This window comes from Ipomoea nil, unplaced genomic scaffold (genome assembly GCF_001879475.1).
Source record: "Ipomoea nil cultivar Tokyo-kokei standard unplaced genomic scaffold, Asagao_1.1 scaffold1361, whole genome shotgun sequence".
In the NCBI taxonomy this organism is placed as follows: Eukaryota; Viridiplantae; Streptophyta; class Magnoliopsida; order Solanales; family Convolvulaceae; genus Ipomoea; species Ipomoea nil.
Window position 1 is genome coordinate 357,935 of NW_017617789.1, and position 72,089 is coordinate 430,023.

The following is a 72,089-nucleotide window of genomic DNA, read 5'->3' on the forward strand; positions in this document are numbered from 1 at the left end:
ACCGCGTTATTCCAGTTCAATACACTTTAGATTATCTGTATTTCTATAATAACACTTTCTCACATTTTAAAAATAAATTATATCATCATATAATTATATTGCAAATTATCACTATTTTCTCTGCATCTTTATAATTCTAACCTACTCTCAAAACAACAAAGAGGATAAAGTTAGGGGCAACCCCAGTCAAATTGGTTAAATTGTTACAAGGTTACAACTTCAATTTATAGCGAGAACAGTCTATTGACTTTTTTGATTTGAACCAGTTAAATTTTTTTTTTTTTTGGGTCAATCACACATTGTGGTCCGGGTCTTTCTCTGTCCGTTTAACCAGTTAATTATGGACAACATACTTTGTGGATGAAAAATAAATATATAAAAAAAGTAACAAATAAATAACACACGGGATAAGAAATTAACCAAATCAGAATTGTAATAATTTCTAACTCTCCTACCTTCTTTTCTGAATGTACATTTAAGAATACATGCATGCATTTAACCAACTTATTCAAATGCCCAAATTATGCTCCGTATTGGAATATATGTCCTCAATTTCATCACAACACAAAGGTGAGGTTAAAAGTATGAGGTCACGATTCATGAACACCAAAACGTTCGTTGCGTATGCGTGATATCAAATCCTAATCAAAATAGAGAAAAAGAAGGCATCATATATATCATTTCCGTGGGCCATCAAACAAAGAAAACGCTCGGTACAAATTATATTTGACGTGATAATGAGATTTAATTAATACATGTATCAATCAAAAATATTGATATTCTTTTAAATTTTTAATCACGAAATGCAAAATGAATATTGAAAAATGAAATTAAAGTAGATTCACTAATATAGAAATGAATATTGGTGGCCGAAAAGAAAAGATGTATATTTTACAATAGACGCCTATGAACAAGTTATTAAATAGACGCGTATGAACAAGACGCTGAAAATATTATAATTGTAATGTAAATAAATATCATTGGATATAAAAATGTGATAATAAAGTATATACTTGATAGACATATAATTTATATTTCCTCACAACAAATTAAAGTTGCTGCAATTATCTTGAACTCTTTCTATCATGAAAAGGAGAAAGTGAAGAGTGTCTTGAATCAATGAACTTAATTGAGTCTTTAATTTGATACTCAATGGATCGGGTATGTATGAACATCAATCATTGATAAATCTTGATGGGCGGTTAATAAGATCAGTTTTCACATTCTTCAGGAAAACATTGTTCTTATTTGTTAGGGTAACATATTTGTTGGACAGCGGCTCGGAGAGTCAAGAGTATCCTGTCATCGAAATGTGGCACTGACTGTTATGTAATTAAAAAGAAATAAAATTGTGTCTTTGCTACTAGTTATAACTTTTAGTGTAGTGGTAAGCGCTTGAACCTTACAATTAGTATCAGCGTGTCACTGACTACTACGCAAGAATAACTACTAGATATAATTTTGGTATAGTGGTAAGTGTTTGATCCTAACAATTGGTATCATAGTTGGTCACAACTAGGAGGGAGATTATTGGAGGAGGCTTTGAGGATCGACTATTACACAAGTATAGAAAAATAAAGTTGCACATTTGTTACTAGCTATACCTTTTGATGTACGTAGTAATAAGCGCTTGATCCTAACAATATTTGTTTGAAATATATATATATATATATATATATATATATATATATATATATATATATATATATATATATATATATATATATTAAGGGAAAAGGGCCAAATTAGCCCCCTAAGTCGAGTGGATAGTGCAATTGGATCCTCTAAGTAAAAAAAGTTCAATTCATATCCCTTAAACCTATAAAAATGTTCAATTAAGTCCAAGTTGACTTATTTAGCAGGTTATTTCTTTAAAAAGTTGACACGTGTCTTTTTACATAATTTTTTAATTTTTTTTCAAAATATATTTATAAGAAATTACTAAAAAAAAAAAAAAAAAGAAGAGTACAACACTGGTTGTCCTCGTGGACAGCCGGTGCGGTCCAAGCCAGAGGGCGATGGCCGTCTAGAATGAGGGCGGCAGCCATGGCCGTGGCCGCCGCCCTAATTTCAGACGGCCATCGTCGTCTGGCTTGGACAGCACCGGCTGTCCAGCAAGGACAGCCAGTGCTGTACTCTTTTATTTTTTTTTTAATTTTATTTTCTTAATTTTTAATAAATATATTTTGAAAAAAAAAGATAAAAAATTATTAAAATGACACGTGTTAACTTTTTAAAGAAATAACATGCTAAATAAGTCAATTTGGACTTAATTAAACATTTTTATAGGTTTAAGGGATTTGAATGGAGCTTCTTTCACTTAGGGGACCCAATTGCACTATCCACTCGACTTAAGGGGCTAATTTGACATTTTTCCTATATTTATATAATGGTTGAGGAGGTTGGCAAATTATTCCATGGACCATGAATATCAGGTACATTTTTAATATATTGAAAGTACATTATTTTTGTACTGAAGGTACATTATTGTTGTACCGAATGTACATTATATAAAATAATGTACCCTTAGTATATTAAAAATGTATTTTTTATTTATGATCCATACAATTGTGTGGATCATGGTCCATGCAATAATGATTGGGATAAAAAGGAATCATATCAGACAGGGCCTTGGAATCCATTAATTGTGATGTCTAAAAACACTCAAGTTTTCCAAGTCAAACAGCGATAGATGCAATGCATTGGCATAAACTAGCAGAAAGATAAACAAAAAAGGGCAGAAGATTAAAGGTGCAAAACATTCTTTGCGTTTGGTTAAGTTTAAGCGGTCTTTAATTTGCCATCTTTCACAGTGCAGTCTTTTCATTACTAACAATTCAGTAAAGTGAAACCATACCATATATGTTTCTGTGGAATTAAATTTGATTATATTGTTGTCCAGCTTATCCAAGCCACGTGTTGATGGATGGTGGAGCAATATAATATATAGGCAATTGTTATACCATGGATCAAAACTCACCTTGTAAGGGGGACCCGGATCTAAAATATAAAATTTACATAATGAATGTTCACAATTTACATACTGAATGTTCAAGATAAATTGTGAACATTAAGTATGTAAATTGTGTATATAAATTATGAACATTCAGTATATAAATTGTGAACATTTAATATGTAAATTGTGTATTCTGAACTTGTAAAGTAGATCTTGATTCACAGAATAATTGGCCATATACAGGTTTACCTGCAAGGATTTTCTTTTTCTTTTAATGGATCACTCATTATATAAATTAAGATTAAGATTCCCACACGGATAAGGTTAGATACATACAAATTTATCATATTTTGATTCATTTGTAATGAGAATTATCGAAAATTTGTACGTAGCAATTTTAAAATATAATTTTTATTGGCTCTACCAACAATTTTATCAAGATCTAAGAGGCCATTTCTTAAAAAGAAAGATCAAAATTTCCCTAACATTTTAAAAAGCATAAAGATATTAGAGTTTTTCTTATATAGCATAGAAATTTTCTTATGTTCAGAAGGGGTTGTGCAAAATTTGAGGCTAAAAAGTTTGAACACATGTGCAGTCGGGCGCACCGAATATTTGTTCGAAACACAGTTAGGAGGAAGTGAATTGATTTTAAAGAAAGTGTTATTGTCGTATACCTCATTTGCCGTGACTAAAAAATATATTCGAGAATTTTTATAAATAAAATTTCCTTTCCTCTCCTTTAGCCATCGGATGTGCAAGAAGAAAGATGAATCATCTGGTGGATAGAGAGGAATTAAAGAGATTAATTTCATATATTTATCTATTTTTTAGTACATTCTAATCTAATGAGAGTCAAATTTATGAATGAACTTTTTTAATACACTCTAATATAATTTTAATATGATAGTCAAATTTACGATTTTTTTTTTTAATGAAAAGTAACAATGATGTCATCAGATTAGAAGGTGCTTAGTAGTGAAAAGTGGATTCTCTATTCTAAATAGTTAATTAGTTTAAAATAGTTAGTGAGTGGGCTGTGAAGAATCGATTCTCTATGGAGTTGATCAAAAACATTTTCATTATAATACTTTCATTGTTGTTCACGATACAGCATTTTCATACTTTGAGAACATTTTGTAAATTCTCTTTAATCTTTATCAACATATTTTTCTTTTTCTCTTTTAATAAATATAAGTAAAAATTAATCATTCATTAAAATATCTTTCATTGAATTATGCAATCTATTTTTCACTATCACGCTTAAAAAAATTTCAACACATGTAATCATCATTGGTAATATATATCAAGACTAATTTTACCACAAAAAAAAAAAGTATAAGTTAATTAATAGAAAAAAAAATATTATTTGTATTTGCAAGGGTAACTTAGTTGGTTTATGGATAGTAAATTATGGACAAGAATGCAAAATTAAGTCCTATCAGTCACTTTATGAGAGTTTTACCCTCTTGTGGGGGTGACTCCTTGTGAGCACCAGTAATTCGTCTTCCGACTTAATGGGCTACTGGGACATCGTGATTTATCCCTCAACAGTTCTGTCGGATCGGAGCGAGAGATTTTACTTTTTGTAGGCAAGACTAATTTTACAAGTAATGATCCCTCAGTTATCCTATTATGCATATTTCTCACGAAAATAAAGGAGATGGTGGGAAAATTGGCCTTCACTATCATGATGCCATGTTTGGATGGATAGAATCTGAAAGAAAGAAAAAGAAATGAGACAAAATAAGGAGGAAAAAGAAAATTGCGGAAAATTTTGGGCAAAGAGAATAGACGTACAAGAAATAAAATTCTGTCAATTTTCTTTCTCATATATTCTTTTTCTTTTTTTGGGTGAAATTATTGACAATGTGGTTGATGTGCAGTCCTTGCTGACCATAGAGGCGGCACTCCAAATTCATCTTCTTGACGCAAATGTACAAGCCATTAATGCACCTATGATCCACCAACATTTGATTCATTATTAATAGATGGAAATTTGGAAAGTGACATACTTAGTCAAAGTGGATTGTCAAATTGATAAGATCAATACGTTATAATCTTGTCAAAATATAGAATGGTGTTTTTCCAATGAAATTACTTAAAAATTGTATGTTAATAAGCGGTGGTTTTGAGGCGATGTGTTTAGTTGAGTTTAATTTTTATTTGAATCGTGTTAATGTGAATTTGAGTTTTATAAGTGAAATGTTTAATTTGATATATTATACACTTAACTAAAATAAAAAAATAATTGAAAAAGAAATTCATTCTTAAATGTATCCATTAAGCTGATAGAAGTTTGAAAAGTTTTAAGTAGCATTTGTTCCGGAGCAAATACCAATTTTGGTCCCACAACTATTAGTAAAAAGACAGTTTTTGTCCACATGTTTAATTCCTACTAATTTTTATTCACGATTATTGTTTTAGTACCAAGTTTAATCCATGACTATTATTTTAATACCAAAATTCATCACATCGGTCATCCATCTATTTAAGACATCCCGAAATCTAAAAATTTTAAGGGCGTTTTTGTATTTTTCAACTTAAGATTCCAATTTGAGCACAAATAAATGAATTTAAGCCCTAAGATTGATCTCAATTCGCAGTTCTCCTCCTCATCCTACCTTAATTTGAGGAAGAAAACTGCGAATTGGGATAGATCGATCTTAGGGTTTAAATCCCTTTATTCATGCTCAAATAGGGATCCTAATTTGAAAAGCACGAAACTACCCTTAATAATTTCATATTTCGGCATGTCTTTAACGAAGGGGTGACCGGCGTGATGAAATTTGGCACTAAAATAATAGTTGTGGATGAAAATTGGTATTAAAACAATAGTCGTGGATGAAATTTGCTAAGAATTAAACATGTGGACCAAAACTGTTATTTTGTTAATACTCGTATGACCAAAATTGGTATTTGCTCATTTGTTCCTGCCACAATTCAACTTATTAAAAAGTTTGAATTATGTAGCATAAAAACTCTCTTTGGTATATAAGGAAGTTGCAAATTAAAAGTTCAAAATGAGCTTCAAAAGCTTAAACTTGAGTCCACTAAATGTTCTTTACTTTAGCATTTTCTGTCGCCAACGTGTTAACATATATGCGATGGATTTGATTCCGTCATCTCATTCTGTAGCAAAAATAAAATGTACTTCAAAAATTAAATATTTTCGCAATGGAAAAAATACCCGTCACAATTTCTGTCGTCAGCCTCCATCGTTAATTCCTTGGCGCAAAGATTACGTAGAAATATTTCCCACTCTGTGCCAAATATATTTACTGAATTCATTCTCGTCACGAATTCTATCGCAAATCGTGACGAAACATCAGCTGTTGCCTTTTCTGTCTCCATTATGGTGACAGAACTTAATTTTGTCTCAAAATCCGTCTAAAATGTGGGTGCCAAAGTTTCCCGAGTTTTTTTTTCTCACTTTGCGCCAAAAAAATCGCCACAGAATTGAATTCCGTCACCATTTTCGATGCAAAAAAAAAAAAAAAAAAAAAAAAAAACGCAACGAATCGACAACGAATTATGTTCCATCACGATGTTTTCGTCGCGATTCGTGATTTTTCTTGTAGTGGTAAATTTAATTTAGTATTATTTATGGACATTAATGTTTATGTTTATGGATATATTGAACAAATATTATGAACATAATACATGATGAATGTTATAAAACATGATGCATCAGTAATATAATGTTAATGTACATTAAATTTTATTTTTATGAACATATAGAAGAACATTATGAACCTACTATAAATTGAATGAAAAAATATGATGTACATTTAGTTTATTATTTATAGACATTAAGATTTATATTTACAAACATTATATTATAAATATAATATAAAATGAAGTTATTAAATATGAGGCAGTCGTCCTTGACACTTATACAAAACAATTTCATTTTGAAGCATGGTCTATGATATAATTTTCCTACAATTTATAATGCATTTATTTGAATAAATAAAGTTTCGTTTTTTAACAACATTAGCAGCAACAAAGAAAGACTACGAGTGGTCTAATGGTATCCGGGTTGGACTTCCATTTGGAAGGTTACGAGTTCGAGCCTCAGCATACTACAATGTAATAGGGCCAGTAACATCTCAAAAAAAAATAATAATAATAATAATAAAAAAATAAAAAAAAAAAAAGACTACCAACAAAACACAAGCAAACTAAGATCTCACTCTATCGGACCCCAGCCCATGGCATCCAAACTTAGAAGTATTTTCATTTTATTGACGTCCCTCTGACTACTTTAGTTTCACCTTTCTTATGAATGAGCCTTAGATAAGCGAATAAGTTGATTAGATTATGGCCATGATACACCCATAATTGTATATATATATCATAACAATTGAATTTAATTGTGTAGCATAATAATCTTGCTACCATATCTATTAATATCTCTCTAACCATTCTATCTATTATTTAATGCATGTATTTGCTTAATTTTTTTCGGCGCCCTTAAAAAACACCTTGTCCTCAAGCTGGTGTAACTTAAAATGTAAGTGATCTTTTGAAGCATTACCCAATATAAATATTCAATTAAAAGTTTTGGCTGAAATATGTCTAGGAGTTTGTGATGCATAACACACATCAATTGATGATCTTGTAAAAATATCTAATGGCCTCCCAATTTAAATATCAAGTTTAAATCTATAATGGCCTCCCAATTTAAATATCAAGTTTAAATCTCTAATGGATAACGCTGGAAATTATGAAATTTCCGACCACCTGAAAGTGATCTTAAATCAAGTCAACAGTCTTGTTCCGACCATTTTTGATATCAGAAAAAACCTTTGTTGCTATTTCCGACCACTTTTTGCTTTCAACTTGATTTAAGATTACTTTCAGGTGGTCGGAAATTTCATAATTTCCAGCAGTGTAACTTCAACTGAGTTGATCAGACAATATAATTGATTTGGTAACCATAAGTTTTTAAATTTGACTCATATGGGAGCTACCTATAAGATCAAATCAGAACTGGCATGGCGCCTGGATAAAATATTGTTGATCAATGTTCATACAATAAGGGGAAAAGAGGGAAAAAAAATTGCAGTGTTATTTTCATAATTATAAAAAAAAAAATTAAAAATTTATAATATTTATAAAATTGCCTACAAAGTTCTCATTTATTTTCTAACCGTTGGTCAAATCAAGTAGACATATTATATTATTTTGCACTTTTTAGATGAATCGTTGTTCTTACTTAAATTTGTCCCTATATGTGTGTTTGTGTGTGAAACAAAAAAATAAAATAAAATAAAATAAAATCTTCACGTATTGTTTGGTTCATTTAAAAAAAAAAAAAAAACTATCATTTAAATTTTTAATTGAGATATATGTAATTAGCATATACTTTAATTATTCAAACTTAACAAAGATTTTATTATAAGGAGTCATGATAAATGACATTTTCATTTATTTATTTATATGCATTTGTTTGTGTGTGTGTGTATATATATATATTGTCTCACTCACAAATGCACAATTGTAGAAAGTAAGCAATTGGAGATGAGAAGAGAATGATTAGCATTATATTTCCACGTTTCGGCACCTGGTTTCCGAGAATGTCATTGTACATATATATATGTTAATTGGGACTTTGGAGCTTATCTGAGACAACATGCGGTAATTCCACCCACTGTTTTTGACTAAATTAAGATCTTGTCTTGTACTAAACCTAATTAAATTACTAATATAATGAGGCCTCAACACATACATACATACATTTCTTAATACCAACAAACCACTTTCTTCCCTACTTAGTCCACCTTCACAAATGGCGTGGAACTAGCTAGCTAGGAAAATTAATGGATAGATGCATGCATGGGACAAAATTAACACCGCCCAATAAGTTCTTAAATTTCTTCACGCCACTTTAAGGAAGACTAAATGTCCGGCACGAATTAATAATAAGGTGCTACAAATTAACATAAGACGATGATATTCATATGGATATATATGGAGTTTGTTTTACCGGAGTGGAAGCTACTAGCTAGCAATAATTAAGAATTAATGACTATGATGATGTTGTTTTAGCGGAGACAAATGTTGAGCAACTAGTGGGTTATTATTGCTTTTGAATTTGAATTTGAATTTGATGAGACATATATGCAATGCATGCATAATGTTAATTATTATTTCATGCATGCATGATTATAGCCGGGCGGCGGCTTAGCTTGGTAAAATGCATGGTTTGGGAAATCTCCACGTTTGGGGTTCTTCCCTAATAGCAACACGTCAATTCATTATGGGTGGTTTCGAGAAAAATCTAGTGTATTCTCAACAACTAATACATACATATTTTTGAAACTTAGTACTAGTGGATGGTGATATTTAGAATTGCGTAGAAAGTTGAAAGTGAAGGTGGTACCACAAAGTAACGAAAAAGAAAGGGAAGTTACGTTGTTGGTCCAATAAGGCAGGGAGGGTTCATGAACTTGCAAACATTTCTACTTATCTTCTTCTCATCTGCTGTTCAATTTGAAAACAATAGATCCATCGGATAATATAATGATATTTGCATTTTAGTATGAACGCTTTCTACTTTCTTAATGATTCTTGACTTTAACATGGCACTTGTGCGATCCATAAATAGTAACATATATTCAATAAGTGTATATATATATATATATATATATATATATATATATATATAATTCCATACAAGCATCACTTGTCAAACTTCAAAAATACTATATATGGTGATACAAAGAGAATCATACTAAAAAGTCATAGAGACAAATTAATTTGTGGGTGTTTATACGCAAGGGACACAAATTTTAATTAAATGTAGCCAGCACAACAAATAATGTATTTGGATGCACACAAGTATTGAAATCTCCACATACTAAACTATTGCACTAAACATAATATTAGTAAATGGCTAAATGCAGATTATGTGTGTTGCTTCATATTCCTAAAGATAATATATTTCTTGGTAAGTGCAGGATAAGTTTTCATAATGTTTAAGTATAGTTTTATTAGTATATAAAGTTTATATATTTAAAAACTATACGGAAAAGAGTCAAATATGCTCTCAAACTTTAACTTAAAAGTCAATTAGGCCCCTAAACTTTTTAAAGATGCAATTACACTCAACAACAATTTATTTAGGTGCAATGAAGCCCAAAAACAAGTTAATGACCTGTTATCACAGGTCATTAAGGTTCAGGCCACCTTCTGACGAAATTTCTGGAAAAAAAAAATGACTGGTGAAATTTCTGGCAAAAAAGTGACCGCCGGCGACCGTTCGTCAGTCGCCGGTCACTTTTTTTTTTGCCAGAAATTTCGCCGGTCACATTTTTTTTTGCCAGAAATTTCGCCGATCACTTTTTTTTTTTTTTTTTTTTTTTTTTTGCCGGAAGGTGGCTTGAACCCTAATGACCTGTGATAGAAGGTCATTAATTTGTTTTTGGGTTTCATTGCACTTAAATGAATTGTTGATGGGTGTAATTGCACCTTAAAAAAGTTTAGGGGTCTAATTGACTTTTAAGCTAAAGTTTGAGGGCCTATTTGACCCTTTTCCCAAAACTATATTAAAAGTACTATTAAACACAAAACAATCAAATTTTTAAAAAATTAAAAATACTTTAAAAAAAAAGTAAAGAAGAAAAAATTTGTTTTACCAATGAATAGTAAACATAACATGTAAAATGAGCCAAAGAGAACAACTAAATATACATCATATGTATTTCTTTTCACTTTATAGTATGTTCATAATATTGTTTCTATAGCTTCATAAAAACAAAATTTAATGTACATAAACTAAAATAATGATTTTATTTACATATAGATTTAATTTTAAAAAATAAAAAAAAATATCAATATGGGTGTCATTTAAAAAAGTAAATTTCTAAAAAATCTAGTGTACCTTTTTTGTCAAAATTTAATATTAACTATTTGCAATTTTGTCGAGGCCGGGGTGCATGTACAAAACTGATAGGTGCTTAATATAATTGTGTTACTTTTGTTATGCATTAAGTAACCAATTATGAGATAAAGTGTGTGAGATGAGCTAATTGAGAGCATTATTTTGTTTTGAAGGTAAAAAAAAAAGAAAATTCAAGGATAAATTGGAAAAAATGAGCAAAAATAGGATCGAAGCCAAAGACACTGTCACGCAACATTGTCATGCACGTGACAAGGCTCATGAGGAAGATTTTAGAAAGTCATCTCTGATATCACAAGCCTCATCACAGTGTGACGAGGCTCTTGAGGTAATCATCTGCAAGGCACATTTTGCTACTACGAGCAATATCACGATGTGACGAGGTTTGTGAGGTATACTTTTGCGAGGGGTGTTCTGCATTCACGAGAAACCATCATGACTGAGGAGGTTCATGATGCACAAGTATCTGAAAGTCAATCAAGGCAGTCACGAGGCATGTCACGACGTGACATGCCTCGTGACGCAATGCATTTCGAAAGCATAAATGTGAGAAATCAAATTTTATTTAAGGACTTTTGGATGTTTGCACTTAGTTAGTTACTTTCTTTTGGAGAATTCAACTTCCATACTGAGTCAATCTTTCTAACTCTTAGAACTCCAGATAGAAAATGTACTACATTTTTCCTTTCGAATATAAGCATTAGTTAGATTCAAGTTTCATTTATACTTTGGAAGCAAGGATTGAAGACTTTGCTTTGTAATTTCATCTCCAAATAGATAAGTCAATTTCAATTTCATTTCGTTTCACTTTTGCTTATTGTCTTGTTGATTTGATTTCCTTCTTTGTGATTGCTATGGACTGTTCTTTTGATCTTGAATCTATTGTCACTTATATTATAATCATGTGTGAGTAATTCCCTTAGGAGGGAGATATGGATGTAGATTAGGTTAATGGATATATGACCTTGAATTGATTGAGTAGGAGATATGAGATTTGGCTTTGATGATGTTAATTAACATGATTGAGTTTTGATTAGGAAGTGATTACCTAATGTAGACTCAAGGGGTTAATTAACCTTACATCACCTTTTAGAAAAGGGAGTATGAGATGTCAAAAACAATGTGTTTGGTTAAATGCCTCTTAGAGGCTCATGGGTCATGTGAATGTCCTTATGTGTTCTAAGAGTGTGGAATAACCTTGATAAAGGCTTCCTCCCAATTAATGGCATATGCCATCAAGTCAATTGATTTTCACTCTTGATCTGATTTGGAAACATTACCATGACCTGGCCTAATCCAATTTCCTATTCTCATCTGCCTTTTACATACTTGTTATTCACTTAACATTTACTTGTTTTACTTGTTGCCCATGAAATTGATAGTACTTTGTGCTTGAGAACACATAAGCTTGCATTTATCCCGAATCCTTTGAGAATGACAAATCTCACACTATCACTCCTTCGATCAATAATCTAATTTGACAAACTCAGTATGTGCTTGTTGATTAAGGTCTGGATCTCTGTCACTACTGGAAATTATGGAATTTACGATCACCTGAAAGTGATCTTAAATCAAGTCGAAAGCAAAATGTGGTCGGAAATAGCAACAAAGGTTTTTCCGAATACCAAAAGTGGTCGGAACAAGACTTTCGACTTGATTTAAGATCACTTTCAGGTGGTCGGAAATTCCATAATTTCCAGCAGTGTCTAGTCCCTAAAGATATCAAAACAACAATTCTATGATGATTCTAAGGTTGCCTTTTGATAAGAAAAATAGCTATTGAGATTTCATAGCTATCAATTTAATGAAGTTAGAAAAAATGGTGATTAGTCACTAGTAAATTGCTATAACAAACCTACTTAATTAGTTACCATTTTCTTAAAAACTTGAAACACATCTAAAGATTCAACTTACCCTCCCCTCCCCTAGGAGCGTTATGCCATGGAACCGTGTTCACCATTTATGGTGAACACGGTTCCAACGGTGTTAGTACACCGTTATTTTTTTTTTCTTTCTTAATTAATTGCGTGACTTTTCTTCTTCATTTTCACATTTTGCGGTTTTACTTTAATTTGAGGTGAACAATGATTTCGGACATTCATAAATTATGAATTCATGCCTGCACATTCACTTTGGAACCATGCCTATACATTCCCGTCCGAAATCACGGACATTCATAAATTATGAATCCATGCCTGCACATTCACTTTGGAACCATGCCTACACATTCACTTTGGAACTATGAGATTATGAATTTTCTGTTATAAGATTATGAATTTTCAGTTATGAGATTATGAATTTTCTGTTATGCGATTATGAATTTTCTGTTATGCGATTATGAATTTTATGAAAATTCATAATCTCATAACAGAAAATTCATAATTTGATCAACGCGCGCCGTAACTCCACATCCGCAATTTTTTTTTTTTTTTGCCTAAAAACGACATCGTTTGGCCTTGTGTTCACCATTCACGGTGAACACATTTCCAGGACATAATTTGCCCCTCCCCTAGCCCTCTAGGCTTTTAGTTTGCTGAAAACCAACAATATGATATTTCTAGGGTAATAGATTGTTGATTAAAACTACAAATAGTAATTATTTGTTGGTTTTAATATTGGGCACTTAGCAAGAATCCATTGTGCATTTTTGTCAGAGTATGTGGAGATAATCTAATTTGAAAGATTCTATATGTACATATTGGTTAGGTTTGGTCTCTCTACTCCCTAAACATTAATTTTAGGAGTTTTTTAGGATTGTATTTTGATAAAGAAAGTAACCTACTTAGGAACCATTAGTTACCTCTACATCAATACTCATTACTTGTATGGCTTACTACATATATTTGATTTTTGTATTCTCTTTGTATTTGTGAATTGTTCTCCTTTAAATTCTATAGTTTCTATTGAAAATGCACTTAAATTTTAATTTTGGTGTTTTAATGACAACCAATGGTTAAGCTCTAGATTTTAGTATAACATTTAAGCATGAAGAGTGATATTGAGCCACCAATAGTTATCTGATCATGTTGCATGACATGCCATCCATACCAACTAATCAAATAATGACACATTAGCCTACTACTTAACTGTCATCATACCATCTGCAAACTCCTTTTAATATATATATATATATATATATATATATATATATATATATATATATATAGGTTTAAGTTCCAGTGCGGGGAATGGTTCCCGTGCGGTTGTACAGGTGATTAATGTGCGTGAGTTTTGTACTTAATGTGTGTGAATCTTGTGTTTAAGGTGCGTGAGGTTTGTGCTTAATGTGCGTGAGTATGTAGTGCTTAATGTGCGTGAGTTTTGTACTTAAAGTGTGTGAGTCTTGTGCCTAAGGTGCATGAGTTGTGTGCTTAATGTGCGCGAGTGTGTACTTAATGTGAGTTGTTGTTGAAACTTTAAAGTGCATGAATTTTGTGCTTAATGTGCGTAGGTTTTGTGCTTAAGGTGCGTGAGTCTTGTGCTTAAGGTGCATGAGTTTTGTACTTAATGTGCGTGAGTGTGTACTTAATGTGAGTTGTTGTTAAAACTTAAGGTGCGTGTGTTTTTGTGCTTAAGGTGCGTGAATTTTGTGCTTAAGGTGCGTGAGGGTTGTGCTTAAGATGCATGAGTTTACTGCTTAAGGTGTGTGAGTTTGTGTTCTGAATGTAATTTGTTTGTGCGTTTAATGTGCGTCTGTTGTGTACTTAAAGTGCGCTAGTGTAATGCTTAATGTGAGTCCGTCCGCACAATCGCACGGAAAGCACCACTCGCACCTGATCCCTTCCCTATATATATATATATATATATATATATATATATATATATATATATATATAATCATTTCCCCACCATTTTGGTGACAAACTATTACATAGATTAGAGCCTCTCAACCCCCAAATCTGAGCTCCCAACCCCCATTGTATATGTTCTTAATAAATAACATACATCAGTTATACTAATAATATTCATCTTCCACTCTACTATTCGATGTACTATTTTGACTTATCAGTTTTCTAACCAAATCAACACCCCTTTAGACCTGGTTGACTGCGTCATTAACCCCAATTTTCTCTTCTTCCTTGTTTTATTTTTATGTTTTTTTGCGTCATTTTACCCCCTTTTCCTAGTTTTTTTGGCTCCGTTTCTCTTCTTCCCTGTTTTATTTTTATGTTTTTTTTGCGTCATTTTACCCCCTTTTCCTAGTTTTTTTGGCTCCGTTTCTCTTCTTCCTTGTTTTATTTTTATGTTTTTTTTTTTGCGTCATTTTACCCCCTTTTCCTAGTTTTTTGGCTCCGTTTCTCTTCTTCCTTGTTTTTTTTTTTTTATGTTTTTTTTTTTTGCGTCATTTTACCCCCTTTTCCTAGTTTTTTGGCTCCGTTTCTCTTCTTCCTTGTTTTTTTTTATGTTTTTTTTTTTTTGCGTCATTTTACCCCCTTTTCCTAGTTTTTTGGCTCCGTTTCTCTTCTTCCTTCATTTCCGGGTTTTTTTTTCTTTTCTTTTTCTTTTTTTTTTTTCCGTATTCATTTCCGTTTTCTACTTCCCCACCCCCGGAGCATTGCCCCCCCCCCCCCCCCCTCCTCCCTTTAACTCAATCGTTATGCTTAGCACGTGCTCACCGCACAAATCTATATCCATAATTTCTATACGGTAGATTTATATATAATTTCTATACTATATATTTATAATTTCTAGACTCTCGGTGAGCTAAAATTTATACTTTAGATTCATAATTTATAACCACTAATCTATATCAATAATTTCTATACTGTAAATCCATAATTTCGAGACTCGCGGTGATATAAAAATTATATTTTAGATTCATAATTTTAGCTCACCGAGAGTATAGAAATTATGGATATACAGTATAGAAATTATAGATATAGATTCGTGTGCACCACGTGCATGGTGAGCACGTGCTCACAGCATAATTTGCCCCTTTAAATCTCTCTCTCTCTTGTTATTGTTTTCAATTTAGTTTTTTTTTTTAACTTTTTTTTGGGGGTAGTTTGAGGAGATGATAACAAATTAACAATGGGTTGCTTCGTGTAAAATTGTATAGTGATCGAGCTTATTTTAAACTTGTATTAATTTATTAAACATAATTAATAGTTTATTAATCAGTGTTTAGACGCGATTTTTAAAACAATAATTTTATTATATAATATAAAGGTTATTGAAGGCTAAGGCTTGGTGGTCTTAAGCATCTTATTTTTTTTGAGAGGTCTAGGAGATCACTAGGAATAACAACTATATATCTCTTTTCACTTCCACTGAACATTTTTAGGCTTTATCCTTGATGATATAATTTTACTATTGTTGATTGACACTACTATAAAAAAGGACTTTAGTGTCAGTTTTTTGACCTCATTTAATTTTAATTTTTAGAATTGTATTTTGATAAAGAAAGTAACCTACTTAGAAACCAATAGTTACCTCTACATCAATACTCATTGCTTGTATGGCTTACTACACATATTTGATTTTTGTATTCTCTTTGTATTTGTGAATTGTTCTCCTCTAAATTCTATAGTTTCTATTGAAAATGCACTTAAATTTTAATTTTGGTGTTTTAATGACCACCAACAGTTAGGCTCTAGATTTTAGTATAACATTTAAGCATGTAAAGTGATATTGAGCCACCAATAGTTATCTGATCATGTTACATGACATGCCATCGATGCCAACTAATCAAATAATGGCACATTAGCCTACTACTTAACTGTCATCATACCATCTGCAAACTCCTTTTATAGGGAAGGGATCAGGTGCGGGATTCACTTCCCGTGCGGTTGTGCGGCTGCACGTACATTAAACATTAAACTGACGCACTTTAAGTACACAAGACACGCACATTAAGCACACAAACAAAACACCTTAAGCACAAAACACACGCACCTTAAGTTTTCAACAACTACTCACATTAAGCACAAACTCACATACCTTAAGCACAAAACCCACACACCTTAAAGTTTTCAACAACTACTCACATTAAACACAAACTTACGCACCTTAAACACAATACTCACGCACCTTAAGCACAAGACTCACGCACCTTAAGCACAAAACTCATGCACCTTAACTACATACCACGCACCTTAAGTACAAACTCACGCACCTTAGGCACAATATTCACACACCATAAGTACAAAAGTCACACACATCTGCACAGGAAACCTTCACCCGCTCGCACTGGAACTTTTATATATATATATATATATATATATATATATATATATATATAACCATTTCCCCACCATTTTGGTGACAAACTATTACATAGATTACAACCTCTCAACCCCCAATTCTGAGCTCCCAACCCCCATTGTATATGTTCTTAATAAATAACATACATCAGTTATACTAATAATATTCATATTCCACTCTACTATTCGATGTACTATTTTGACTTATCAGTTTTCTAACCAAATCAACACCCCTTTAGACCTGCTTGACTGCGTCATTAACCCCAATTTTCTCTTCTTCCTTGTTTTATTTTTATGTCTTTTTGCGTCATTTTAGCCCCTTTTCCTAGTTTTTTGGCTCCGTTTCTCTTCTTCCTTCATTTCCGGGTTTTTTTTTCTTTTCTTTTTCTTTTTTTTCCGTATTCATTTCCGTTTTCTACTTCCCCACCCCAGAGCATTGCCCCCCCCCCCCCCCCCCCCCTCCCACCTTTAACTCAATCGTTTTGATGTGAGCACGTGCTCACCTTGCATGATGCGCACAAATCTATAACCATAATTTATATACTGTAGATTCATAATTTCGGTATTGTATACCCATAATTTAGAGACTCGCAGTGAGCTAAAAATTATACTTTAGATTCATAACTTTAGCTCACCGAGAGTCTAAAAAATTATGAATATAGATTCGTGCACACCACGTGCATGGTATGCGCGTGCACACATCATAATTTGCCCCTTTAACTCTCTCTCTCTCTCTCTTCGTTATTGTTTTCATTTTTTTTTTGGTACTTTTTTTGGGGTATTTTGAGGAGATGATAACAATGGATTGCTTCGTGTAAAATTGTATAGTGTTCGAGCTTATTTTAAACTTGTATTAATTTATTAAACACAATTAATAATTTATTAATTGGTGTTTAGGTGCGATTTTTAAAACAATAATTTTATTATATATAAAGGTTATTGAAGGTTAAGGCTCGGTGGTCTTAAACATCTTATTTTTTGGGAGGTCTAGGAGACTAGGAATAGCAACTATGTCTTTTCACTTCCACTGAACTTTTTTTAGGCTTCGCCCTTGATGATATAATGTAATGATACAGTGGAATTTAATTTTACTACTGTTGATTGAAATGGGGTGTGTTTGGTTCACGAGTTTACACACTATGAATGAGAATCAAAATCATAGTTATTGTTTGGTTGACAGCTTGTTAAAGCACAACAATTGAATTTGATTACTTTTCAATTAAAAACATTATTTCTTAATTAAAAACGGGTATCATTCCATCTTATCTCTCCTTATTTGTCGCTTGCCGATCTGTTGCCTCCTCACTACACATCCCTCAGATTTTTGTTTTGATTTTTTGTTCATTTGGTGCTTTGAGTTTATGATTAATTGCTTTGATTTTTTGTTTTTAATTTGTATTTTTAAAACTTTTATTCCCATTATATATAGGCTCATACATAACCAAATAATATTAATATTTGTAATCATTCTACTTACACCTTACTACCAAACATGTAAAATATTTTCACCAAAACTCATTACTATTACCTAGTATTTAATTCTCGTTCTGATTCTGATTTTCATGTGCGAACCAAACACCCTGGATGAGTTTTGGATGTATGTTGTAATGAGGCAAACACAGTTGATGAGAGTACTTGAAAAGGGGTTTGTCACTTTTGTGCATTAGTGAATGGTGAATTAAAAGAGTGAGAAATAAAGTGGGGAAGAAAATGAATTGAAGGGGGTCCGGTCCCTTAGAATGAACATGAATTAAAGAGGTAAATGTACGTCAAACAGACAGTCCATGTGAGTGACAGGGAGATGTAAGCAGGTTCAATTCTTGGCATGGATTTGAATACAGTTTTTTTTTTTTTTTTTTTTTTTTTTTTTTTTTTTTTTTTTGAGAAAGGATTTGAATACAGTTAAGTTGTTGAATGTAGACGTTTTTCACTTGTATCCCACTTTTTATGTTTGTGCTATTCAATTCCATTCTCCCATCACTTATACTGCACTCATGCTGCACGCCACCACTGCCATTCACGGATTTAGTAACTTCATGTACATTAAGGAGATAAAAGAGAAATAAATCAAATGGTGAAAGTTTGTTATTAGTTTTGATCAACTAAAATTTTTGAAGAGTAATAATTTTAATAGAAACGTTAATAGAGGAATTGAAAGTGTCACAAGCCCACTTTATTAAGTCCCCTATTATGCTAGGAAACCAAAAGTGCAAGTTTATTTAAAATATATAAATTGAAAATAAAATTAAACTAGCCCCTCCATTCAAATTATATATGGATTTAAGTGGAGTAATTTAAATTTGATTGGTCAAGCACCTTATGCTCAGATGACATGTAGTGACTCTCCTATATGGGAGGTCATGAGATCGAGCCTCAGTGGAGGCGGTGTTGACTCTTTGGGGCTTGATGGCTGGCCCAAAGGTCTAAGACTAATTTTAGAGCGCTAAAAGCATTAAGGTGAAATTGGACTGAGTAATAATAAGAAATTTCGGACCAAAGTGAAAGGAGGTATGAAATTTAGGGTTCAAATGTAGGATGGCATAAAATTCGAGATCCATGGTGAAAATAAGGGAGACGAGAGGGGATAGGGCGGTTTGGTGGATGGTAGCCGACAATTAAGAGCAATGACGGGTGCGATGTCGCCTGCTCAGACAATAACTTGGCAATTGGCAATTATTGGGGTACGGTGAAGAGATGACGCCTGCTCAGACAATAACTTGGCAATTGGTGACGGGTGCGATGTCGTCTGCTCAGACAATAACTTGGCAATTGGCAATTATTGGGGTACAGTGAGGAGATGATTGAGGGGTGGTACAAGTGTCTTGGCGATTATTGGGGTATGGTGAGGAGATTATTGAGGGGTGGTACAAGTGTTTGAAGATGACGGCCTTGAAGCCGACAATTAAGAGAAATGACGGGTGCGATGTCGCCTGCTCAGACAATTAAGAGCAATGACGGGGGGCATTAACTTGGCGATTATTGGGGTACAGTGAAGAGATGATTGAGGGGTGGTACAAGTGTTTGAAGATGGCGGCCTTGAAGCCGACAATTAAGAGCAAGGCCTTGAAGCCGACAATTAAGAGCAATGATGGGTGCGATGTCGCCTGCTCAGACAATTAAGAGCAACATGACGGCAGGCATTAACTTGGCGATTATTGGGGTACGGTGAGGAGATGACTGAGGGGTGGTACAAGTGTCTGAAGAATGACGGTGATTAAGGGGTGGTACAAGTGTCTGAAGATGACAGCCTTGAAGCTGACAATTAAGAACAATGACGGGGGAGGAGATGATTGAGGGGTGGTACAAGTGTCTGAAGATGATCGTAGGAGGTCTGTTTTATGCCAACATCATAATTTTCTAAAGAGTTAATTACGGAAATGGTCCCTTGACTATAGTGAAATTACCAATTTGGTCCTTGACTATTTTTTTTAACCAATTAAGTCCTTCAACTTTAAAAATCTTAACCAATTTGATCCTCCGTTTGTTTGACCGTTAGTCAACCGTTAACTTGGGACCAAATTGATAATTTTTCTATAGTCAAAGGACCATTTTGGTAATTAACTTTAGGGGTGGGCAATTCTAGTTTCTCGAACTGAACCGTATCAAACCGAACCGAACTAATTTGGTTCGGTAATATACCGAACAACCGAACGGTATTGGATTCTTGTATACCGAACGGTTCAATAAAAAATCGATCTGAATTTTTCGATAAAAAATTGAACTGAACCGAATACCGTTTGATTTTTTTATAAAAAATATAATAATAATAATAATAATAATAATAATAATAATAAATAAATAAATAAACAAAAAGTAAATTCAAGTCCCATACTGCTTGCTCTGCCGTTCAGCTCATATTCTCACGGGTATCTCTCGTAAATGTTTTATTTGATTTCTTTATGGTGTGTTATCAAAAGTTATATATTATGTGTTATGGTGTTTACATAGTCATATCTAAAGTCTAATATATAACAAAATAGCAATCCAAAGTTCAAACGGTATTCGGTTCGGTTCGATTTTTACCGAACAAATTCAGTTCGGTTCGAGACTCGAACCGTTCGGTATACAAGAATCTATTACCGTTCGGTTGTTCGGTATATTACCGAATCTAACTAGTTTGGTATGGTTCGGTTCGAGAAAAGTGAACCGAATTGCCCACCCTTAAAGTAAATTACCAAAATGGTCCCTTGACTATAGCAAATTACCAATTTGGTCCGAAGTTAACAGTTGACTAACGGTCAAACAAACAGAGGACCAAATTGGTTAAGATTTTTAAAATTGAGGGACTTAATTGGTCAAAAAAATAGTCAAGGATCAAATTAGTAATTCCGCTATAGTCAATGAACCATTTCGATAATTAACTCTTTTCTAAACGAGCATTTGACTTCAATTGGTTCCCACTAGACTTTCTTCTATTCTAGGCAGCTAGCCTAGTTGGTTTGAGTACTATAATAGTTCTCGATAGCCTTAAATGCATCTTGGGCTTGGGCTCCAACTCAGTTCCTAGTATCACTTTTATTGCTAACAAAAAAGACATTCGCATGCAACCCAACATCTTATTAATTTAATATTTGTTTATTGTTGCCTCCGGAGCTTAGCATAGTCGTTTGTTGTCTAGGATCACCTAAGTTTATATATATTTTAATAAATTTTAAATAATTTTTTGAAAACGATTTTAATAAATTTTAATAATACATTTATTTAAAAAAAAAAAAAAAAAAAAAAACAACGGGGTGGCCCTCCCCCCTTCCCCCCTCTTCCTATGTCTCTGCCGGAGACGAAGGAAGGGGGAAGGGGGTGGCCGTCGTTTTATTTATTTATTCTTTTTTAATTTTTTTAAATTTATTATTAAAATTTATTAAAAATATTTAAAAATAATTAAAAATGCCAACTCAGCAACCACGTAAGCAGGTAACCTGTTAAAATTGATGGTAACTTGTTATCCGGTGAAATTGCATACATTTAGAGTGTTTTGTGGTCTAATTGCACGTTTTTTGAGTGTTCAGTGACCTAATTGCACTTTTTTTTGTTCAGTTGCCTAATTGCATTTTCAGGTTACGTTCAGTGGCCAATTTGAACCTTATTCCTATTTTTTCAAACTTTGCAAATGTAAGTCAGTTCAATTAGTTGTTTTTTTTTTTTATATTAGTTTTTCTCCAGTTATGTTATTAACGTAAATCAATTTTTTTTTGGGCTCATAATATTTAAATAATTTCTATAACTTTATATTAGTAAATTCTTATAATTTATGGTATTTTATAAAATTTGTTTCCAGCATTTATACTACAAAACTTTTAAATGAATGCAATAACACTTATATTTGTCATTAGTAGAATGCTAAAATCATAATACTTATATATTTTACCTTTCACATTTTTAAACTTTGAAAATCAACATCATTTATGTAGGGATAAATTTATATATAGTAATAATAATGCCACAATTATTTTTAAAAGTTAGATCAAGTAAACAAATTGACATGCAACAATGATTCAATGAGTATATGTATTATAATTAAACACAAATGGTGAATTTTACAAATAAAAAATGCATGCACTCTTATAACAATTTTGATAGTATACCTAAAAGATAGTTGCAAATTCTTGATTTGTTAATTAAATACAATTACATCTCACCTACATTAGAAAATTGATAACAGAACATCTAAAAATATCATAATGAAATATTAATGTGCACAATGATCTTTAGCGTACGAGAATTGAATAACTACCATTATTTGTAAAATGATATTCTTGTTGTTGCTCGTTGATTTTAGTCCACTAGCCAAATAAATAAACATAGCTTCTTGGACTTATAGTCGTCAACACTAACAAATTTTTGAGTTCGTATTCTTGGATTGAGGGCAATTTATATCATGGACCAAGGTTCACATAACATTATAGACCATGGATTGAAACAACGGGGTACAAAATTCAAATTCGTAAGGTACAAAATTTCATAACACGACATATACACATGTTATATGTTTACTTATTTTTTAAATCTGATTTAGATACAAAATTTGTATTTGTAGGCACAAAATTGTACAACACAAGACACAAAAATTCATAAGATATGTTGCTTCAACTTTTGCAAGAAGATGAACTATCAAAGTCCGTAAGGTCATGTAGAGTGGAAGCAGATATTCTTACGGCAAATTATGCGTGCATCCGTGTGCACCATGCATGGTGCACACGGATGCAAAAACGACGTCGTTTTGACTAAAAACGCGCGTCCACTTAAAAAAAACTCAAAAATCCAGAATTAATGAACTAAAAATTCATAATGAATGAATTAAAAATTCATAATGAATGAAGTAAATATCCATAATGAATGAACTAAATATCCAGCATGAATGAAAAAAAAAAAAAATCAGTTTCGATTTTCGTCTAAAAATCCAGAATCAATAAACTAAAAATCCTGAATAAATAAACTAAAAATCCAGAATGAATGAACAACATAATGCTGTTGAGGGGAATCGAAACTGAATATTTTTTTAAAAAGTGGAACGCGCGTTTTTAGTCAAAACGACATCGTTTTTGCATCCGTATGCACCATGCATAGTGCACACGGATGCACAGCATAATGATTGATATTCTTACTGCATGGACCAATTTTTTGGATTTGCTATGCAGATTTTTTTTTTGTTGTTGATTAAATTTGTATTACTGAAAATTTTCTTCTAAGAAGTTGTAGTCATGAAAAAGACTAAAAGAGTATCCACTACATTTTCGATTTAACTAATACTTAAGACTACTTATAAGTGATCAGACTCTGGGCTAATTTTCACGAATTTCACAACTTTTTTAATAAGAATCTACAATGCAATGTGAAACTTGATTCATGGTAAAATAATTGGACCGTGGTGGCATCAGATGGCAAAATAATGTTGTTTTTCAACTTGGGCCGACAAAGGCATTTGGGCTATAATTTAGATCTTCACCTGCCAGCATGCAATCGTTATATCCTACACCACGGCGCACATAGCACTGTGTGCCGCACGTCTCCCAAAACGACGTCGTTTTGGGGTAGTGTTGGGAGGCGCGGTAAGAAGTTGCTGAGATTATGTGTATTTGTTCACAACGTTATGTGTATTTGTTCACAACGTTATGTGTATTGTTCATACAGTTATGTGTATTTTTTATACAATTATGTACATTCTTTTTATACAATTATGTACATCCGAATCAGAAAATTTGTGTGTATTATGTTAAGAGTTGATGTGTATTATGTTAAAAGTTTATGTTTATTATGTATTATGTTAGATTATGTGTATTATCTTTTAAAAAGAGTATGTATATTTTGTTATATAATTATGTACATTCATGTATAACATTATGTGTATTCTAGTATAACATTATGTACATTCTTAAACAGCGGGTTTTTTTTTAAGAAAAAACTACTGCCATTCACTGGGGCGGGAAATTTCAAAAAAAAAAAAAATTAAAACGACGTCGTTTTGCATCTGGGCGCATAGTGCAACGCGCGCCGTGGTGTAGGATATAAATTGCCGCCAGCATGCATTCATTATTGCATACAGTTGTGTGAACCATGGTCTACGAACACATAAAGTACATTATTTTAATTTATAAAGTATATTATTCTAATTCATAAAATATATTATTTTACTCTAGAAATTTCATTATTTTAGCACATAAAGTACAATATACATTATTCTAATTCATAAAATACATTGTCTTATCTAAAAATTTCATTATTCTAATACATAAAAGTACATTTTATTATTCTAACTTATAAATATATTATCATACCTTAAAAAGTTTATTATTCTAACACGTGCACAGAATAAAGTTTTTACTTTTTAATATCAAAACGACATTATTTTAGACCGTAATCCACAGAATAATTTGCCGCCAGCATGTCTTTGGGCCGTATTATGTGTCTAATGGTTAAAAGACAGAACCCTCGCTTAAAATTAGTTCAAGTTTTAGTGAACAAATTTGTTTGTATATATATTTTAGTATCGAAGGGATAAGTAATTCTTGTTAAGAAAGACACGTGTACAATAATTGAGTTAGTATCTTAGGATTTTTTTTTCATCATCCATATAGAGCCAAGAAATGATAAAAATATGTGGTAATGTCTCACTCAATAGATAATTATGGTAAAAACTATATTAAAACCAGCAAAGTAGAGGTGGTAGTTCCTAGGGGAATCTTGTCAAGTTATAAACAAAATACAAGTACTTAGAGTAATGAATGCAATACATATTTCAAGTTCGAGTCTTATTTTAATTAGGATTGACATTACGTTAGACAGATATTATTACTATGTACTAGCTAGTTTGACACTTCGTACTAGGTCGACTTTATCCATATAAATTTTGTTCTACTACATACTTTGATTTATTATATTGTAATCCCAATCTCGAAACTGTATACAATGTTATCAAAACAACTCCTTGTCGCAAAATCCATAGTGTATATATATATATATATATATATATATATATATATATATATATATATATATATATATATATATATATATATATATATATATATATATATATATATATATATATATATATATATATATATATACACATAGTATTATTATTGGAAATTATGAAATTTCCGATCACCTGAAAGTGATCTTAAATCAAGTTGAAAGCAAAAAGTGGTCGGAAATAGCAACCAAGGTTTTTTTGGATACCAAAAGTGGTCGGAACAAGACTTTCGACTTGATTTAAGATAATTTTCAGATGGTCGAAAATTTCATAATTTTCAGCAGTGATATGATGATGATCATCTCATCATCAATAAGACAACCATACAAAACTAAAATCAAGAATCATTATCCACTCCCACTGCGTGACTGAGCATATATTACTGGAAAATACTAGTTTAAACCACTAAGTATCATTAATATAATTATATTATATACTCCGTATTATATTAAAGCACACTTTGACAGTAGAATTTTCAAGGTTATCTTTAATGTGTGCGTGGTGCATGCATATCATGGAGAAAAACACTAAGAACCTACGCGTCGAAGATTCCTTAGTCACCGCTAAGAGGGAATAACTACAAGTGCAGAATTGAAAGATCCCATCGGGGTATCCTATAACAAATTCCTCAGAAATTGAAGGCTCATAATACTACATCCAAATTTATCAACAAGAGTAGTGTGCTTTTAGTGGATGCCCATCTGCTAAGTGGTTCTTGATATAACCAAACATTGTTACTTTACTATGATATGATAGTGCTTTTTACGTACTACAATTAGGGTACGACGACTATGTCACAACATTAAAACAAAAATGGCCAGCGGAATAGAACAAAATACTAGCTCATATATCTATGTTTGTGAAAAGGGCATTTAATTCGGATGCGTAGTATGTGTTTTTTAATCCCAAATGATAATTATTTGAAGAGTGATCAAGTTTCAGTAATGAAGAATATATCACTCTCTTGTTTATAGTACTTTGATTTGCGTTTGGGAAGAATACATCACTTATTATGGGAAAAGTTTATAGTACTTTGATTTGCATAAAATTTGTATCCGCAACCCAAGAGGTAACTCTAGGTGAAGGCTCAAAGCAATAGATAGCTCACATAAAGAGTCAAATTTTGAACATTATTGTAATTAACAAATTAACTGTTTGACCAACTTTTGGGTTGCTCCCCTATAAAAAAAAGTTTACAATACTAATTGGACAGATAGATTGACACTAGATATAGGTGCAACTAGTTATACCATGTTTGGTTGTACTTGGGTGTAAAGGGTGCAGATGCAAATTGGTGCTTTAGAAATTGCTTATTATAGTATATTAGGGTTCCATATTTACTATAAAAAGTATATATAACCATTTTGAAAATCTTACAATTAATAACAAAATGAGTATGCTATATATGTTAAATAACAAAAGATTGTTATATATATATGCATAGTGATTGGTGGATCTTAATTTGGCCATAATAAGTTGAAAATTCCATGGTTTTTCTTAACCTTTGCAATGGAAATGATTTCAAGAGTAATAAAAGATGGATGGAGTCTTTGAGATATACATAGAGAAATGCGTTTTACCCCTCTCATATTTTCTCATGAGGTGGCCTCGCTTAACTCATTGAATGCTCATCATGAATTGGCGGACTCTACCAATTTGTAATCAAAGACTAAAGTGTCTAATCAAATACTGTCATATTAGAAAAAAAAAAAAAAATTGGAGAAATGGCTAGCATTATATTATATTATATATATTGCTCATGAATATAAAGTATCATGTTCAAATTAAAGTCAATCCCATTGCATGTGCAAAAAATGTGATGATATATGTGGAAAATTGTGTATGAAATGATGACAACATAAAAGCATAGAAACCTGCAGCATGTCAAACAATAGACTAAAGGATGAAACTATATATATAGAACTTGAATATAATCAATCAAAATACAGAAAAGGAAAAAAACATAGATACACACACACACACACAGCCACACCAAAACTCATATGAATGTGTGTGTGTGCAATACATGTATATACACAAATTTCTTTGAATTGAAGCAATTTTCAGACTACCCTTTCTTCAAGGTAACATTGTGTATGTATAAAGCTAGCAAGGAAACAAAGGAGAGGAGAGGTTTTGAGTATAATTAGGAGTACTTGTGATGGCCGAGTCGAAGCTCCAAATCCACTTCTTCTTCTTCATTTTCCTCCAATAATTCTTCCTTCTTCTTGCTTTCTCCTCCACCATCTTCTTCTTCCCTTTGAGGACCAATCCTCAGTGTAAGATTCGCACCCATTAAATCCCCATGCACCCCTAAACTCTCCGCCTTCAAACCCTCGTCGACAACAACTTGCTGGTGGTAGCTAGGGTAAAACAGGTATCCCACATGTTGTGCCCTCGGAGACGGATAAAAACGTTGTTGGTCGGTCGGAATTTGTACGAGGTAGCTTGAGGGTAGTGAAGATCCTTGTTGTTGTTGTCGTTGAGGAATATTAATATTAGATTTTTGCTTGGCCTTCAGTTTGTCCTTCCGATGAATGTTCATGTGCCCTCCCAGGGCCTGCGCGTTAGTGAACCCTCTCTTGCAAAACGTGCACTCGTACGACCGGCCGACAGCGGCGGCGGGTCTCTCCGTTCCACGGCGGCGATCGGCCTCGTCGCTTGACGTGTCGGAATGGTTGCTGCCCTTTTGATCAGTAGTAGTTGCGGCGGCGGCGATGATGCTCATATCGGGCCGACAAGGGAGTTTTGGATCGGAGTTCCGATGTTGGTCGGTAAATACGTGGTTTCTTGAGGAAGTCTAGGTAGTAAGTGATTACTAGTTTTATGACCTTTATCGTTTACACTCAAGTAGTTTTTAGCTAGGGTTTTAATTAATAAAATGAGTGTATTGTTTATTTGTTTACATACATTACTTTTGTAGTTTTCTTTATGTATTTTTATAGTCCTGGCCGGCTTCGACGTTGCAACTTCAATATTGTAATATATTTCATACGTTTTAATAGGAATTCTTGCAGGACTTGGGGCCAGCCTAGGGGTTGATTAGATGTATTTATTCTATACATTTTATTTAAAAAAAAATTATATGAAACTATATATAATTGAGACATGATTTTATTTGATTGTATATAGAGTGGCTAATATTTCACTTTTGCTTTGCAATTGCTAGCTAGCAGTGTGACCAAGCAGAGCAAATACCAATACACCATTTGGTATATGGGGTTGAAATATAAGATGGAAACAAAGCTTATTTATTTGTTCACTTATGTTTATATTGAAAAATAGTATTGTAGTAATTGTTGATTATTATGTATTTATTTGTTAGTTAAAATACATTATGTTGTATAGAGCAAAACAAATTCTTCTTTTTATTATATTAGATTAAAAAATTGATGATGTTATATGTATCTTTGCTCGTTGATTAAGTCAAAGTCCCTAAGAGTGAAAAGTTTTCTCAACATTACACTTACACCCTAATATATGTTTCTCAATGTTGAGTGGGCCGAGTATGAACCTTAACTGACGTAATGTATAACTTATTTTTATAACAAACATGGTTAAATAATAGCTAAATCTAGAATACTCTCAACATATTAATGAGTAAGTTATATATGATCTTGTAAAAATGTCAATAGTGTTCTTGATTACAAACTCTGAATTTCTTGATCTAGCCCAAGTAATCTTTGACCAAGTCATTTTAGAAGTGCATATTGATGTTACACTTCCAGCTTTCAACGAGTGAGTTTGATTAATCTCAGATTTAACCAATGCTAGCTAGCTATTGCCAACCTTAACTAGAAAGTGAGGAAAATTTCATTCCTCCTGCAGATTCCTTTGCATTTCCATATTGAAAAGGCCCTACGCGTTAACGACCTTGTCTCACAATCAAATTAAATTAGCCCTACCAGACGACAGTTGTTATAACCCTTATATATGTATCCACTTTTAGTTTGAATGAAGTCATAAATATTTAGATTAAACGTCTCATCTTAATTAAAAGTCTAAATTAATAATAGGATTGGACATTCCTCAGCTCACCACCTTATTTACAGATTGTTGGGTGTTACTTGGACGGCAAAATCCAATATTCTGCCATCGAAATGTGACACTAATTGATCGCTACTACTAGCTATAACGTTTGGTATAATAATAAGATTTTTGATTTATTGAAAAGCCTACGTTGCTACCCAAAGGTGCTCTCTGGGTGAAACCAGCCTTGTGACCCTAACTAGCAAAGAACTACAATAAGGTAAATCAGCCTAGGTCGTCCATAGCTAATTAACTGGCACAAATCGAAAAGTCCAATAAGCCAATTTCACTTGAAGTCGAACTTGGAACAATTGGTTACCAAGGGATAATGGTAGGACATGGCAATTAGCATTAGAGTAGACCACACTAGCAGGTGCTAAGAGGGAGCTAGCAAGTATAAGAAAATAAAGTGACACTTTTGTTATAACTTCTTACGTAATAATGATATGTGTTTGATCTCGGTGTATAGTAATGTAGTATTTAATTAGGCATTTAAAAAGTGAATCATGCATAGACCGTACCATCCAGTAACCGCATATTTTGTTTGGTCCGTTGAGGTTAGTGTTAGTTCTTGTCTGGTCTCAGCAATATGGATCTGCAACCACATATTTACGACATTACCTTTTTGTATTCTTATGTTTAAGATTATAGTGAAATGAAACATTCTGGTGATCATCTAGTGCATGTGGCTTCCCCTACCCTATCTCGTATTTTCAGAAACAATAATCCAAACTTTTCGTCTCTTTTAGTAGTCGTTAGTTTTCGATTTTCACAGACAACTATAATGTAGACAAATGGAAGTGCAGCATCATCAATGATAATAACACAAGTGAATTCCCCCTTTTTTTTTAACTTCCACTATTTTAATTACTTCGGATGAACTAATATTATATGGTCGAGTTAAAAAAGAAAAAAAAAAAATTGATTCAAAATCCAGAAAGATGCCATTGACCAAAGTCCATCTTGCATTATGGATTCAGGTCCAAAAATTATGTGTTTGTAGTTAATAAATTATGTGCATATATATTAACTACATGCAAATAATATGTTAAATACAGATACATAATATATTAGCTGTATATTATGTGCATGTGGTTAACATATTATGTGTCTATAGTTAACAGTATCTGTAATTAACATATTATATGTCTTCAATTTATTTACACGCACATAATATGTTTACTGCAACACATATGTCATGTTTGGTAAATGACTGTTAGCTAATTGAGTTAATTAGATGGTATAACTAGTTAATAACATTAGCTGATTGTAGAAAGGTGTTTGGTAAATTAACTGTTAGCTGATAGCTGTTTGGTATAATTTCTTTTCTCAAAAAGCTAACTGAAAAAATTGCTTTGAGCAATTTTTTAAATTTTAGCATTTTTGAGTTGCAAAAAAACTAATTAATCAAACACTTATATTGATTTGTAACCAAGTCAAACAATCAATAGTTGTCAAATAAGCTAAAAATTGGTTGATAAGCTTAACTATTTTACTAAACAGGGAATAATCTTAATGTGATTTTAAACTAGGATCCACAATGTAATATACATCTTAATCCATAGTATAATTTTTGAATTGCAAAAAACTAATTAATCAAACACTTATATTAATTTTTAACCAAGTTAAACAATTAATAGTTGTCAAATAAGTTAAAAATTGGTTGATAAGCTTAACTATTTTACTAAACAGGGAATAATCTTAATGTGATTTTAAACTAGGATCCACAATGTAATATACATCTTAATCCATAGTATAATTTGCCCCATTTTCAGCTTTATATGTATACGCTTTTAGCAGCCCATATTATATAGAGTCCATTAAACCCATGGGAGTCAAGCCCAGTATATAAGAGAGTTTGTGCTGAAAGAGACGATGGTCCAAAAACGGCGCCGTTTCTTTAAATAAAGAAACAGTTGCCATTACAATTTAATGGAGATCGTATTTTTTATGTGTTAATTACAAAATGAAATTACAGTGTATCTAAAATGAAACTGTCTCACATATTATTTTTATATTATCAAATGAAATCGTAATTGAATTGATATGAAATTGTAGTTGTGTTGAATTGAAACTGCAATGTATATCTGGAATCGGATGCTTTCAGTGATAATACAAGTTATAGGCTTGCATGGTTTTTTTTGTTTCTTTCCTTATTATTATTATTATTAGAGAAAAAGGTCAAATAGGCCCTAAACTTTATCTCAAAAGTTAATTAGGCCCCTAAACTTTAAAAAAGTGCAATTAAACCCTCAAACATGTCAAATTGGGTCAATGAAGTCTAAAAACTGGTAATTCAATTTCGCGCGACAGATTCCGGCGATCGGCGACGGCAAAGCTGTCGCCGGTCACCTTCTATTGGTGAAGGTCTCCGGCGGAAGGCGACCGACTGGCCACCTTCCGCCGGGGAAGGCGACCAACTGGTCGCCTTCTGCAATAGAAGGTAGCCGTCGCCGGAATTGAAATGACTTGTAATAACAGGTTATTTATCAGTTTTTGGATATCATTGACCTAATTTGACATGTTTGAGGGTTTAATTATACTTTTTAAAAATTTAAGGGCCTAATTAATTTTTAGGGTAAAATTTAGAGTCTTATTTGACTTTTGCTCATATTATTATTGTTATTGTTGCTATTTTATAAAGTGATAAGGCCCAAGGGATGAATATTAATGAGTGGAGATGGGGGTCATTCAGTTGTGTGTAAGGCTTTGAAAAGACCAAAACAAAGACTTCTGATTAAGGAAATGGCATCATCACATTTGACACCCACACATCGTTGGGAACATGCAAGCCCTCTGTTTTTTGGAAATGCCATCACCTCCTCCTACGTTAAATCATTCATTACATGCAACTTCATTTTCTTATTATCTTCAAAAAGCTATGTTTAATTTGTGTGTACTATGGAGGCAATTCATTATGCTGACAATAAATAGTCAATAAGTTTGAATGTGACGATAGAGATGGCTTCCATGTTTGTGTATGCATTTAAGATATTCCATCTTCTCTTTGCATCATTCACACATCGATTTGTCAAATTTTTTTTACTTGTAATGGTTATGGACATATACCGAACTACAGTATGCATGATTTTACATTATATTAATTTATTGCGAGTACCTTGTTCCCTGTGCATATATAAGATATTTTTTAGAATATAATACAACTAGTTTGTCAATTTAAATAATTTATATTTTCTTGTGACTTAGAGGTTTGACATGAGAAAGTTTCAATCAATAAAAAATATGATTATTTAAAATTTGGGAAAGTAAATCCAAAATGCTATTGATCGAGACCCCTTTCATAGATAAGTCGTAAATCCTCCCTTAAGCATCACAACTAACTGTGAAATTATTAGTGTTCCCGATCTGATCTTCACATTATATCCCATGATCCACGTACCATTATCACCGTGAAGGAGCCCGGCCAACCACACTAGTGATGCCAATCGTGCGCCATCCTTATTGAGTTTCAACTTCCCTACTTTCACCACATTTTCAAAGATGATTAGGAAGTAAATTAATCTTGAAGAAAGTTCATACGAGGAAGGATGAAAAGGAGTTGTTAGGCACAATGTAACTTGTCTGACATCTACAAGTTTACACTCCATACAAATTGGTGATAAGTAGAGAAGTACTTTAATTTTGAAGCAAAAGTGTGCTAGACCGATAGGAAAACGGTCATTACCCTATGATTCTCAAGCTGCTCAAAAAAAGATTTGGCAACAGATTTTCAAGGGTTGTGGTAGCTTTTGGACGGTTACCATTTGTTGGGTGACAACGGGTGAATTCAAAATTCAAGATGATGCTCATTCCTCTTCATCTATAAATGGAGGACCCCTTAGAAGAAAATGCTGAAAAATTGTGATAAATCATCTATTTTGCTAAAAGCTCACTGAGAGAGAAATCACTTAGTGCAAAATCAAGTCTTCTAAGCTAAAAGAAGAATTAGTATGATTCTTTTAAGTCCAGCATCCAACTACAACCATATTTCCAAACTAAGGAAGTTGGTAGATCATTCTAGCAAGGTAACTTTGTGATTGATCCTTGGCTAGCTCTTGATCAAATACTGGCGAATAAGTTGACAAGGAGCTCGTGACTATCACAAGGATTGTTGCCGGAAGAAGCTAATAAATGGCTTCCATTTTCACTTGTATTTTGTTACAAATACTTATTGAAATCCTCCTTGGAGTTTAAGGAAAAGAGTGAAGTATAAAAAATTTTGAACCACTATAAAAATTTCTCTCACTTTCGCAATTTACTTTTCGTTAATATCTATATGTGCAAACTAACCCCATACTCATCTTTTCACATACACGCAAATCTCACCAAACTATATCTGAGGGTGGAAACTCCTGGGTACACCAAAAAAAAAAAAAAAAAAAAAAAAAAAAAAAGAATCACCAAACATAACTACAATCTTTTTAATTGGCAAGTTCAAAGACATCTGGTGCTGCAGGAAATTTATTTCCCCATCTTTGATTTCTAAATTCAAGCTCACTTACTTTTTATTTGAAAAAGTTTTAAATTCTACCCATTCAACATAGAGATAACTACCTTAGATTTTTTTTTTTAAAAAAAAAAAGTAATTCTTTTTATTTTTTAGATGTCTAAATATAGAGGTGGTCGATATTTCTAGGTGACTAGTCATTTTGGGAATGATTGTATTTCTTTTAATATTCAATTGTTTAATTTCACTTTTAAATTTTAGTGATCTAATTATATTTTCGTGTCCAACCAATTGGATCACGGATGGCTAATTTTTTGATCCAATAAAGAAGTTCAACCCTTCTCCCAAAAGGAAACTAAACCAAAAAGGGGGTTTGCGTAGATGGAGGAAATCTAAACCACAAGTATAGTTGAAGGAAAAGAGGATGATGATCAACCATCATAGCCAAAAAAGCCACTTTATTTGAAATCCCAATGCAAGCACTCCTTATACAACCCTATGTTCTTAACAACACAACTAACCTTTCCTTTCAAATCATACAAGCAAATAAGGGAATCTTGTGGGAGACAGTCCTCATCCAAGTTGGTCGAATTGTTAATTTAGTAAAAGCAAGGTCTCAAGAACTATATATCTATTAGCCTTAGGATCACAAAGGGCACTCAGAGCACTCCTTAAACAGTGGCAACCAGTTAGCTGAATTGAGTTCTTCGGATTTATTTTGATTCCAATTCCATACATTAATTAAACCAAACGCCATTTAATTAATTTGTTAATTTAGTCTTCACTTGGTAGTTTAAATATATGTTGATCACATTCCTGATAAATGCACTCTCGTACTATTTGAATATATATATATATATACACACACACACACACAGCAACTAATTAAATTGAAGAAGCAATTATACTGATACATAGGTCGATCAGTTCTAATGGTAACTTAGTAACATGGAGATCAAAGATAGAACCACACATATAAATCTACTTAATTAAAGAAACGTAACATCAAAAGACTAAATAAATATTAAAACTGGAACAATTCACAGCACGATCAACCTCTAGCTTTTCATCTCCACTATTCTTGCCTTAGCTTGCCTCTGTTAAAATACTTAATGCTTCACACAAATGAAATCATCATCAGAAGTACAGTGACCCATTTTAATGGCCATTTTTGGGGATGAAAAAAGTTTTTTCAAGTGAAATTAACCTTAATTAAGAAGTGGGAATTCCTTCAAGCTAAGTGTTGCATCCGAGTCGAAGCTCCAAATCCAAGTCCTCCTTCAACCCAATCTCCAACTCCAATCTAACAATTTCTTTCTTGCTGTGACCAAGCTGGGATGATTTGACTGGGAAACTTTCAGCTTTAAAGCTTCCTTTAGCCATTTGAGCAGAAGAAGATGAGGCTAAAGGTGATGGAGGGAAAGATGGTGGCATGAAGGGAACCAATGTGGGATTCAATGAAGGGAATTTTCTTGAAGGAAAGATGTAACTAGGGTTAGGGTTAGGGTTAGGGTTAGGGTCAAGATTGAGGTTTAGAAGAGGAGAGTGGTGACCATTACTATTATCTCTAGGGGGTGATTGCCTCAGCCTTGCTCTATCTCTTCTATGAACGTTCATGTGGCCTCCCAGGGCTTGAGCAGATCTGAAATCCCTTCTGCAGAAGCTACATGTGTAAGATCTTGGAGGCCATGAAAACCCAGCTAGTAAATCTCCATCTTTATTAGTACTATTGTAATGGCTGTCAATAGTCCCATGATGATGACGATGATGATGATGATCCCATGGATCTGATCTAACCTTAGTGTTGTTCATGTCTTTGATGTTTCTCTCACTGATGCTTATTCTTAAGCACTTTTTCTCCATCCCTGTCTTTTGGTTCATGAAAAGATCAGATGAACAAGAAATATTATATTTTAACTTGGAAGATATTTTGGGTGTTTTTGTTGGGGGTTCTTTTATTATGGGGGATGGAAGATTTAATATAGAGGGGACTGGCCATCCAAACCTAACTAGTATCTATGTGAATGATGAATGATGATGATGACAACATAAGAACTATAAATTCTTGTGTGCAAAAAGAGGGGATATATCCAAATTTATTTTGTTAAAAAAAATATTAGATATTTCAGTATCAAGTTAAAATGTGCATCTTTGATTCATCAATTAATTCACTTTTATTTATTGCTTTGATTTACGAGAATCATATTGGGTACGCTTGGAGTGAATCTTGTCTTGTAACTCTAACGGACAAATGATTTGTGGTAAAAATGTACCCTGTATAAGTACGACTAATAATATTGTGTACAAAAAAGTATTTAACAATGTGTAATAAAATTACAAAGTTTATCATTTCAAATTTATTAGGTTTTCAAACGGTATATTTTTCTATCTAATTATATTATACTGTATATTCTATATATTATATATATATATATATATATATATATATATATATATATATATATATATATATATATATATATATATATATATATATAACCGTGCATCGCACGGGTGCAACTACTAGTGATCATAATAGGATAAATCAATCTAGGTTGCGCTCATAGCTTAAGCCAATAGATAGCTCCATCACAGAGTCAAACTTGGAACTTGCGATTATCAAACTAATTGTATGATCAATTCGGTTGGGGATTGCCTCATTTTTATTTATTGTTGAAGTACGCTTCAATACATGGAGAGAGAGAGAGAGAGAGATTAGATGAAAAATATGATAATTCATCATAAGGTGTTGATTTAGGTAGAAGGGTTTAGATTGCTGAATGAGACCTAACTCGGTATCAGTTAGTTAAATTAGCACCGCTGGAAATTATGAAATTTCCGACCACCAGAAAGTGATCTTATATCAAGTTGAAAGAAAAAAGTGGTCGGAAATAGCAACAAAGGTTTTTTCGGATACCAAAAGTGGTCGGAACAAGACTTTCGACTTGATTTAAGATCATTTTCAGGTGGTCAAAAATTCCATAATTTCCAACAGTGTAGTCTCATCGAGCATATACTTATATTTGATTATTTTTATTATTATTATTGATACATGAATAATTACTAAATGATATATGTATGCTACAAATAATCTTATGATGAATACTTGTACTCCATTTTTGTTTGTTGTGAGGGGGGGGGGGGGGGGGTGGACGGGTAGTGGGGAGGGGGGATTGATTGAAGGAGAAGTGCAGATGCTATAAAGCTAAGGATTGTTTAAGCCAAAAGAAGAAACCCCAATTGGGTGTTTTTTGTAGCAAATGTCTCCTATGTTTGGTCTCTCCTGTGCTAAAAGTAGAACAAAATTGTCCTGCCAGATTGTACCTTTTGCTAATTCTACGAAACAGATCCAGATGATCGATGTTCCCCAGTCCTGTTTGAACTCTTTCTGATCTCTCTGCTGCAGTTTTATGTCAAAATGTATTACATTTCCAATGACACAATGATTTCAAACGAATAAAATATGTACTCTAGTTTCTGTTTTTTTTTTTTTTTCTTAATAATTTTCAACTTTCATTTATGAATTCAAAGAATGCTAACATGTAATTCCATCATTCAATAAAAAAAGGTTTACGAGAGGGAGATGAAATTATATGTTAGACTATCTTCAATGACTTTGAAATTATTTATTGTCTATGAGTCTATGACTCTACAATTTCTCTGACTTTCAAACTGTTATATCACTAAATTTGCAATTATTCACTATTCACTCTCTATCCATGTAATTTTCTCTCATCTTTTAAAAATGATCTCATTTTCACATCCACCTTATACAAAATTATTTGTTTTATTAATAAAATAATACTAATAATAATAATATTATTATTATTTAAAAGCCCAAAAGTGCTGCTTTGCAATCCTGTTCAGAATTGCAAAATGTACAATTCTCAGAATTGCAAATCAGCAATTTACGTGTCATTTAAAAAAAAAAAAAAAAAAAAAAAAAGTCATGTAGGTTTTGCAAGGAGGGGAATTGCATGCGTGCGGATAGCCTTAGGACAAGGATTTAAATGATGAAATTACATGTTAACCTTTTTTATTAATGAAGGAATGATAAAAATAAAATATAAAATAAATGGAATACTGATTACAACAAACAAATAAAAGTTAAATGTAATGTGGCAAATTTAAAAGGGTAGGACTAAAAAATAAAATTGCTCTTAATAGAGTTGTCATAACAAGCATAACTCATACACAAAATACATCATTCTTATGTCTTGCTCCAGTGGTACGGTGGGTTCAATTCAATTCCCATTGAAGACATGGGGTCATTTGGACTTTGGAGACCCAAAGCACAAAAAATTGTTTAGATGTGATGAAGACTCTTTGTGCACAGAGTGTATAGTGACGGGTGAAAACTTATGACTGATTGGGCAAATCATAATTTATCTCCTCCCGCCACCTTAATTGGGTAGGGGTTCTGAGGTCTTAGAATTAATCTAGTATAAGCTGAAAAATCTAATAATAATAATAATACATTATTGTCTTCATTTTAATGATGAGTCATGTATGATGATTAGCTTTTCTTTCAATTCTTGAATGTTTGTTGGTGGCTAGCTAATTAATAATTAGTACTTGTTGGATATGAAAGACAGAAATGAAAGCTGAGTGAAGGCATCCAACACCAGATTTGGTTTCCAATTTGTTCCTAAGAAGGATGAAACTTTTGGCAGAACCTCCAAACAAACAAAAGATTGTACCATGTTTAGCCCAAGATTGAGTGAATGACTGGTGGCCAAACCAGGCCTCCCATGCATCATATAATATGCTTCCTATATTTGGGGTTGGATTTAATGTTTCAGTAAGGTTGTAAAGCCGAGAATGCAGTGATTACCCAATATATATCCGGCCTATTCAACTCATCCATTACAAACATTTAATTATGTATTCCACTAACCTTTGCTTGGCATTACTTGGATGCCCGGGGCCTAGCGCCTAGATGCCAATTAATCGGCGCGTAGGCACGATTTTTATATATATATAATTTTTTTAAAAAAAAAATTAAGACTTGATAATTATAAATTATTTAATACTTTAATAGTTAATACTAAAATATTAAATACAATCTTAAAAAATATCTAGAATTATAAATTGTATAAACATTTAAATAATCAAAACACAATTCCACAAAATTCACAACTCACGAAGTATTAATATTAGGGTGTGTTTGAAAATTAGGAAAATAACTTATGGAAAATGTTTTATGAAAAATGAGTCATTTTCCATAAAATAATTTCATTTTCAGTGTTTGGTTGCGTTATGAAAATCTGTCTTAGTGTGTTTGGTTCATTTTTTGAAAAATGAGTAAAATTGTATAATTAAACACTTTAATTGTTTTATTTTGAATATAAAAATATTTATAATAATATAAAAATAATGTTATTCATTAAAAATTGGAAAAAAAAACCCCTCTGGTTTCTGAATGAAACCAATAAATATTGGTTTCCACCGAAAACCAGAGCTGCTCCAGTTGCTGCTGCGGAAACCAGAGCAGTGCTATGGTTTCCTGCAGAAACCAGAGCTATAGTTTCCGGCGAAAATCAGACCTTTGGTTTCCGTCAAAAACGATTGTTGTCAACTTGTGGAAAATGACTTCTGTGAAATTTTGGCGGAAGTTAGTTTCCTCCAGAAGAGCCTTATTTTCCCAACTCAACAGAAAATGATTTTCGTTGACTTGATTTTCCAGGCACATCCAAACACTGAAAATTCAGAAAAAGATTTTCAGAAATCATTTTTCGGGTTTCCAAACACACCCTTAGAGTAGCTGATTTTGATTATTATTATTTTTTTTTTTTTTACATTTTTTGGACACGGATTTGAACGGTTTTATTTTGCTCAAAATGACGTTGTTTGAGCAAAATAACCCATTAAAAACAAAAACAAAAAAAATAGCTAATCAGCCACTTAGACGACTGTTTAGTCCATCGAGACGTAGTCAACGCCTTTGGTGCGATTTTTGTAAAAGTGTTTTTTACTCAATTATGTGGAAAACAAGGATACGATATTTTCATCATGTGAATCTTAGAAAAAGTGTCTACATCTTGTGAGAGAGTAAAAGTTGGGAGTAAAAAATGGAAATTCATGCACTATTTTTCTATTTTTTACAAGAAAAATACTAGCTACATGAATCATCACTTCTTACTTTCAATTTTTACTATCTCTCACAAATTATTGATGTAGATACTTTTCATGAATCTACATAATAAAAGCTAGTATTTTATTATTAATTGTCATACTAGGGAGTAAAAATAATGAAATAAAATTTAAGGGTATAGGTAGTAGAAATCTTTTTACAATGTTACTTTTCTGTTTCACTTAATATATATATAGACTGAGTAGCAGTACTAGTACTGGAAACACTGGAAACAGTAGAATACATGGGAACTATCAAAGAGAACGTCATACGTTTGATGAGTGCCTTTTATCTTTCCCTTTTTGTTCGTAATAATGCGTTTGTTTCACAGAGCTGACAAATGCATTTCTACCATCCATCTTTTACTGCTCTGTAATTTGTTTTTAGATTTGGAGTTACGTTTTAGTTTCAGATTGGTGTGGAACACGATGCCGTTGACGTTTGCAGGCTACATACTCGGATCCCATCACTATATATTCTGAAAATTGTTATGTCTACTTTCAAATTCTATTTCTAAATTTTACTTTTTTAAAAAAAAATTTTGATATAGATATTTGTTTTAACACTCACATGATAAAAATAATGAGATGATAAATTTCGTATTTCGTATATTTATATACTTGAAATGAATAATAAGAATGAGAAATTTATTACTTTGAAGAAGTATTTGTTTCACTTTAAAAATATATATGATTTTGAATAATATGAACACATTTTAACTTTTTAATGGAAATGAAATGTGTTACTAAATGTGGGGTTAGTTAACACCAGCGAAATTTTTTTCATTTTATTTTATCTTTATTATATTCCAAAACGATATTGTTTTGGAGTTGTTTTTTCAATTATCTAGATATTAATAAGTTATATGATAACTCAATTGTATATAGTAGACGGGCCATGATAGAAAAATCAACCAATTATATCCACTTATACAAAACAATCAGGCTAGGTCGATATATACATGTCACATTGTAAAACTAGGACACAATAATTGACTAAGTAGGTTAATTGAATTTTCACAACCAATGTTTAAAAAATATGTTTATAAATTTTCAAAAAAAATATATATGTTTATAAAATTGATGCAAATAGATTTTCTTTCCTTTTTTATTTCAAAACAATAATAGTACTTATTTCACTATTTTCGAGAATACATTGTAAGATTAAATAATAAGTATATCAATCAAAATATATGATCTTCAAGCTAGAGTATTTTACAGTATATAAATTGTATAAAAAATGCACGGTTTCAATTACACTTTAAACATCCATGATCAACTAATAGTAAACAAGAAATAATAAAATTGGGTGGCAGATTATGGATAAGGATGTCATGCATAGTTCACTCAGTTAATTTGTGAGTAACAGATTATTAGCAAGTACACAAAATTTAGTCTTAACAGTGGTAGAATAGGAGCTACTATACACTTATTGTGGATACTTTCTCACTTCTACAAATCTTATCGAGCCGGGTGAGAGATTCTGTCTTTTACGGGCAAGAAACAAATAAAGCTAAGAGTAACGACAACTACAGCATGTAGAGCAGACAACATAGTAACACGAAGTGAAATTCCCCCCTTATCCTTCCTAAACACCATTCCTTCAACTATCGGATAATTCACCAGCAAGATGAAGAACGACACAAAAACTTGGCCAAAAAACTCATCCAACAACCTTAACCTTCCTACCACCAACACTTTCGCAATTCCCGAGGTTAAGGCCAACATGTTTAGCATGGTTAAGGTTACTAAGGGGACAAGAAAAATAGGCGATGCCTGGAAATCGAATATGCCCTTTTGGTACCTATTCAGCTGCTCTTCATCCACAACTTTGCTGGTTGGTATGAAGCTGGCTTTCCTGATACCAATCAGCTTCATAACTGCGTCTAGGCTGCCATAGAAATAAGCTGTTATGGACTTTATCATCCACATTCGCCACTCGTTCCACCATGTCTGGGTTGTTCCGCCGCTGATGACAACATCCCATAAGTACTTTGCTAGGGGAGAGATGAAGGCGAAAGCGTATATCATGAACCATGGACTCGAAACCTATCACCAATTAATAAGATTAGAGTTAGTCAAAACCCGCACATACAGCTCAGTTGATTCTTAATTGGGGTTGTAGATTGTGAGTAATAATACATGATCGAGCTTTGGCAACGGCCAATTGTTATACCATAGACTAAGGTCCACCTTACATTGTAGATCTGATTCAAAAATTATGTCATGACACATAATCTGAATGTCATTTTGGACCAGGATTCACAATGCAAAGTGAACCTTGGTTTGCCGGCAGCTCAGTGTGGGAGTTATACCTAATGTTGTAGGATCCTTACACCAACCAAGTCCCATGCCCGGTGCCCCCCACCCACCTAATGCAATTGTTATATCGTGGACCCTGATTCAATACACAGAATTCATATTCATAATGCACAGAATTCATTTTCATAATACACATACACATAAATACGATGTAATGAACATGAATTCTGTGTATTATATAGCAGATGACACAAACAATTAACATAATATACACAAAATTCATGTTCATAATGCACAGAATTCATGTTCATTAAATCGTGTTTATTTGTATGTGTATTATGAACATGAATTCTGTGCATTATGAGATCAAATTCTGTGTATTGGACCAGGATCCACAATGGTCCACGATATTATTTGTCCACCTAATGAGCCTCAATGTGAGAGTTACACACAATGTGGTATGTTTCTTGTGGGCACTAAGCACTGGTCCTTTCACCTAATGAGCCGCTAAGTGATCCTTATTTACTCGTAAACTATTCTGTTGGGTTAGGAATTATTTGGTAGGGCGCATAATTAAAACACTTAATTGTAAGGACTAACAAACTAGAAACAACATTTGTCAGACTAAAAGACAATTTGACTAAAATTTGATACCTTAGGGTATATTGGGAGGTTATTTAACAGACACAGCTGAGGCACAACAGCTAAACACCAAGCTGGTAAGCAGTAGAGAGGCTGAGCCGCAAGATAAGCGTAACAAAAGCAGTCAAGGATGGGCATTCTGGGTAGCCCATAAATGAGAGGACAGAATCTTGAAAGCAAACAATCTAGCAAACCAGAATTCCATCTTGTGCCCTGAACCAATGTGTCATTCAAGTTTGTGGTGGCGCTGCCCAAGAATGCCGCCCGGGCAGGGTTGCAGAAAACAGAGCTCCACCCTCTACAGTGCAACATAAACCCTGTCGCGTAATCTTCCACCACTGAATTGTACATGAAACCAATCTGCACTCCAACAAAATGTCATCATATTCAGGAAAAAAAAAAATTAATGATGCCCCGTTAGGGTCAGAAGACCAGATTTACCCATGACACTGCACGCCCTAAATGGATAATTGTTACAGGTTTCTCTCGTGGTTCAAAATTAATGATGCCGGTTAGGGTCAGATAGGATTTACCCATGACACGTCCTGAATGGGTAATGGTTACGGATTTCTCTGGTGGCTCAGGTCCAGTGAGCTAGGTGTACTTACATCTTTACCCCATTGTGTGTCTTTCTCATAAGCACAAGAGGCTACAGATTCTGTCTCTTTGAGCAATGAATCCACCAAGTCTGTGTTGCCATTGATGCTGCTTCTTGTAAGTGAACTTGTGAACTGATATGAAGAAGGACCAAAAGAGTCTCTGAGCTTAGTAATGTCTACATCTGTCTCAGGGTCCATTCAAAAAAAAAAAAAAATTAAACTTTAGATATACATTATAAGTTATAACAACATTGTTCTTGTTAAAATTAAAGCAATTATATATACAATTAAGTATGATGAGTGTGGCACTCCAAAAAAATATATATATATGATATAACAAATAAACATCTTATTATAACATACCTTTTGGTGTTATAGTCATCCCGTATAGTGCCTTCCTCTTAATGTAAAAGCATGTCCCAGACAAAACTGGTCCTCTAAGTCCATCCATGCCTCTCCACTTGACCTAATATATACCAACCAAAATTGAACCATTTCATCTATTAATTTGAGATGACTAACATGTGCACTTACTAGAATGCTAGATGTCATTAACAACATAACGATATTTTTCACCGCATGTTTAGAACATAAAAATAAAAGAAAATATTATAGCTTGTCTAATGATCAAATTATGTGAATTGAGTAATACGAGATGGACTAACATACCTCGAAGAAGGTGGCCAAGGCAGAAGTGTAGATGTCATTGTTGCTAAGATTGTGAAACTTCTGGGGGAACTGAACAAAAGCTAGTGAAGAAGAGATGGTAGGATCAAGATGGAAGCACATTGCCTGGCGAGCTGAAGAAGGGTCATTGGAGTACATGTCGCAGTCTAATACCAATATGTAAGGAGAGTTGCTTATCAATCCAGACACTCGAAGCTGCAAAGAGGATATATATAATCACAACGTCTTGTAGTCTTCCGGTGAGATTGTAAGACACAACATGAATGCACACAATCTATTGCAGGAATGCACAAAAACTAGACGGTACGCAATTTGCCCAACATGAGTGCACACAATCTAGTGTTTGTGCATTCCTGTAGTAGATCGTGTGCATTCATTTTATGTTTCACAGTCTCACGGAAGATGTTGTCCCGGCCCACTGGAACATTAGCCAATAGTTATGCTGTGGAAACGTGTTCACCATGCGCATGGTGAACACATGGGTAGATCCATAATTTCTATACTGTAGATTCATAATTTTTTTTTTTTTTGAAAACGTAGATTCATAATTTTGTTTTTCATTTGTTGTTAACGGGATAGATCCATAATTTCTAAGCTGTAGATTCATAATTTCTATATTATAGATTCATAACATCTATACCGTAGATTCATAATTTCTGTAACAACAAATGACAAACAAAATTATGAATCTACGTTTAAAAAAAAAATTATGAATCTATAATATAAAAATTATGGATCTACCAATGTGTTCACCATGCGCATGGTGAACACATTTCCACAGCATAATTTGCGAATATTAGCCTATATATGTGTGTGTGTGTGTGTTTTAATTTCCCATTATATATGAACTAAAAATATTAAACAAAACTGATCATAATGACGAAAATACCAGAGTATTGAGAGCTCCGGCTTTGAAATGATGAGGGCTTGATGGTCTTTTCTCACGGGAAACATACACAACAAGAGGCACCTCAACTTTACTACCATTTGCTGCGTCAATGCCGCTTTGACCTTCACCTATTACCTACATCATACAACATATAATAAATCCATCTCTTTTCTATTTAGTATTATAATCTATAATCTATATATAAATTAAATTAATATTTACACTTAAAGGGTTTTTAAACATAATGAATTTCTTTTAAGAGCATAAATATATTTATTAAAAATAATATAACACTCTTGTGAAAACTCATCGTTATATTTGATGAAAATATTGGCATGCACAAATCTCTATCCACATTATTTTTTGTCCATAAAACATTATTTGATAAAATAATACTTCTAATGCCTTTTGGGTTGCAGAATAGAATATATAAGAAATATAATTTAAATGTCGTGAAGAAGAAATAAACGAAACTTTGTATTTCACTATTAAAGGATCTCAAAAGAAAAAAAAAATCATATTTTAATATTTGAAATTCATAAAATAAAAAAAAATTAAAAAAAAACCTTTGTCACCAACCAAATATGAAAATTTATAATATATATTAAAAGATTATTAAAGATTTTTTTTTAATCAAACTAAATTGGTCTTCTTGATTTGAACTAGTCTTTCTGATTTACCTAATTATGGTTATTTACTTGTTAAGATTACAATGCAAAGTTTAGCTAGTGTACTTGATAGCTGCAGGATTTCCTCGTCACTAAAAAAACGTATATTTTTCTAATTTTTGTTCTTAATGATAAACATTATTTTGATTTAAAAAGTAATAATTTCTTTTTGTGAGATTGTTTGACTTGAGATGGGTAATATTTTTAAAATTTATTACTTTTTAGCTTGTGAACGTCTACCTTCCTAAAGGGGTAAATACTGCAATATATGGTAAAAGGCAAAAGCAAAACCCCTGGTTAGAAAGTGACCCATCAAAAAAGCTAAAATATTCAATTTATCCTATTTTATCTGCCTTATTATTCGTTGGTCAACACACAATTCTTGTTTACTTTCTTTAATATTTTTTACTTATTTTTAAATTCAATTTGTTGTGTTTAATAGTATTTTAGTGTACTTTCAAAATATATAAATTTGGTATATTAAGGGTGTGTTTAGTTGGCAGGTTTAGCACTCAGGAGTATGAAAGTAATTGTTATTGTTTGGTTGACTGGTTTATAAAACACTACTATAAATTTAGAATACCTCATTAATGGAAAAATACATTCCCTTATTTGATAAGGGTTTCATCCCATTATTCATCCTTACCTTAATCATTCTCATTCACCCTACTACCAAACAGACAAAATACTTTCACCAAAACCCATTACCATTACCATTATCAAGTATTTTGATACTCATTCCGATTCTAATTTTCATTTGGGAACTAAACACACCCTAAATAAATTTACTATTATAAAAAATTACGGAGGGTAGATATTTAGGCACCTCGATTGAAGGAGGGTGATTTTGGCCATTTCCAATAGTCGCATCTTCTTCTTCTTCTCCGACTACCCTCAACCGCTCCCGGAATCTCTCATATTCCCTCTGCAAAACCATGCAGAGTAGAGAATGTTTGAAATTAATCCCAGAAAGATGAGAAATGATTGAAATTAAACAGATCAGATCGAGTTTCAAACCTTAATTCTCTCTTTTTCATCTAAAAACTCAACACTACTACTATCATGAGCCTCTGCAAAAAACGCCTCCGGGCACCTATTCACCACCCCAAACTCCCGGCAGAACGGGACCCAAGCCCGGGAAAACCGCCGCGTCTCCCGGAGGGAGCGCAGCGTTACGGAAGCGCCGCCGTCATCGGAAAGATAAACCGAGAGCTTCTCCGGCGGGTAGTCCAGAGCCATGACAGACAAAACGGTGTTCATCACCCCCAAAGGCGGCTCCGCCTTGGGGTCAGCGGTGCAGACAAAGACGTCAATAGCCGGAAGCTCATCTCCCGGCGACAGCCTCTCCGGGAAGACGGTCCGGGAGACCGGCCGCCATGTAAAGGCGGCGCAGAAGAGCCAGAGAAGGGACAGGAAGATCTCAGAAACGAAAACCAAAAGCCAAGGTAAAGCGGCGGGGAGAAAGATGGAAGAAAGCCTGTAGTAAATGATGGAGATTAAAGCTATGGAGTGGATGAAGGCATGGATTCTGTGGATGAAGGCCTGCCATTTGTGAAGTTTGCAGTGATGAAGAGGGAGAGCTTCCATGGTTACCAGAATGAACCACAAAGATGGTAGCTAATTAAGTGAGAGTGATCTGAGCATGTTTTTGGTTGCTGTTTTTGCTGACTTATACGCCGCATGCAACTAGTCAATTACTTTAGCTTATTAGCTTTTGAATTCCAAAAAGTGAGTGTGCGTGGAATAATCCTCAGATTACAGGTCAAACAACCTCTTTATTATTTATTTTCTTTTTTAATATTTTTTTTTATTTTTTTGTGTTTAATAATACTAGTGTAGTTTATAAATATATAAATTTTGTATAATAATACTAAACTTAATATTATGAAAAATTGAATTAAAAATAACTTCAGTCAAGTCTAGTTAATCGAACCACAACCATTATTGTGTGGACCATGGTGCACACAAGTTGTGTGGATCATATTTTGTATACAGTAAAATAATGTACATTCAGTACAAAAATAATGTACATTGTATTCAGAGATGTACATAATTTGTGTACTGAGTGTACATTATATTCTATAATGTACATTCAGTACAAAAATAATGAACATTTAATATATTAAAACTGTACTTTTTGTTATGGTCCACATAATACTATGTGGACCATGATCCACACAAAAATCAGATACATAAAATGAGATAGATGGAGTACTAATTAAGGGCAAATTATCTTGTGGATTCAGGTCCACCTTGCGACGGTGAATCTTGATCCAAAAATACACAATTTATATATTGAATATTCACAATTTACTTATTGAATTTCACAATTTTATATACTAAGGGTGTGTTTGGTTCGTACATAGGAATCGGAATGGATATCAAATACTTGGTAATGGTAATGAGTTTTGATGAAAGTATTTAACATGTTTGGTAGTAGGGTGGAATGGGAATGGTTACTAATAGTAGTGTTTGAAAATGAATAAGGGAATGAAACCCTTATTGTATTTGGGTATGAGTTTTTCAATTGATGGGGTATTCGAAACCCATAGTAGTGTTCTAAAAACCTATCAACCAAACAACAATCACTTTTATACCCATTCCTATGGGCAAAACCACCAACCAAACACACCCTAAATATTTTCACAATTTACATACTGAATATTTACAATTTGACATTTAATATGTAAATTGTAAAAATTTGATATATAAATTGTGTATTTTGATCTGGACCCAAGTTCATGGCATAACTGTTGATGCTGATGATTAAGATAGATCATTTAAAAAAAAAAAAAAAAAAAAAAAAACAGAAATTGGATTGTCGGCGACAAGACCTATGCTGAAATAGCAGGGCCGGCCACGTAGCGAAAGTATACACGCCTATTTTAAATACTCACAAGTCACAAGCTATCTATCTTCAATTATGTTATATCATCAATTAAATTATTATACATGGACTTTCAAAGTGAGGGGGTTCCTTGTGCGCAGTGAACACCAGTTGAGCCTTTGTGGTTCATGTTCAGTTGAGTCACCATGACTTACATCCTTTCAAATGCTCTGTCGGGTCGGGGTGTGGGGGCCCTTAGGGTTGGGGTTCAATCTTTTGGAAGAATTATTATACCATGGATCAAGGTTCATATTGTGACATTGTGTTGATGGCAATTTATATCGTGCATCAGGACGCGCATTGCATTGTGCGCCCTGATGCAAAACGACATCGTTTCAATTTTTTTTTTTTTTTTTTATTTCACCTGCCTGTGTTTGCGGTTAATTTTCTTTTAAAAAAATCTCATGTTTAAAAATGTACATAAATTTATACTAGAATACACATAATTGTATACATGAATATACATAATTATATAACAAAATACACATACTTTTTTTTAATTTCCTGATTCGAATGTACATAATTGTATAAAAAACATGTACATAATTGTATAAAAAATGTACATAATTGTATAAACAGATACACATAATTGTATAAACAAATACGCATAATCACGTCAGCTCCCTACCGCGCCTCCCAAAACGACTTCGTTTTGAGAAGCGCGGGGTGCACAGTGCTAAAGTATTCACAATAAGAAATGGCTAACTTTCCTAGACAAATGGAATCAATAAGTTGATGATTGAGTCCCCCATTCTTGTATTGTGAAGTCTAGATTCTCATTCTCGTTATCTAAAGTTATATCCTTTCTACTTTTTCGGGAGCAACTATTGGTCTTGGAAATGTCCTTAGTTCCTCGATTCATTTGATATGGTTGTAAATTTTATATATTCAGTTGACACATTTTGTATATATAGTTTATAACTGTTTTTATATATATAAACAAATAATTAACTTGATAATTGCTGACAACTGCAAATACATAATATGTCAACTATAGATACATAATCTGATTTGATAATTGCTTACACATAATATGATAACTACTAGTACATAAACTATCAACTGCATATGCAGAATTTGTTAACTATAGATACAAGATCTTAACGTTATTTTTAGACCAGGGTCACCAAATCCTGGTTTATGGTATAACTAGTATTTTCACACGTGCGTTGCACGGAATTGATTTGTTATAATACTTTAAAAATATTTGAATCGATATACAAATATAAATTATAACAACGAATATTACCCAATTACCCGTGTGATCCGCGTGCGATGCGCAGATATTATATATATATATATATATAATAAAATTATAACACTTTAAAAATATTTGAATCGATATACAAATATAAATTATGACAACGAATATTACCCAATTACCCGTGCGATGCGCGTGCAATGTCCGTGCGATGCGCGTGCAATGCCCGTGCGATGCGCGTGCAATGCCCGTGCGATGCACAGATAATTTTTTTACAATCATCGTGGTAAATTTGCAAGATGTGATAGTTCAAGCAATAATGTTACAAATTGCGTCTACATAAATCGATTCAAACCGAGTGATTGGAACCAATGGAACGCAAGAAACTGGACAGGAGGGTGTACCAGAAGGACTCTATTGCAATGCCAGAAGAACAGCATAGAGGTTGGTGAAAATGATAGGTTTCTTGAGGTTAAACACATCAAATTGCCCGATTTCGCTGATATTGATAGAAACATGAGAAGTTGAGAGGATTGTAAAAATAAGTGTGAAGAGGACTGCTCTTGCAATGCATACGCCCGACCTGTTCCTGATAGGATCTCCTGCATGTTATGGAGGAATGAATTGGTTGATATGATGCAATTAGATGAAGGCAATGGGAGTACTCTTTTCGTTCGTTTTCATCATTCCGAATTAGGTAAGTTCTAATTAAACTTTATCCTTTCAATTTAATTTCAACCAAGTTTTGATGTCTAAACTAACCATCAAATGGAACTTGTTTTGAACAGATAATAAGAGCAGCAAAACCACAATTATTGTTGCAGTATCTGTTGTGCCAGCAGTTGCAGTCATTGTATCCATTTGGCTACTATGTAGCTGGCAAGCAAGAATCCGAGGTAATTAAGCTAAGGTTTGAAACATCAAGATTGAGATTTTTCATTTGGATCTTGTAATATTGTGGTTAAATTATGTGTTCCCCCGAACTTTTCATTTTAGCAGCCAAGAAAAAAGCTGAAATTCGATATATTTGAATTATGGTTAAAAATATTGTGGTTAAATTATGGTTAAAAATATTTGAATCAATATACATATACAAATATAAATTATAACAACGAATATTACCCAAGTACTCGTGCGATCCGCGTGCAATGCGCGTGCGATGCACGGATATTTTATATATATATATATATATATATATATATATATATATATATATATATATATATATAGATAGATAGATAGATAGATAGATAGATAGATAGATAGATAGATAGATAGATAATAAAATTATAACACTTTAAAAATACTTTAAAAATATTTGAATCGATATACAAATATAAATTATAACAACGAATATTACCCAATTACCCGTGCGATGCGCGTGCGATGCACAGATAATTTTTTTTATTTAGATAATAAAATTAAAGATGGAATTATAAACATTTCTATATATTGTTGAACCAACCTCGGGCGCATGAAAGCTTTGTCGGGTCTTCCACAATGGGGAAAGAGTGCCATTATTATCAAGAAACATGGCGATCTTCTTTCCTTTGGGAGAATTCACTATATCATCAATATTGTTGAATAGAAATATGAATTTTAATATTGTTGTATCGTATTACGAATATGAATTTTAATGCAGAAGTAATACGAATAGAAAAATAAGAAACAATATATTCTATTAGGATTTGTATTACACTATTTTATAATAATATTAGAATATGAATTTTAATGTAGAAGTGTAGTACGGATATATAGGAAATCTTAATAGTATAGAACTATTTTGGGCGGGAAATTAAAATGGAGGATTTTATTTTTATATATAGTATAGATTTGCTATCATCAATCATGTTTATCTTATAATGTGGGTCTTAATTTAAAAATTATGTATATACATTTATATAGTTAACATATTATCTGATTTCCGTCAATAAATTATGTGCTTGTAAATAAATTGAAAACACATAATATATTAACTATATGCGCATAATATGTTAACGACAGATATATAATATGCAATAAAAGAAGAAGATGGAGAAAGATTGAACAAGATGGGGCTTTGGTTTTGGTTTAAAAAAAAATTAAAAAAAAAAAAGAAAAGAAAAAGAAATCTAAGCACAAGTATGGAAGATCTAACAAGGAGATAATATTTGGAAGATAAGTTTAGCTTTATCATTTTGCCCTCCAAAATAGTGCGTGTGAATGTGTGATCTCCTTCGATAAGATTATGAATTTCAATATTTTTATGTCACATATTGCTCGGCAATGATCTTGCGATCTAGTGACATGAAGTGACTTTTCTAAATGAGAGGTCATGAATTTGAGCTTCAATAGAAACGGTATTGACTCATTGTGTTTAAGTATGTTGGATAAATTTGATATTTATTAATTTGTAAATTGTTAATATAAATTTATACTATAGAAATTTCAATTATTAATGAGGGCAAATGGCAAGAAACATGGTTGATTGGAATAACGTTTTGGTATGAAAAAAATTAGAATTTTAATATTAGTATGTACAAAGTTTTAAGTTAATGTATTGTTTAAATCATTAATATATATACTTTTTAGTATTCTCTTACCCAACAATCTAGAAGGTTGTTTTCATTCAAAAAAAAAAAAAAAAAATACAATCTAGAAAGTTTGAGTGTAAACATTATATTTTGGGATAGAATTAATTTCACTTTTGGTCCTAAGATAATTGAAGTGTTGTTTATTTCAGTTCACAAGTTTCAAAATTATCAATTTTAGTATCGTAATTATTCAATTTTTTTAAATTTCAGTCTATCTAGTCAAATTGTCAGCAAAAAATAATCGAAAAAATTTTAATAAACAATTTAAAATACCTTATCAATTTAGTATCGTAATTATTCAACTTTTTTCAATTTCAGTCTGTTGCATTGGCAAATTAAAGCAGAGCTTTGCAACCATCCATAAAAATACCATATTCTCTGTAAAGCCTTATTCTTTGAGCCGATTATAAAGCAAAAGGGTAAGGGTGAAATATATGCCATCCTAGTAGAAAGGGTCCGCAAACATCAACATAAACATCAACATCAACAGGATTCTTATAAATCTTGGAGCATCCATTGGGGACTATGCTTGCTTTTTAGAAGTTAGAATAGTAGGGGTGTTTGGTTGGATGGAAAAAATTTTCTACGGAAAATATTTTTTTAAAAGTGGAGGAAAATGTTATTTAGTTGGATGAAATATTTTTCGCTTGAACTTGACTTCCTTAAAGTGAAGGAAAATAAAATCCTAGCAAAGGATTGGTATTTTATTTTCCAAAGATTTTGGGAAGAAAGTATAACACAATTGGACTATTTTACCCTCATCAAAGTTTATTAATTACACATATATATTATTGTTAAGGGCATATTGGTCTTTATATTTATAACTAGTATTTTTTTTTATGCACAATGCGCAAAAAATAGGTGCTCAATATTAATACATTATATTAAAATTTTAAATTTATTTAGATTTTAGATGTTTAAATTATTTTAAATAATAATAATAATAATAATAATGTAAATCATTTTTGTAAATTTGATATTTATATTTTATGTAATAATTAACATATAACTCAAATATATAATGTTTATATATTATTATTAATGAAGAAGATAAGAAAATATACGGTGAACGCATGTGCATGGTAACAATAGTGGAAAAGATAACGGAAATTATAGCGGTAGAGGTATGTTTGTCTAAAATATTTTAATGTACAACCTTTATAGCATAATGTATAAAAAAAAACTTAACGCAAAAAACAGACACAAATCAGGGGTATAACTTTCATCCACACTTATTATGTTTTTAGATTTTAGATTATTACCATTCCAAACTCAACACAACCAAACAATGAAATTCATATTTCCAATAATTTTTTGCCTAGATGAGTAGTTCAGAAAGAACAGAAACCAAAAAATATCATCATCACCTCACTTTCAAGTTTCAAGGCATCTATCTAGCCATCCAGAGAGATTAAGCTAGCAACAATAGTTTACAGATCACAGACGACCAAAAACAGAGTTTCCATGGAAAGAGTGAAGAGGATTGAGAAAACAGCAGTAATTAAAACCAAACGAGGGTAGAATGTACTATATATAATCCATCTCTCTGTATCTGTAATATTCCATTTCCAGAGGAACGAAAGGGCTGTTGAAATATGGATAAATCATTGGCAAGAATAGAGAAGGTCAACCACCCTTTCAACAAAAACCAGACTCTCTGTTGCCTCTTTTACTCTCCATTTTCCGGCATAGAAGAGAAGAAACGGAGAAGAAGAAATGATGAGCAAATGATTAAATTGCTTTCAAAAAAATTTTGATCACTTCACTGGATAGACCGAAATTGAGAAAAATTGAATAGTCACGATACTAAATTGACAATTTTAAAATTGAGTTAATATCCAAAATCGTCCTCGACTATAGTGGTTTTTCTCAATTTCGTCCTAAACGACTTTGGTGACCTAATATCGTCCCAGACTTTTGTGTTTCGCTCAATTTAGTCCTCCATTTGTTATTCCGTCAAATTAGTGTTAAATAAAGGGACAATTTAGTAATGTCAATATTGATCTCTCTTTACTTTCAACTTGTGAAGTGCGGAATTCCTCTTTCTTGTACGAATTACACCCAGAATTACTCCCGGACCTGCAAATCAAATTTTATATTCGCAGTTTTAGGAGTAATTCGTAAAAAAAAAAAGGGATTTCGCAGTTCACATGTCTATGAGTAAAGAGATGTCAATATTAAAATTACTGAATTGTCTATTTATTTAACACCAAATGGACAAAATAACAAATGAGGGACTAAATTGAGCAAAAACACAAAAGTCTGGGACTAAATTGAGCGAAACACAAAAGTTTGGGACGATATTAAGTCACCAAAGTCGTTTAGGACGAAATTGAGAAAAACCACTATAGTCGAGGACGATTTTGGGTATTAACTCTTTTAAAATTTGTCAACTAAAATTAACAATATCCCAACAGTCATACAATCAAAAGTGAAATTAACTCTTTTGTGATATATCATAAATGCATGAGATCTGCACGAAATATTTTAAATATGATTCTTTAAATGATGCAGGCTCTCAGCTTCCCGTCCAGTTGGATTGATCTTGTAATGTTATGTGTGTCTATTGTCAAATATAATCTACTATCTACTAGACCAACAGTAAATTAAATATATGATGAAATTTTCTCAACATAGGGTTTTCTAGGTTTTCCTTCGGTCGATCCATCGACTTCTTTCTACGGTAGCATCCGTATCTACGACCAGCGCTGAACATCTGCTTGCATGCGGATGGCATCAACAACGGAGGAACCTGCAGTGGCGGCCCTAACGGCTCGATGGGTGGACGTCGTTTTGGAGGAGGAGGCTACGGCCTTCTTGCCGGTTGACGAACCGGAGGCCGATGGGGGGGCGGGGGGAGATGTGGAGGAGAGCTGGGGAGTTGTGGGCAGATTCTTGACACGGAAGCTAGTCAGGTTGGAATTTATGAGTCGGGTCTTGGCATCAGTTTGGCAGCCGGTCAGTGGGGTTGAGGCAACGGAGATAGACCCTGGCCGTTTCCTGTTTGTTTTCCATCATGTAACGGACATGGAACGTGTTCTGAATGAGGGGCCATGGTCCTTTGATAATAGCACACTAGTATGCAAGCAAGTCCCTGACGGAGTCATGCCGATTGATGTAGTATTGGATACGGTGGATCTATGGGTCCAATTGCACGGAGTGCCGAAGGGATACTCGTCCTCTCGGATCTTGGAACAGATTGGAAATTTCTTGGGCAAGTTTGTTAAGAGTGATGACCGCTTCAATAATGTACCATGGAAGGTGTTTCATCGTATTAGGGTTTCGTTGTCTGTTGATAAGCCTTTGAAAAGACGGATGAATTTTATTAAGCGGGATAAGACAAGCTGCTGGGTCACGTTCAAGTATGAGCGCCTACATACGTATTGTTATTTTTGTGGGATGCTTGGACACTCGTATCAATTTTGCCGGGGAGCCAGGGACTCGAAACTCCCGGTGGAGGAATACTTGTTCGGCCTGGAATTGCGAGTGGGGGGGAGTCGTGGTCCTAGGCCGGTGGGCGGTAGCTGGCTCCTACCGTCGGGAGGGCACGCCGTGGGGCGGAAACAGCAGACTGACCACGTGACAGCAGGGCAGTCTTCGGTGGTTGGGAACCGGGCCGTGGAGGCGGATGTTGTAGCGGTGGCCAAGCGCCGCCGGGAGGATGTGGAGGGTGGGGGACGGAGGTATGAAGGAGAGGATGTTGTTATGGCCGAGCGTTCAAAAAACTTGCAGCTGGCGGGTTCTGGTTCCCAGACCCGCCCGGATCAATGAGTACCCTCAGCTGGAACTGTCGTGGCTTGGGTAATCCACGGACAGTTCGGGAACTTGTGGACATGGTGTCCCGTAAGCAACCCGACTTTGTATTTCTGATGGAGACTAAAGTTGCACGTGATCATGCAGAGCGTTTTCGAGTTAAGATTGGTTATGAGGGGCTTTTCTATGTTGATAGTGATGGTTTAAGCGGTGGTATAGCGTTATTGTGGAAAAGGAATACAACGGCCCGGCTGCTAAGTTACTCAACGAACTATGTTGATGTTGTGGTAACTATTGCTGGCTTTCCGGAGTGGCGAATGACAGGCTATTATGGTTACCCTGAACGAACAAGGCGCACTGAGTCATGGGATCTTTTGAGAACGTTATCGGGTCGGTCAAACCTCCTATGGGTTGTCATTGGAGATTTTAATGACTTACTATATCAGAATGAGAAGAGAGGAGGGAATCCGCATCCGAATAGCCTTCTACGTGGTTTTGGGGAGGCCGTTGAGGACTGTGGGCTTGCTCAGTTGCCTATGAATGGATATCCGTACACATGGGAGAAGGGGAAGGGGACTGAAAACTGGATGGAGGAGAAGCTCGATAAGGTACTGGTAACGAATGAGTGGCGGGGCATAGTGACAGGGGCCAGGGTGATGAATCTGAGAACCCGAAAATCTGATCATTCGGCTCTCTTTCTGGGGATCCATGAGTCTGTTGGGAGAATGGGACCTGGTAGGAGGGGATTCCGTTTTGAGATGGCATAGTTGCATGATGAGGGGTGCAGGAATGTGGTAGAGCAGTCTTGGCAAGAGGGGAGGGGGCAGGGTTTACAGAGCTGTATTCAGTACTGTGGGAATTGGTTAACACGTTGGGGTGGAGATCGGTACCACAAGTATGGAAAACGAATTAGTGAGCTGACAAGAGAACAACAGCGACTCAGGGGACGCACCGACCCGGCCTCGCTCGCAGAGTTTCAGCGCCTAGAACAACTGCTAAGTCGTACTGAAGTTCAGGAGGATGCCTATTGGAGACAGAGGGCCAAGCAACACTGGCTGAAGGAGGCGGACTCTAATACGAAGTTTTTTCACAGGTATGCCTCTCACCGAAAAAAGAAGAATACTATTTCTAGATTGATGAATGATGATGGGGATTGGGTGGAGGGGGAGCCTATGAAAAATGTTATTTTACAATATTATAAACGTATTTTCTGTGCTGGAACCCCGAGAACTGGGGATGGGTTTTTTGAGGGGATTACTCCGCAAGTTACACAGGCACAGAATGAGTCTCTGCTACGGCCTTTTGAGCTGGATGAAGTTAAGAGTGCATTGTTTGCAATGTTCCCGGATAAGGCACCGGGCCCGGATGGAATGAATCCGGGCTTCTATCAGCACTTTTGGGATGTGGTAGGGGGGATGTGGCGAGTTTTATAATAAATTGTGTTGAATCCTGTGATTTCCCGCCTGGTTTGACTGAAATCGATGTTGTATTGATCCCTAAGAAGAACACCCCGGAATATGTGACTGACTTGCGCCCTATAGCTCTCAGTAATGTGATTTATAGGATTATGGCAAAAATGCTGGCTAACAGAATGAAGCCGTTAATGGAGGATGTAATCGCTGAGTCACAAAGTGCTTTTATCCCGGATAGGCTGATTACGGATAATATACTTTTAGCTGCGGAAGTGGGGCATTTTTTGAACAGGAAACAATGCGGAGTGGGGGGATGGAGTGCTCTCAAATTGGACATGGCAAAGGCATATGATCGTGTAGAATGGTCATTCCTTCGTAAAATGATGCTGGCTTTGGGCTTTCATGGTGGCTGGGTGGAATTGATTATGAAGTGTGTGACATCAGTTTCATATAATATTCAGGTGAATGGCTCAAGGTGTGATCCTATTATACCCACTCGTGGATTAAGGCAAGGGGATCCTTTGTCCCCATATCTATTTATTATTTGTGCAGAAGGATTGTCCCTATTGTTACAGCAGGCACATAATGTGGGAGCAATACATGGATGCAGGGTAGCGAGGGGTGCCCCCCAGTTTCCCATTTATTTTTTGCGGATGACAGTCTCCTGTTTTTTAAGGCCAATGTGGTGGAAGCAAATGAAATTAAAAGGTGACTATCTGTGTACGAGGATCTATCTGGGCAGGCGGTTAATTATCACAAGTCAAGTATATGCTATAGTAGAAATACAAGTAGTGTTGACAGGAACAATGTGGCTCAGATACTGGGAGTGACGCAGGCCCCGAATTTTGGCAAGTATTTGGGACTCCCCTCCTTTGTTGGACGACACAAGAAAGCAGTTTTTGCATATGTTGAGGATAAAATCAGGCAAAGAATTGGCTCATGGAATAAGAAATTGTTATCGCAGGCAGGTAAGGAGATTTTATTGAAAACGGTGGCACAATCAATGCCCACGTTTTCAATGAGTGTTTTCTTGCTACCCATATCAATGTGCACGGCGGTGGAAAGAACTATGAATCGGTATTGGTGGGATTCTGGAACTGACAGACGAATCCATTGGAAGGCATGGGACAAGTTGTGTGTCCCTAAGAAGTATGGGGGTTTGGGGTTTAAGGATCTGCGTGCGTTTAATTTAGCAATGCTGGGAAAACAGGCATGGCGAATGTTGACTAAACCTGAATCTCTAGTGGCACGGGTGTATAAGGCTCGTTATTTCCCGAAAGGAACGTTCTTTGATGCACAAATGGGAAATAATCCCAGCTTCTGCTGGCGAAGCATCATGGCAGCAAAGAGTATAGTTTGTGGTGGGGTCAGGCGCAGAATTGGTAACGGGGAGACTACACTTATATGGACCCACCCCTGGTTACTAGATGAGAATGACCCTATGATACAAACGGAAATGCCAGTACAGTTGCAGGAAGCCAGAGTGGCAGGTTTGATTGATCAACAGACGGGTACTTGGGATCCCTCAATCTTAACAGATTTATTCCAACCTGATGATGTGGCGAATATTATGAGAATACCCATCTCCCTGGATTATGATGATGCCTGGTACTGGCATGGGGACCCAAGAGGTGTGTACTCTGTTAAAAGTGGATACAGAATAATAGTTGGGAACTATCAAGAAAATAATGAGACATTTACTAAATGGCTACCCTTATGGAAACTCAAAATCCCACCAAAATGGAAAACTTTTCTCTAGAGAGCTATTAGTGATATATTGCCTACCACTACAAACTTGCTTATGAAGAGGGTGGATGTGGACCCACGATGTGCCATGTGTGGAATATTTCATGAGAACACAATGCATGCCTTAGTGTTGTGTGATCTTGCAAAAAACATTTGGGACAAATCCAACCTTACAATCCCCAATATAGTCACAAATGTTTTTCATGTTTGGTTTGATGAACTTCTAGAAGTTCTAGACTCTGATGGAATGTTATATGCAGCAGCAATTCTTTACAATATATGGAGAGCAAGGAACCAGGCGGTTTGGGAGGCGATGTTACCGCGCCCGGAGACTGTGCTAAGAAGCGCCGCTACCGCCAAGCTAGCGTGGACACGGGCACATCCACTGCCCATGACCCGTGCCACCCAGCTGCTACCCGAGCCGACCCTGCTGCAGGAGAATGCCGAACTGCATGGCACCGAAGCTTATGCTGCCGAACCGCCACATGGACTGCCGAGGAGAATTTGTCGAGTGGATGAGGGTTTTATGCAAGAAACAAGCCGTGCTGCGGTTGGGGCAGTCCTACTCGACACGGAAGGGGGTTATGTCTCGGCGTACACCGCACCACTCCGGAATTGCTCCTCACCACTTATGGCTGAGGCGCTGGCATGTAAAGAGGCTCTATCATGGTTGAAGGATCGGGGAGAACAGAATGTTGAGATATACACAGATTGTTTGACACTGCACCGCTATCTTACTACACCAACCGTTGGGTTGCGTACGTATCTAGGCTATGCCATTGACAGTTGCAGACATATTGCATCTTTATTTCAGTCTTGTTCGTTTTGTTTTAGTCCTAGATTAGACAATTATCTAGCTCATGCTTTAGCTACTACGGCTTATCAACAGTCCGTTCCTATGTATTGGGATTTACTCCCACCTGATATTATTTCGGCCTACTTTTAATGAAGCGCCATATATTTTTCAAAAAAAAAAAAAATCTACTATACTAATAAGAGCCCAAGAGAGTTAGGTCTATAATGGGTAGAAAAAATGGCGGTCAAATTTTTTAATCAAATGAATGGCTGAGATTGATCAGATTTAAATTTTTCCTTAAAATTTACTAATTTATCCTTAATGAATATGATTACCCGTTAACTTTTCCGTTAAATATTATATTTTCTGTTAATTTCGATTAGTTCACCGTTAACTTACTCATTGATTTCAATAAGAAGGATCTTAGGTTCGAACCCCATCTCAATCAAAGTTGGCATAATTAGTATTCTATTTTACTTTTATTAAATTAAATAATAATTTAGTAGCTACAACAAAAAAAATACATATGCATTTATTTAATTTAGAATTATGTGTCTACAATGTTTTTATTCTAAAAAAAATTATTCATTATTAATAAATTAAATAAGAGAAATAATTTCATTAGTTATATTGTCTTTATTTTTCTCCAATATAAAAATTCTTTACATTCAAATTCATCAATTGATTATATTCGCTACATTGTCCCTACAATGTCTTTATTAAAAAAAAAAATTATTCATTATCAATAAATTAATTAAGAGAAATAATTTTATAATTATTAGCGGTTAGCGTTAGAGGATTATATTAACGGATTTGACCAGCGAATTATATCAACGGTTGGTAAAAAGACATTTGAAAAAATTAACTGTTTAGATTAACATGTAAAATGACCTAAGGGTATACATATATTTAATAATAATAATAATAATAATAATAATAATAATAATAATAATAATTGTTTTAAAAAATAAAAAAAATATAATTAAGACAATCATATTAACTACTTGGGGGATTTATTTACAAAAAGAGTATCAAATCACACAACAAATTGAAGTGAGAAACTACATCGCAATGTTCTTGTTTGGCAATCAGCAGTTAGCTCTTCAATATTAGTATATATTTTATGCCCTAATTTTTATTTGTTATCCCTTATGTCCCGTATTTGATTTCAACCATGTCTATACAATTATTTGATTGACAATTATAATCAATCTTGACTATATTATCTTGCATTTGTAAACTTAGAATTACCTATTTAAATACGCGAATTCAACATTCAATTATCTATGCATGAACAATTCCAATATAATCTTGCCTTGATATATTTTAAAGTACTTATTTAATAAAAAAAAAAAAAAACATTGGGCATCATCCCAATCGCGCAATGCGCGTAAAAAACTAGTGTCCTTATAAATGGTGTGCTTACTGATACAATTTCCCGGCAAATTATGCTGTTAGCATGTGCCTACCATACACATAGTGCGTATGAATTTATATTCATAATTTTTATATTGTAGATCCATAATTTCTAGAATCTCAGTGAGCTAAAATTTATACTTTAGATTCCAATTGTTGAACCATGTTTTCACAAATCAGTGCAGTATAGAAATTATGAATCTGTTGTATTTAAATTATGAATCCTACGATTTTAGAAATTATGAATCTAAAGTATAAATTTTGGCTCACCGAGAATCTAGAAATTATGAATCTACAGTATAGAAATTATGGATCTACAGTATAGAAATTATGGATATAGATTCGTGCGCACCATACAAGGTGGGCACGTGTTCACAGCATAACGATTGCAATTTCCCTGTCTAGGGGCATTATATTCGGCCAATAGTTATGCTGTGCAACCATGTGCACCGTGCGGTTGCAAAACGACGTCGTTTTGACTAAAAACGCGCGTCCCATTTAAAAAAAAATATCAGTTTCGATTCCCCTCAACAGCATTATTGTGGATATATAGTTATGAATTATTGTGGATATATAGTTATGAATTTGTGGATATATAGTTATGAATTTATGGATATTTAGTTCATTTATTGTGGATATTTAGTTCATTCATTGTGGATATTTAATTCATTCATTGTAGATATTTAGTTCATTCATTCTGGATTTTGTGTTATTCATTTACTGTGGATATATAGTTATGAATTTGTGAATATATAATTATAAACTTGTGAATATATAATTATGAATTTATGGATATATAATTCAAATTATGCACAAAAAAATACTATTGCCGAGAATCAAACCTAATTTTTTAAAAAAAATAAAACACATATTTTTAATCAAAACGATGTCGTTTTTGCAATCGTATGCACCATATGGTTGCACAGCATAATTTGCGATATTCGGCAGTGTAGAAAGCAAAAATTTAATGACGGAGAATGGGCTTGTTCATATGTTTTGGGCCTTGTCTTGATATAATTGGGTCAATTGTTGATTTACTTGGATTAATTAAACTATCAAACTAAATTGACTAAATTGACCAATTAAATATAGGAGCGTTATGCCCTGGATCCGTGTCTACCATGTACATGGTGGACACGCTGTACATTCATAATTTCTATACTGTAAATTCATAAAATTTATAATGTAGATTCATAATTTTTATACTGCACATTCATAATTTCTGTACTGTAGATCCATAATTCCTATACTGCACATTCATAATTTCTATGTTGTAGATTCATAATTTCTATACTATAGATTCATAATTTCTAAATTGTAGATTCATAAAATTTATAATGTAGATTCATAATTTTTATACTGCACATTCATAATTTCTGTACTGTAGATTCATAATTTGATAACTATACAGTTTAGAAATTATGAATCTACAGTACCGAAATTATGAATCTACAGTACAGAAATTATGAATGTGCAATATAGAAATTATGAATCTACATTATAAATTTTATGAATCTAATTATGAATATACAATATAAAAATTATGAATCTATAATATAGAAATTATGAATGCACTGTATATCTACTATGCACATGGTGGATACATGTCCACAACATAATTTGCCTTAAATATAATTGAAGGCTGGTGGACTCAAAATTAAATGTAACTGAAGGTTGATAGGCTCAAATTATATTGATTAGACTTGCTAATTGGAGCTGGCAAATAATGGAAATGGGTTCAAAGTAATGTTTGGCCCAACAAGAGAATATTCATATATTAATTAATTATTTAGTTAAAGTATGTGATAAAATCATGAATCCAAACGAAATTGTGGTTAGATGCATTTTGAATAAATATTCATATTATCCTAAATATTTTTTTGACAACATATTATCCTAAATATTAATTGATAATATAAGGATAATATTAAAGAGTTTGTGTTCTGCCATATTCTTCCTCTCCAAAAAGGTTGAATTCCCACCCCAAGGTCCCACATCCTGACCCAATAAAGCATTTGGGAGGATGTAAATTATGGTAACTCAATGATTCAGTAGACATGGTCAAATATCGGTGCACACAAGAGATCTGCGTACTTTAAGGGGGCGTTTGGTTCGGGTTATCTAAGATAACCAAGGTTATCTTTAGCTAGTTATATAACATTCCTGTGATTGGTTGAAATTTTCTAACATTCCCTTGGAATCTTATTTAACCTCCACATCAGCATTTTCCTTATTTTAAAGGGAATGTGATTCCCTTGGTTTCCTTATGTTATGTAATATTCCCTTACTTTTTTACATACTCTACCCTCCACTCTTTTACGAACTCCGCGTTTGATATTTCTTGGTTTCTTCTCGCATCGTTGAACGCAATTATTTGTGCATGGTTTACTGATTCTATAATCCTTGTTAATGTTAACTTTCCCCTTAATGAGCAGTTATTTTTGCAATCTTACTGATTCTCATTATGCCTACCATAAGAATTGGTTCTTTTGCAGTGAAAGTTAATACAAATTAAAATTGAAGTGCATCACATATACTTGGTGAAAGTTAATACAAAATTTTTGAACTTCATATATTGAAATGCATGAAAAATGTTGATGGTATTAAAGTAAAATAGTCATTATAACATAAAGAACAACCCTTCAAATTATGCTGTGCATCCGTGTGCACCATGCATGGTGCACACGGATGCTAAAACGACGTCATTTTGACTAAAAACGCACGTCCAACTTAAAAAAAAAAAAAATCAGTTTCGATTCCTGTCAACAACATTATGTTGTGCATAATTTCTGAATGTATAGTTATGAAATTATGGATGTATAGTTATGCAATTCTGGATGTGTAGTTATGCAATTCTGGATGTATAGTAATGAAGTTATGGATGTGTAGTTATGCAATTCTGGATGTATAGTTATGCAATTCCGGATGTTTAGTTATGAAATTATGGATGTGTAGTTATGCAATTCTGATTTTTTTTTTTAAGTCGACGTCAAAATGACGTCGTTTTTGCATCCGTGTGCACCACGGATGCACAGCATAACAACTCTCAACCAAACAACTTTATATTACATATCTCAGTTTTAACCAAACACAGAATTCTAACATTCCCGGCAATCTAACATTCCGTGAACCAAACGACCCCCAAGTATAATCCACTAATCGAGCAGTGTTTGCTTGGTCGCTCGAATCTTCAAAGCTAAATATTTCCCATCCTTCTCTTTCCTTGACGCTACATTTCCACAATCCAAGTTATTATTGGCTGCACAAAGCCTTTACAGTCTAAGGTTGTGCAGGTGTATCGCTCCCGGGATGGCAATTTCAATCCACCCGAATCCATCTTGCATGGATCGGTTTTTTTTTTTTTTTTTTTTTTTTTTTTTTTTTTTTTTTTTTTTTGGTGATGGTGTGTGGTAGGTCAGGGGTGGATCTTAAAAAAGTAAACCCGTTATGGGTCGGGTTGATATATATATATATATATATATATATATATAAAAGTTTATATAACTTCGTGTATCTGTTTTATTATTTTTATATCTAAACTACTAAGTTTATTTTCAAAAATTAACAATTTAGTTATTATATTTAAATATTTCTATTATTTTATGTTTTAGTATCACTAATGAATTTTATTATTTTATTATGTGTAAGTAATTCAAATAATATTTTTTTAAAAAATTAATAAGATGATAAGTGGTGGGTACCCGTAGTGGGTACCCGCATCGGTTCGGTGGGGGTGTGTTTTGAAAAAGTCCACCCGATGTGGGGTGGGGGTGGGGGTGGGTGGAGAAAATATAAAGTGGATCGGGTGATGAATGTAACCTTTCTTAACCCACCCCGACCCATTGCCATCCCTATGTATTGGTGATGGCAAATCCCCGTTTATTTGGAACTCTCCTTGGTTACTTGGTGCAGATCAGGGACCCGCTTGTTGTCTCATCTCCATGCGCTCTTTCTCTAACATCAGCTATAGATGCTACTGAATGGGATGAAGCTGTTGTTAGTTTCATTCCCTGACCCGCTTGTTGTCTCAACTTCATGCCCTGTTTCTCTAACATCAGTTATAGATGCTACCGAATGGGATGAAGCTGTTGTTAGTTTCATTCCCTTAGCTAAATCGTGTGGGCTTTGGATCAGAGCTGTGTTATTGGGTGATAATGATGCCTTCTTAGCCGTTGTTAGTGGTCCTCTCAGATGCCCGGCAGATCCTCACCTAGCTGGATTCTCTGATGGCATAAGGTATGGGTTGCATGGAAGCCCTTTCTTAGCTGAAGGACAAGTCTTTGGCTAACATTAGAGTCAAGATTGATTGCTTGAATCTTTATTATGGGCTATCAGGTAGATGGCTTGTATTATCCTATGTTTGGTTGGTCAATCACAATTGTTTTTCTCTTATGAACTCTTTGGGCGCTTGCCACATTTTTCATGTCAACACGATTGATCCTCAAGCTGGTTTGTGTTTTTGGGAGGGGTCTCTCCAACTTGTATTCTTTATAACCTTTTCGACTAATGATATCATTTCGTTGTTGGTTCTGAAAAATAAATTTTATGAAAATTGTTTATATTAACATCAAACAAAAATATAAATTCTTTTTTTTTTTCTCTCTATATTATTCAAAATATATATGATAATTAAAATTTACCACATTAAAAATTTGCAAAATATGATTTAAACTAAACATTTATTATTATTCGTGTTTTATCAATATTCTGTACATAAAATTTCATGTATCACACATACAAGATGCATGATATATAGGAGGAAAGAGTCATCAATTTTATTGTTCATTTTTCATTCTAATATATATCATATAAGAATTTCAATAAACTAAGATGTTTATAAAGAATGAATAGATCTACAATAATAAAAATTCTTTAGTAATGAAACCTCTATTTATTTACAATATTAATTAATCACTTAATTAAATATTGGGTGAAACAACAAAGTTCAAACAAAAATATACAATCGTTGGACAAGAAACATAACAAATTGAACAAAATGATTAAAATCCATATAAAATATACTTAGGGAAATACATGATGGGACAATAGAAACACGTGGCGTGTAGAAGGTGGCTAAAAAAAAAAATATACAATACATTTATATATTTATAGTTTAAAATATTTTTTCTAAAAACTTTCAGTTCCACTTAGCTTGGTCTCTCTCTTCTTTTTGTGTGTGTGAGACTCTATTTGACCGTTCTGAACCTAGCTCCGCCCGCATAAACTAGCAGGAACCCCATCAAATTATTTAGAGGAGTTTCTAAGATCGTCGTACCCTAACTCATAACTTGTCCAAGATTAGTAAGAAAATTGGTATACCTGCTACCTTCACTCAACACACGCGTGAAAATCACCTCATTAAACCCCAACGCAAGGAACTTGCGATCAACAATGAGAATGAGAATAATAATAAAGTCAATAGGCTTGTAGTTCTCACCCATCACCTTCACAATTGCAAGGGAGAAGAAGAATGGTAGTAATATCAATCACTTAATATTATTAAGCGCACCATTAAACACCTTATTATTTCGTGCCTTCCACAAACCCCATAACGTATAAGAGAACTTTATCCCCCAAGTTGTGCGTACCATCATTGAGCCATTCATAATTTGACCAATTCAATTCCGCTTAACGAGTTACTTGTATTTTTACATAGAATTATTGACACTTTTTTTCAAGTAAAAAATATTGTTGAAATATCAAATGTAAGTTACACTAATATTATTAAACGGAGTAATATAAAAAAATTATTGTAACATAAAATTTACAAAAACTTAAATGATTGATACAAATTAAATTAATCAACCTTTTTATTAAAAAAAAAAAAAGCTTTATGAGGGGATAAATGAAAACTTAACAATATTATTCTTTTTTTTTTTTTAATAGAATAGTATACAAATTTAGGTTAAATTGAAAAATTTTAAAATCAAGTAAAATATTACTCATGTTTTGGATTCTGATATTAAGGTGGCGTTTGATTGTAAACATTTGCTATCATTCTATTGACTTCAAATAATTTATTAAGGTACTATTCTTCTTCTTTACCTTTGAACAATGGAATAAAAAATGAGAAAGAAAAAATAAAAAGAAAAGATCATATATATAAATTTTTATTTAATACAGTACCAACTAAAAAGTTAACTTATTATACTCATATAAACCTATTACAATTACACAATATTACAATTACACAATATTTGATTCCAATTTCAATATTTGAATTAAATGCTTTTCGACATTGATGCTTTTTATATTGGTACAATTACTATAATATGTTAAATTACGAAGTATTATATGACATTTGTTATTAATATTTGACATCGATTCAAATAATATAAATGATTACATTTGACGCAAAAGATAGGATATTGTATTATCATAAAAAAAATCTTTAATTATCCTTTTTTTTTTTTTTTTTTTTTATAAATACGATGGAAAATAATCACAATGGGAAATAAATCCATTTTTTTTTTACCAATAAGGCAATAACTACAGATTTCTAATTATTATTTAAAATTTTATTATATTTCTATATCAAGAAATAGATAAAACAGAAAAAATATAATTTGGTAATAACCTAAAATAAAAGCCGGCTACCTAAAAGTGTATGAATATATAAAATAAAGTTTATTTGCAAATACATTTTTTCTGCCTCTGTTCTGCTGCTCCTTGTACCTCCCAAATCTCTCTTCTCTCCCCCGCAGCTTCTCATTCGCCATTGACAAAGCTCCCATCTTTGCTTGAGGTCTGCGCTTTTCCGATCCCTTTTGGTTCTGTTCGTTTTCAGTATTCTCCGATTCAATTGATTGGGTGAGGGGAGTCTTTTGGATGTGGGTCGTATCGAGGAGTTCAATTTTCAATCCATTATTTAGGGAATTTGGGCTTTTAAATTTACTGGGTTTAATTAAATATCTGGGTTTTAATTTTTTACTTTGACATTAAATTTTCTATTCCTCTAATTTAATTGCAATTTGATTAACCGTCGAGTTTGGTTCTCTCTGTGTATACATGTATGCATGTATATTGTACTCACACTTTTGTGTTTTTGTGGAGTTTGAATCGATGGCTTATCGGGAATTAAGAGGGGTTGATGTTGAATTTGCAGTATGAGTTGTTGTTAATCTGTGGGTTTGGAGGATTGGTGAATTTGTTATTCTAAGTGCCTCTTTTGCACCTCACAATTCTTCAATCTTCGATGGATTTGTTTGGGCGTAGTAACGGAATCTCCTTAAACCTGTGAACTTAGAGATACTGATGTTTTACTCAGTATGAAGTACTGTGTTTTTGTCAAAACCTATTTTTGCCACTCTCTGATGGGGTCCTTATCACTGTGTTGTGACAGGTGAAGTTGCAGGAGTTTTGTTGGATTTGTGGAGTTCGGAATGACTACCATTGCAACTGAGGAGGCTGGAGCGGGAAGGTCATTGGAGGAAACATCAAGCGAGGAGCAGCATTGTCAGTCCAGTGAAGCATTGGCGGAATGGAGGTCGTCTGAGCAGGTGGAGAATGGAATTACCTCAACATCACCTCCTTACTGGGACAGCGATGATGATGACGACAGTGGTATGCTGTCTTTGGTTCGGTTCTTTATTTTGTTTGTAATCTTGTAGTCAGCTGAGAAGTGTGGAAATTATTGGGTTTGTTTCATGACACTTTGTTGATTTGTCCTATCTAGTGTATGTGTAGAAACAAGATGACATTGTGCCCTAGAATGATCTCATATGTGTGTGCGTGTGTGTATCAGAATGATGAACGGCTGCTTTTTATTGACGCATAGAAAGGTTAAAACTTATAGTTTCACCATTAAGTTTTTTGGACCATAATTGCCCGAGCTTTAGAAGCGGTTGCTTTGTTTTACTCCCTGTTACAAGGTGTGTTGTTCACTGAATTTATTTTTTGAAAATTCATTTTGAAGTGAAGACAATTTTTTTGATTAAAATTTATTTTTACTTTTCCTACTCTTTTATGTTATACGTATCTGGTTGCTAAAATTCCCATTTGTTGTGAAATTTTTGTAAGGAGAGTTGTATAGAACACTTGACTACCCTTAAGAGCAAGATTAATGGTGGGGTTTTTGAGTTTTTAAAAAGAAAAAGAAAACAGAAACTAGTGACCAACCCTAACACGCCCAGTTGGTGGGTGCGTAAGTCCCACACACGTGTGACTAGCTCACTTGCAAATACTATTTTTTTTTAAAATCTTTATTTAAAATTCTGACAAAAGCTGTGGAAAACTCCAAATAACAGTCCAAACCACCCCCCCACCCCCCTCAAAGAAAAAAAAAAAACTGAACAAAATCCCCTCAATGGGGATGCTCTAAGACATTACTTGATTGCTGCTGTAAATTATAATCATTAGGATCTAATCTCATTGTTATTGGAGAATGCTTTCCTAATGATCAAATATAGTTTCTAGTTGTGTGGTATGATTTTCTGGCCATTATTAATTATAAATATAAATACCCACGGATGCTGATATTTGTGGGTGGCAATCGTACTGGGTGGGAACTCTACCTTTCTTGTCCTTAGGTGCTGATTTTGCTTGATGATGGATTGTCATCTTATTTATTGCATTGTAGGACCTAAACCGTCTGAGCTGTATGGAAAGTATACGTGGAAGATTGATAAGTTTTCACAAATCAATAAGCGAGAACTTCGGAGTAACGCATTTGAGGTTGGCGGCTATAAATGGTATGTATCTTCAAGCAAAAAATTTCCCTGTTCTCCATTTATTTTTTTCCAATCATAATACTTAATTATTGAGCCTTTTTTTTTTAATTTAATTTTATTTTATGGCTTATAGAATGCTATACATGTCCTATTCTATGCTAAATGTCTATGTTGCCATTATGTAATGTTTTAAGAAAAGAGAATTCCATAAATGGTCCTTCGACTATTATTTTTTTCCAATTTTGTCCTCAACTTTAAAATCAACCGTAAATGATTCTGAGACTATTGATTTTGTACCAATTTTGATCATCTGTTAAAAAAACTATCAACGAGCCGTTATGCTCAAGGCGGAAAATGTAAATTCACTCTTGTATCTCCAGATTGGCTTCTTTATACTCCTATTAAGTTACACTGGGTGATACCCCAGCTGCTATTGAGCATGATTCTTGAAAAGCTTTGACTTCTTGAGAGATCCACAATTCCAAAAGAAACATATCCACATTCAACCAACCCTAATTTCAGCACTGCAAAATTTTAGCAAATACTTTGTACTACCAAGAATGCAATAAAAAATTGCCAAAAAGGAATTATGTGAAATCACAAGGCATTGCAAACTGATCTAGAAGTCCAGATATGGCAGTTGCAGATTACAAAAACTGAGAAGAAAACTCAGTTCCCCTGAATTAAGGAGTTGAAAGTAGCTAGTCTTATGCTTCTAAATCTACTCAAGGTTCTGTCTGATCAACTAGCACTTCCATCTCAAATCTATACTCCCCTTCTGTCTATGCCACCACCAGTTTCACTATGGCCACAAACCGAGGCTGATTTTGAGATCGGGCATCGCGAATAAAGAAAACATGCTTCCCAAGTCCCTTCTACCCAATGATACGATTAAATTATTATTTGCATTCATTTTGAACTGAATATCGATATTAATTAAAGTAATACTCTGTATCTGCAAATGGGTGGAAGGGATTTGGGAGGCACGTGAGAGAATTTACATTTCCAAGATTGAAAACATGCAGCAAAATTTTTGAGCAAATTTATTATTTTCAATAACAACCTCGATGATGTGATTCTCTTCTCTCCCTTGATGAATCTGGAGCTACAAGAATGAATTTATATTTTTGCCCTTGAATTTAACGCCTCATAGATGACTTTCTAACAAAGGAACAGAAATGACACTGAGGTTGCAGAAGGCGTTAGGCGCTAGTCAGGCGCCTAGGCTGCCGAGAAATAATAGAGAAAAAACATAGGCAGTTTTCCACTTCTCCAGCATTCTGTGTGCAGGCGTAAAGTTTTCTTGCTCAGCCTCGTCGTCCCCAGTTTCCTCACCTCCTCCTCAGCCTCGTTGTCGCCGCTTTCCTCGCCTCAGCGTCGTCGTTGCCAGTTATCCTGCTGGCTGCTGACGAGGAAGAGGCGACGACGATGTGCTGGCGTGCAGGAGAGGCACAAAGCAAGCGACTGGCAACGACGAGGTTGAGGTGGTGTGTGGCTGTAGACAATGGCGACGGCTGGAGGAGGAGGTGAGGAGCAGGACTGCATGAGACGAGGAGGAGAGGATGACGACACTAAACTTTGACTGCTCTGTTGTGGACGACATTTTTTTTTTAAAAATTTTTTTTCCCCTCAAAACGACGCCGTTTCGAGTGGAAAAAAAACAATTAAAAAAAAAAAAAATACTCGGGCGAGTTCGCTGAGTTGGGTGCCTAGTCGGCCAGCCAACTAACAAGCACCTAGGGGTGC

The 72,089-nt window shown here is 33.6% G+C and overlaps 5 protein-coding genes and 1 long non-coding RNA gene across 8 annotated transcripts in view; 3 read left to right on the forward strand and 3 right to left on the reverse strand.

The window, feature by feature from the left end:
• Positions 1–11,166: 11,166 nt before the first annotated feature.
• Positions 11,167–28,263, reverse strand: LOC109185769. Its single transcript, XM_019335720.1, has 2 exons — positions 27,780–28,263; positions 11,167–11,276 (listed from the first exon to the last, which is right to left on the reverse strand). Exons 1-2 carry the CDS (start codon positions 28,261–28,263, stop codon positions 11,167–11,169), a joined length of 594 nt encoding a protein of 197 aa, XP_019191265.1.
• Positions 28,264–35,247: 6,984 nt separating this feature from the next.
• LOC109185771 (transcriptional regulator SUPERMAN-like) lies at positions 35,248–35,874 on the reverse strand. Its single transcript, XM_019335721.1, has one exon. It carries the CDS (start codon positions 35,872–35,874, stop codon positions 35,248–35,250), a length of 627 nt encoding a protein of 208 aa, XP_019191266.1.
• Positions 35,875–41,498: 5,624 nt separating this feature from the next.
• On the reverse strand, positions 41,499–47,558 carry LOC109185741 (cellulose synthase-like protein G2). 2 transcript variants are annotated; one of them, XM_019335694.1, is made up of 8 exons: positions 46,908–47,558; positions 46,717–46,815; positions 45,223–45,357; positions 44,316–44,528; positions 44,010–44,112; positions 43,656–43,828; positions 43,060–43,407; positions 41,499–42,192 (listed from the first exon to the last, which is right to left on the reverse strand). In XM_019335694.1, exons 1-8 carry the CDS (start codon positions 47,475–47,477, stop codon positions 41,605–41,607), a joined length of 2,229 nt encoding a protein of 742 aa, XP_019191239.1. In that variant the 5' UTR covers positions 47,478–47,558; the 3' UTR covers positions 41,499–41,604. The 2 variants fall into 2 exon arrangements, with proteins under 2 accessions (XP_019191239.1, XP_019191238.1); XM_019335693.1 differs by having other exon boundaries at positions 43,656–43,834.
• Positions 47,559–50,579: 3,021 nt separating this feature from the next.
• On the forward strand, positions 50,580–50,998 carry LOC109185808. Its single transcript, XR_002055039.1, has 3 exons — positions 50,580–50,675; positions 50,767–50,874; positions 50,975–50,998. It is a non-coding gene; the product is annotated as an uncharacterized LOC109185808 (long non-coding RNA).
• A 5,422-nt stretch (positions 50,999–56,420) lies between these two features.
• Positions 56,421–60,408, forward strand: LOC109185772. Its single transcript, XM_019335722.1, has 5 exons — positions 56,421–57,039; positions 57,103–57,397; positions 57,715–58,177; positions 58,459–59,347; positions 59,690–60,408. Exons 1-5 carry the CDS (start codon positions 56,421–56,423, stop codon positions 60,406–60,408), a joined length of 2,985 nt encoding a protein of 994 aa, XP_019191267.1.
• A 7,903-nt stretch (positions 60,409–68,311) lies between these two features.
• The window catches only part of LOC109185856 (MATH domain-containing protein At5g43560-like), an 11,126-nt gene continuing 7,348 nt past the window's right edge, over positions 68,312–72,089 (forward strand). Inside the window, exons 1-3 of one of the 2 annotated variants that reach the window (XM_019335813.1) lie at positions 68,312–68,419; positions 69,017–69,237; positions 70,253–70,364. In XM_019335813.1, coding sequence (XP_019191358.1) covers positions 69,057–69,237; positions 70,253–70,364 — 293 coding nt within the window. In that variant the 5' untranslated portion in view covers positions 68,312–68,419; positions 69,017–69,056. Of the gene's footprint in view, positions 68,420–68,465; positions 68,485–69,016; positions 69,238–70,252; positions 70,365–72,089 lie in introns of those variants that run through there. The other variant, XM_019335814.1, reaches the window with a different exon arrangement.

Excerpts from the sequence above, each read along its gene's own strand:
- LOC109185741 (XM_019335693.1), bottom strand. The coding sequence starts at position 47,477 with ATGGAAGCTCTCCCTCTTCATCACTGCAAACTTCACAAATGGCAGGCC. Across the intron at positions 44,113-44,315 it reads CCTTGGCCACCTTCTTCGAG|GTCAAGTGGAGAGGCATGGA; the intron begins GTATGTTAGTCC and ends GGTATATATTAG. Across the intron at positions 43,408-43,655 it reads ACACACAATGGGGTAAAGAT|ATTGGTTTCATGTACAATTC; the intron begins GTAAGTACACCT and ends GTTGGAGTGCAG.
- LOC109185771 (XM_019335721.1), bottom strand. The coding sequence starts at position 35,874 with ATGGAGAAAAAGTGCTTAAGAATAAGCATCAGTGAGAGAAACATCAAA.
- LOC109185772 (XM_019335722.1), top strand. The coding sequence starts at position 56,421 with ATGGAGACTAAAGTTGCACGTGATCATGCAGAGCGTTTTCGAGTTAAG. Across the intron at positions 58,178-58,458 it reads CAGTTTCATATAATATTCAG|GCGGTTAATTATCACAAGTC; the intron begins GTGAATGGCTCA and ends CTATCTGGGCAG. Across the intron at positions 59,348-59,689 it reads CTGGCATGGGGACCCAAGAG|AAGTTCTAGACTCTGATGGA; the intron begins GTGTGTACTCTG and ends ATGAACTTCTAG.
- LOC109185769 (XM_019335720.1), bottom strand. The coding sequence starts at position 28,263 with ATGAGCATCATCGCCGCCGCCGCAACTACTACTGATCAAAAGGGCAGC. Across the intron at positions 11,277-27,779 it reads TCAAAGGGAAGAAGAAGATG|AACACCCCTCGCAAAAGTAT; the intron begins GTGGAGGAGAAA and ends TCGTGAATGCAG.